Below are 72,089 nucleotides of genomic sequence, written 5' to 3'. Positions count from 1 at the left end.
TTCTGGATTGGAAGACAGTGACCTTATGAACATGAGATTTTTACGCTTGAGTATTAAGTTATAAGTCTCCACATATAAATGATTATTGTTAATTGAATAAGCACCTTCACTTTCAATTCACAATTTTCTTTAGTTATCAAATTTAAGTTCGTTGAGAATGAATTGTGTTTATTGTTTTTGGATAAAATAAATAAATTAATTATCACTTCTTTTTATAGTAATAGACTCATTTAATAAAATTATAATGAAGAATGATGTTTATAAATATTTTATTAATCTTAAATAATGAATAAGGATAAAGGATTTTTTTTTTAAATTTGTACAAATGTTGGTTTCTAATTATTAGTTTCAAACCTAGAAATGTGAATTAAGTTTAGACAAAAAATCGAGATATTTTCGTTAAATAAGATATTTTCGTTAAATAAGATATTTTCGTGATTATTCATTATTTAAGAAAATAGAACTATTTCTTTCATCCATTTTTTTGAACAAATATTTGTCAAATAACTAATTTAATACAAGTTTTAACTTGTATAGACCGTCGCTAAAAATTAATAATGACGGTTATATATATACCTCCTTGAGACTAATAAGACTAATAACAACAGGTTATATAATCTGTTGTTAAATACTATTAGTGGTGGTATGAGATCCCATCTTCAAAAGACTCAAAATGTAATAACCACAAAGTTTTTAATAGTGATTAATGGTAGTAAGTCCATTTGAGTTAAAGGCTTTTAGCGACTTCATAACTGTCATTAAAAATATTTTATTTTGTCGCTAAACATCATAAGTAAATCAATACATAATTAGACATGTAAACTATCAATTAGACCGGACCGACCCTAGGAACGTTTGTCGAAGAACAACTCAAGATACATAAACATATTAAGATTGATACATTATCTTAGTGTCTTTAGTTACTTAGTTTGATTACTTGTGTGATATAAGAAATAATATATCTCAAGTTTAATTTTTACTTAAAACATTTTAAATTGAAATATGAATCATAATTGTAGAGCTTAGGTTAGTTTCTAAACTAAAAAATTATATGTATATATTTACTATGCTATGCAATTTGTAAGCATTGCATTAGTTTAGTTTTACTGTTTTATTTCAATTTATTTGAGAGATTTTAATCATATTATTAGTAATAAATTTTAATATTGTGTTACATAATTTTTTTTTATCTTTTTATTAATTGTAACTAAGTCGTAAAATACATTTAATATATAAAATATAAAATGGCTCACTAGCTTAAGTGACAATCTCTTTATTAGAGATAAAAAATTTAGAGTTAAATCATTAAAAATATTTTAAATTAAAATACGAAACATGACGGTGGAGTAAGTTAATTTTTTTAATTAAAAATATAAAATCATTGTTACTATGTATACATGAAACAAAGACTTTTTTTAAAAAAAATAAAACAAAGACTTGGTTAAAGTACAATTGGTTTTACACAAGAGAGACATTGACCGTGTAATTTACAAACCATATATTGACTATTGACTAGTATATATATAATGGTGTATATTCAACCAAATGTAGTAGAATATTATATTTTACCGTAAATTGAAAGTTATTACTCTAATATTTTAACAAAAAGTTACATATAAATAAAAATAATACAAAGCACATCATAAAACAAAGAAGTTTCTCTTCTCCAACCTAATTGATGCATGCATAATGCCTTTCCCTTTAGATTAAACTACTACGTACAATTAATTACTACTTTAATCTTCTATTTGCTTTTTAATTTCCATTGATGAGTCCATAATGACAAAGAATAGCTTTATTTATTCTCTTTTTTTTTTTTTTATTTGTTGAAGTGGTAGGAATATTCGTTAGTTTCTTTACATGGGTTCTTTTTTTTTTTCTTTTTTTTTTTTGTGTGTGGGTGGTTTCAACTTTCAATTGACTAGAACATGCTATACCTAAATGTCCTCTCATTGGGTTGGGTAATATAAATCAATTCACATTTAATATAAATGATTTGCAGCTGTATTTATATCTATGGTTGACATTATTATTATATTTATTTATTTATTTCAATTGCTTTTTAAAAGGAGTGATAAGACAAGATAATGAGTTTATTTATTATTTTTTAATATATTTTTAATTTGAAATATGTTTTAAATTCGTAACAACTAGTCACTCTCAAGTTTATAGTATCATAGGTGAATTTTCACTTAATCGAGATAGAATCAAACAAATTAAGGTCATTGCATTATTTTATTTTACATTAATTATTAATTATAATAGTAAATTATAATATTTAAGTATTTTTTTCTTAATATCACATATTTTATCAAATCAAATTACATATTAATTATTTAAACATATCAAATTATAATTAAAGCTTGAAAATGACATTTCAAAACATTTAGTGAAAAAGAACTTATTTATTTATTTTTGTATTTTTTAGTGAGTAATCGAACTCATGGGATCCTCTGCTCCCATTTGGCCGTGTTTCTCCTATTCCATCTCACATGGGGAGGTAATCAAAGCATGCAAAAACTTGAGAATGAAATAAGGAATCAATTACAATCGAGTTATGATAATGGAATATGGTATAAAAGTCCAAACAATATCAAATTAAAAGACGAAAAACAATAGCTAAAGTTGCTTTTGCACATCATAAAAAACTAAGATCCACATGGACTTCAACGAATTTTGAGCATGTTTACGAGTCTGCTTATTCTCATCATTATTAAAAACGTCACTCTAAAGCTTGTATTTACATTTTCCTTTCATATGAAGATTTCACTATCTTTTAAAATTATTTCACATATCTCCTCTCAATGCATTTAACATTGTCGTATTGTTTGACATCAACTTCATTTATTTAGCCACAGTGAATATGAAACTCATTGTTGTTAGGCCGGTCCCAAAGTTTGGTGGCCTATGAGGAAAAAAAAATTATTTTTAAAGATTAATAATTTTGTATTATATTTAACCTGTGTAGGGTAGTTTAGTTGGTTAAATGATATAATATTTTCTAAAAATGTCTTATTTTCAAACTTTCATAAGATTTTTAAAAAAAAAATTAAGGCCCCAGTCGGCTGCATTGGTTATCTAAACTGAAGGTAGAGTCGTCCATCTGATTGTTGCCTAACCCTAGGCCGTTCTTGATTGTTGTCAGTTTTTTTATAAAAAAAATCATAATATTTAATAAATTTTAAAATAATAGTTTAATATATATATATATATATATATATATATATAATCAATTGATAAAAGAGTTATTAAAAGTTGTCAAAATGGTCAATTTGTGTTATGCAATTTTGATTACTTATAGCAATAGATTCTTTACCCGTCAAATATATATATTGAAACTCATTTTCTAACTCTGAAATATAAGGAATTGAGTATTTTTTTTATCTAACTTAATATTTTAGATTCGATTTTTACTAAATACATTAGTTGAAATGGAGTTATGATCATGAAACCGCGACAACTTTTTTACAAAAATAAACCATGATCTAAATAATAACAATAATAAATTTTTTATTTAATTTAGTAGATCAATAATAAATAAATAAATAAATATTATAAATTAATTAAGCAGGGTAATTCAAGAAATAAGTTCTTAGTCATAGAAAAAATAATAATAACTGCGGAGAAATAAAATATTATATTCTTATTGTATTAATTAATATTAACCATAGCGGCAATAAGAGTTGGATATTTCCAGCATCCTTGAGAGGTTCTGGGTTCGAGTTTGTCAGACAGTAATTCTGCGCCGAGTTAAATGATTAAGTGTGTTTGGGGTTATATGTTTAACCTTTTGTGCCTTATTTTTTTTTTCAACCAAACAAAATATTAACCCAAGATTTTTTAAGCCCTGAGATATCTTTATCAAAGAAATTGATATCTTAATATAAAAAAAAATGATTAATTATTGAAAAGATCTAAACTAAGCTACTAAAAATGTAAAAATGTATATATTTTTTGAAGGATTTGTTTGAAGATAAAAACCTCAATAAAATAATGTCTCTCAAAGTCGAGTTTAAGGACTGAGTTCTCAACTCCACAATTACCAAAGTCTAAAAGGTAATTGAACTACATGAGGGCATTTTTCAACAAATTTGAAGTAATCAAAATGTAAAATACTAAGTGGTCGGCCACCAATTTCCTCCTCTTAATGAAAAAAAATTGAATTTGAAATTTTCGATCCAACTCCTAAACTAAACTACATAATGGCTAAAACTTTTAAATTTCACAAATAAATGCACAACATGATCCAACCTGACGCATAACATGAACAACTTACACTCTAAAAAGGGAGCGTGCAAGCAAGCCACAACACGATGACAATAATGACAACTGGGTAGTAATAAGATAACACGACAAGTCATTTTTTATTTATGTTTTTCCAAAATATGACACGGCATATGCTTTGGCCAATGTAACATACAAGCTGTGTCCCTTTTGATAAAGAAAAATAATAGTTATATATAAAACTAAGTCAAATTGAAAATGATGAAAACAAGATCAAGAATGAAGATTTTCTTACGTACATGGAGATATATGGAGATGTAATTAACAATTGTCCTATCACTTATGTAGTAGTAATTGGCAATAATTAATTAATTAATTATGTCCTTTGATCCTAATTTGTCTCTTTGTGATGGGATTAAGTAATCAATTAATTAAGCTTATCCATTTGTTTAAATTATCTATTTATCAATCAATCTATCTTGGTTATTTGAATGTGACAGCAAATTGAAAGGGAAATATATTCCTCCTTCCATTCGAATCAAACCCAAGATTCCGCATCCAATATATTCCTTCCCCTTTTTATATATTTTTTTAATTAACTTAAAAAATTATTATTTGATCTATGAGTTTATTATATATATATATATCAAGTTGTTTTCATCTTATATTATCATTAAAAACACTAGTTAACATAATTATGAGTTTTTTTTAATAGAATTGTATAGGAAATAGTCGAAATAATATGGGTATCTTATTAAAAAATTGAAATTATTGGTATAATTTGTTTATATATATTTAAAAATTAATGGACTAAGGTCGGAATAACTTAAACGAGGAGAGAGAGAGAATATGGCTCTTGGGTAGCTTCAAAAGGTTGAATTGACTCTTTGACTACTCCGAATAGTAGATGTATAATAAATAAATAAATATATATTATATGATTTGTGAAATAATATTTATTTAATCATATGAGTATATCCCCATATTAATTCATATGTATCTTATCTTTTGATTTTATATGTGCTATTATGAGATACTATTTGATTAGTCAAGAGTATATCCCCATATATTCATTATTAATTAATTCATATTCATTTGATTATTTTTGGAGCTTGTTTGATGTTATTTGAGATTGTTTATAAATAAATTAAGGTCACATCAACTATTACTTCATAATTTTATAATATTATAAAAATTCAATCGATTTGAACTCGTATTATTCCTACTCAAAACTCCTAAACGTGTTTATCTATAGACGACTTTCTCGTACCCAAGTAATTTCATAAGTCATAAATTGAAATTCATAATTAACCGGATGTAACAACAAGTAATAAGAATTAAATTAATTATTTCGCATACTAATTAGTTGATATAAGAAGCTTTTGATAATTCTATTTAGTCGTTTTTTCTTGTCAAAAAATTCTATTTCTTTATAGTTAAACGACGAGCGAGATGTGACACATTTCGTATAAAGTTCGATGATCTTATATATGTCCATCTAAATCGGCTAGAAATCCAACAATACAAGTCTAATTCAAATTCCAAATACTAAAAAATTGAACTTATTCTTTAAGTTTACATTTTATAATATTTGAATATTAAATATTAAAAATATCTTAATTTTTTTATTTGAATATTTTCCATAAATAAGTGTTTGTTTAATTTTTTTAAGAGAAAAATCTCTTAATCTTGTTTCACACTCATGTATTTGAGTAAATTCTTATAATATATTTAATTACTATTAAAGCAAATAAATTCATTTTCTAATATTTAACTACATTGTAATATTTTAATTGTATTAACATTAATATTAATATTAATTTGCAATTTCTTGTTATATATACTATGATTTGGACTAGGGTCTAAAAGGGATATTCTTTTCTTTCAAGTTGTATTTCTCTCAATTTTTAAGTAATTTGAGACGGCTATATATTTATTTAATTATAGCTTTACATTGTGATGTTAGGTTTAATCCCCTCTTTAAGTATAGGATATACTCAAGTTAATAATAATAATATATATTTATATATACTTAATTACTTAAAGCTAGTTTGTGAAATTGACATTGTCAATAACTCAACATGACCCCTTTGATCAACTTTAAGAAAAAATCAATATTAATATTTATGAAATTTATAATATTAACCCAAATTTAAAACAACTAGTAAAATTGTGGCAAATAATCATCAATTCTTCTATTATTACTATTACTTGAACTTATTTGAAATTATATATCCAAAATCTTAAAACGAAAATTCAAAGTAGGGATTCAATTAGACAATAAAACCAATATAGATCCTTCCCCTATTTTCATCTACAAATTAAAGTTTTTTTTTACCATCCACTTTTAACTTGTCTTGTTCTATACTTATAATCTTATATACGAGGATTGAATCTAAATCTTCTAGGTATTTTAAGCAAAAACAAATTGAAACTAAAAGTTTATGTAAGTTGAAAATTATAAAGAATGACAACGAACTAATATTCATTATGATATAATAATAATAATGATTTGAATCGTTCACAATAAGACATAATTAGTAAATTAACATTTTTGTTGCCAAATAACTTTTATTTGTTAGACGACATATTCTCTTTTAGATATGTTTATTTTTAATATAGAAACAATCAAATTATATTTAAGAAATAACTTTTAAGGCATAAAAATAAGTAACATGATTATTTAAAAAAAATAAAAAATAAGAATTACCAAATTCAAAGGTGACAACTACCCTTCCACCAAACACTAAGACACTCATTGTTAATAATTTATATAATAGTTTATTTGTAAAGGTATGTACCCTAGAATATGGCACATTATTAGGGGTTGTTTTAATTGAAAAGGTACCCACCCTTCTTCATTAGGAGACGTTGGTAATGAAGCATCATTTCCAAAACTAGCCTTTCAACTATATAAAAAGACAAGGGTTTGGAATATTCTTTTCCTAGCTCTAGGGGAAGATACCATGTGATAATTATAATAAGACCTACCAAATTAATTAATATTTAATTCAATTGCTAATTTGGCCCCCAATGATAATAAAATAAAATATCCTAGGAAGACTTTTGTAAAATCTAGCTATTAATGCATGTTTTATTATTTGGCCCTTTTCAAAATTACTTTTATTTTTGAATTTAGACCTTATAGAGAAGTTGTCAATGGATTTTTAGTTTGTGTCACAAATTTCAATTACATCTGGTTTTGCTTTTAGACATAATCTTATCTGAATTAATATTAAAAAAATGTTTTAGAAAGAGGGGAAGGTGACATCATTATTGTCTAATATAACTATTTTAATGACATATCTTTTATCTTGACTTTGTTTTTTTGATATAAAAAATGAAAAGTTTACTTTGTGGCTGAGAAATTCAGACTTGGTTTTCTTTGTGCCATATCCCTAGGGTTCTTCATTGAGAGTTGAGACCCTACAAAGAAAAGGGTAAAATCTATACCTTGTTTGGAAAATGGTTGTGTATGAACTGATATTTTTTAATCGCCCGACTACTAAAGATTTTATAACAGGTTGGCAATTTCTCGACTCGAGAAATGAATGAAATAACCTAATGGCAATTTCTCGACTTGAGAAATGAATGAAATAACCTAAAATCTTGGATCGTAGCCAAGTCGTGCTTTTTATTCCAATGAAACTTTTTGATTGGAATTTTAGGTGAGAAATTCTCAATATTAGTGGATCATGCTAGCTTATAGTTTTGAATTTTTATGCTCAATAATTGAATCGAATGACTACATTAGGATTCACACTGACAAAAACATCATTTCTTTAATAAATGGTGGGCAATGTATGCAAGGAGTGTGACACACATGATCATGATTTTTTATGTTCAATCATATTGGAACAAACAAATTTGTCAAAAAAAATTGTAAACATTATAATTTGCATTGTGAATTAGGACTCAAAACTGGAAAGAAAAAAACATTTCAGATACGGCTACGGGGCTGTTTGAAACAAATCTTATACCAATCGACAACAAAAAAAAACATTCATTTCCGTTTTACTTGCAATAGATTGTTACAAAAAATTACAGTTTCCAAAATAGGCACACACTGTGATGCATGCATTCAAAGTAGAACAATTATATGAACACTTCAGATTTTGAAAGACAATGATCTCTCCCATCTCTCAGGGTTATACGAAATTGAATTCACTATCTTCTTACCTTGAGGAACAGGCAATTGATCGAAATCCAAAACCTTCTCGTGCCAAACAAACTCATTCTCGTGCTCATACTTCCTAAGCAACTCGACTGATTCATTAATTTCACTAATCAAAACCTGCCTCCACAAATCATCTCCAGGCACTTTCGTTTGTCGCTTATTTAATGCATTACGAAGAATGCCAATTGCGCCTCCAAGATTCCCATCATCGTCCTTCATACTTCGAGCCAAATACTTATAACTTCTCAGCTCGTGAAGATCTCTGCACCAAAATATAAAATCCTACAAACAAAAAGTTAAATAAACTTTCGTGTAAAAGAAATGATTAAATCAAGAATAAACTTACCAGAAAACGTGCTGAAATATCTTTGTTCTCTTTAATGTATGATTGTAAGATGATCATCGCCTCGTCTAAAAACTGTACAACTCCATAGTGAAGCTTCGAGAGGAGACTTGCGGTATTTCCTTTCTCTTCAGCCTTCTTTATCGTTACAGCCTGAATTATATTAGTGATAATTAATAGTCTTGAACGAGGTTTATAAAGAATACTGTCGAAATAATTTAACCTGGGCCTCGGCCAAGCAAATCAGGCTCATAACAGATGAGATTTCTGAGAATGATTCTGGGGGTCGTTCTGAAACAGATGATAAACGAGGTAGAACTTCTTGAGACAGATATCGATAAACACCTGCAGCTCTTCTGAAAATGGTGGCAGATCTCACCAAATCTGTAGAAGAAACTGCAGATTAATAACACTCTTAATTTAAGACTGAAAAAAGAAAGAAAATAATTACCGAGTAAGAGAATTTCAGAAGCCCAATCTCGAAGAATAGCACCATAAAGAAAAAGGATCATTCCTATTTCAAATCTAACATCGTCGATCTGAAAGAACTTTGGTCCTGTGAGGTTGTTGAAGAAAGATGAAGAACAAAGAGAGCTACTCCATCTTATCTTGAGATTGGCAGTCCAACGATTTATCCGATAGCTATGATCTGTTGTTGTAGTAAATAAGTCAATAAGATGAACCAAATTTTCCAACAAGGGTATATACTGCTCAAGCTTCTGAAGTTCCTGAAAATTAATTTTAACATAAAAATTGATCAAATGAAGCTAATCACATAAAATCAGATGTTTACCCACATACATAAATATATATACCTGTTCACAATGAGAAGTCAAGCCCCCAGATATTTCTCGGGCAATAGCCTCTGTAATAGAGCTGCTATTGTTAATGGACTCCTCAATGTACTTGCGTTTTGCGCTCAATTCTTTCAGTTGCTCAAGTGAACCAGGGTCACGAACTTCGTATGCATCTTCAAAAACAATCTGCCAAACTCTTAACATGTGAAAACCAGTGTATAAAACAAAGTCTGACCAGATACATCAAGTCTATAACAACTTTGTAAAAACAATAGATACAGTAAATACTTGTCAAGCTGAAATTGAGAGGATGGATTGTTGAGAAATAAGGTAAATTCTCAACCTTTTTGGTCTGGGAGGCCATACAAACAAGAGGAAATGAGATAAATTGGGGGAAGATTGTGGGTCTTCTAAAGTTGTCCCTAAACACAAGCTCATTCAGTATCTGATTTTCTATTCAACTGATCAAATTTTTTATGTATATTTTTGCTTTTGAAAATGAGAACTGAGCTTGTTCAGTATCTCATTAATAATTCAAACATTTTTACTGCCTATATAGACATTTTGTGCCCTTATGCAATGTATGGGAGAGATATGAAATGTATGATGATCCTGAGATGGTCTAGAGTTGGGAGCCTAACTAAAAATGGACCATCTTGAAAGGCCAAGGTAACAGTTTGTACCCGAGCATTCTGAATTTTTTCCCCAATTGTCAACCAGATCTGGACCAAAAGACATGCAAAAGTGTTCGAATACAAACAAACATATCGGGAAAATATATATATAAATGATTGTAACATATTGCGATTTACAAAGTAGAAGCTGGAGAAAATAGATGAAAATAGTAAGGAAACTGACTCAACTACATATTCTCAATTCCCTACAGAAGTAAAGTAAACTCACAGACAGAAGTAAAGTAATCTCGCAGAAATGTGGCTTTACTAGTACTATGTGAGACAGGTATATTGAGCGATGGATAGGAGCTTTACTTATTAGATAAGATTCCAGACTTCCAACCAGCAACAATTGGTAAATCAGTTTCAGTAGAGTGATGTACTCTACAAGTTAAATTGAAAGACATTGGGAAAAAACATAAAACAAAGAAGAAGAACAAAAGAATCCTCACTAGCCGAAAAACAAGGAGAGACACCCTCATGGCTTCCTTATTTTGTAAATGAGTTTATCTTTCTTTTATCAAATTAAGGCTCAATCTATATGGAACAAGACAATCACCAAAAGATACAATACATATTGGATTATAAGACAATCGACCCAAACTTTTCTCTAGTGTATGCAATCAATTTAAAATGGAAGAAATCAACAAAAAGTTAACACTACTTTTCATTAAAAAGAAAGAAAGAATGTTCTTCTCTCATACTTTTTAGATGCTGGACAACTAGATTAGGTATTAGCAAGTGCAAGCTTCTATTACTTAGATATCTGAAACCTGCAACTAATTAAGAGAAGTGTAGAGAGAAAGTACCTTCTTAGTTTTGAGTTTCGCGGGTTCCCCAAGATTTAACATCATCTTTCCAAGTAAGTTGACTATAAAAACCAGATGTAAATGGGCATTGAGAAAGACGGATGAATTCCAGGAAAAGGGTAACTCTTCAGTTGAATTACACGCTTGTCTTGTACAGATTTATTCAGAGGATGGATCGTCGAGCACCTGGAAATTAGTTGGATGTACACAATTTTGTGGGAAGACCTGCAAATACAACAGTAAATGGAAATAAACAAAGTATTAGCCTTCTGTCAAAATACTCTCCCTTTAATTTCCATTTCCTTCTCTGAGAAGAATGGGTTTTGTTCATAGAAAATACATGATTGTGGGACCCCATTTGCTCCAAGACAAGACTTCCAAGTCCCCACCCCAATTGTTCTGAGGGCCATCAACATAATTCATAAATCTCTAGTTGTTCTTTGATGGGTCTATTACTATTTCCAAAATTAATGAGTTTTTCATGTCATCAGATAAGTATTATTATGCCTGAGCAACGTATGGATCTAGAATTCAATGTTTTTGTGAGTTTAATTGTCACTTTGTTTGTTATTGTTCAAAAATTCCATGTTAACAACAAGTAAATTGAATTTGTAAGGCATTTTTTGATGGAAAGACCAAACCAGAAGCTTCCTAGTTAGCATCACTTCATCATCATAATCATAATCATAATCATCATCGATTTTCAAGGATTTTTTAGCTTCTCATTCAACAATGAAACACAACTACACAAGGTCTTTCTATCATAGATTGATAGTATAATGGGATGTGAAACTGTGATTAGTAGTGTACATGGGGATGATAAGGAGTTCACAAGATTAGGCATTAAAACAACAACAACAACAACCCAATTCAAATAATTAAGTTGTGAAGTCACCAATGAAAGAAATGAACAAAAGTTAACAACACAGCAATTATGCATCAAACTGCAATTAAACAAGACAAATATAGAGAAAAAAAAGTTAGTACCTTTTTAGTTTTGAGTTTGGCGGGCTACCCACATATACAGCATCATCTCTCTTCTTGCTTTTACTATCAGCAGAGTCGATCATTCACTGATAATAAGGTTGTGGAATCATCATCATGAATGCCCTAGAAAGACAGGTAAATTAAATTGTATGGAGTCAGTCGCGATGACATTGAAGAGTCTCTTTCAAACTCTCCGTTTCCTTCTCTGTTAAGAATGGGTTTTTGTTCATTGAGAAGAAGATGATGATGGTGGGACCCCATTGCCCAATCCAGCTCCCAATAACACGAGCCCACCTGTTGGCGTTTAGGTCTTTTTAAATTATTATTTAATGACATTTACAATTTTAAAAAATCATAATTTAACCAAAAAATAAAAATAAAAATTATAACCATCACCAAGAGTAATCAATTCATACAATGTATTTCAAGAATGAAAGGGAGTATAGAAAACTCAATGATGAATATATCTACCAAGAACAAAATTAGGGCTCGACAAATTCTCCCAAACCAATTGGTCGATGCATCACTCATCTTGCTATTAGGTCGTCCAATGTGTTTGTTGATGCATCGCTCATCTTGCTATTAGGTTGTTCAATGTGTCCGCCGATACATCGCTCATCTTGCTATTAGTTCGTCCAACATGTTCACCAATTATCTGACCGAGGAAAATGGTATTCTACTTTTTGACCGTTCGTTAATGTTAAGAAAATTGAGCTGATTGTAAACTTTGAAATATAACTTTATTGGTGAAACCGTGAAAATCCTCACATTTCTCGACTCCTAAATAATCAAGCACACGACAATAGGAAAGATAAACACATTTTTTTAATCTCAACCTCTTATTAACTGTATTATTTGGTCCAATATTTTGAACGTAATTATAGACATTAATAATATATTTAAGATATTATCACAATATTATAAATTATAATAATATTATTATTATATTAATTTCTTATAAACTCAATCTAATCTCTATATAATAAACATAACTTATATAACTCTAAAAGATACAATATTCAATACAATTTCTCTCTTTATTCTAACATGGTATATCAAAACTTTTTTGGTGAGAGATTTCGTTTTTCTTCAAAATATTCAACGTTTATGTTTTTTTTCAGCGTCTCCTTCCTCTGATTAACTCTAATCGACTCTAAACTTCAGTCATGGCATCTGAACCGACTGCTGCAACTTCCTCTATTACTTGTTATGAGTCTTTCTCTCCATATTATTTAATCTCATTGAAGGTACGGGCTCGATTATTAGTCTGATTGTATTAACTGGTGGTAATTATAAAGATTGGAGGCGTATGATACGTACTAATTTATGTGCGAAGAACAAACTAGACTTCTTGATGGTGATATCACACCTCCAGCAGCCACTCATCAAGATTTTGTTCAATGAGGTATCGTTAATTCGATATTTAATGCGTGGATTGTGAATACATTGGATTAATCGACCCGGGGTCGCACTCGTTATTCGGATAAGATTAAGGATTTATGGGATGATCTTCATTAGCAATTTTCTATGGGAAATGGATCGCGTATTCTGGAGCTTAAGTCTCAAATTGTTAAGTGTAAGCAACATGGTAAGTCTGTTTTTAATTATTATTCAGAATTGTGTCGTTTATAGAATAATTTAGCTGCCTTGAGAAGCTGCCAAAGTGCACATGTGCGGCTACACCTGAGTATACACAAATTCATAATCATGCTATTATTCATCAATTTTGTATAAGATTGGATGTTACTAAATTTGTTAATTGTGTCTCCTCTATTCTAATGATGGATTCATTACATGCACTTAATATTTCATATGCTAAGGTTGTTGCTGAGGAACGAAAGCAGATTGTTTCGGAAGGGAAATCTACACCTAAGACTGAGGCTGTTAGTTTTTCAGCCAATATTGTAGTCTTAGGGCATCCTAACATTTCCGAAAATGGCTCGGATAAGCTGGTTTGTAGCCATTATAATAAAAAAGGGCATACAGAGGATAGTTGTTTTAGGATTTATGGTTATTCGGACTGGTATCAAGAACGTTGTGTTAAGAGTGGTGCTCGCGATGGTCATGGTGGACATCAACCACAACTTGGCCGCACATCTCAAGTTGTTCCTTGCCCCAATATCACAGCTCCGAGGCGTAACCTTTCCTCTCACATGACAGCTGCATCCTATAGTAAGGTGTCTACCGGTTCGATTGACCGTGCACTTTTTCGTATATTTTCTATAAATATTCGTCACAATTGTTGCAAACTGTGAATATCATCAATGTCTTTCTGACAAATTATTGGGTATGTATTTTTTCAATAATTGGATTATTGATATCGGAGTTTCAAATCATATTACGGGTAACTTAATTTCTTTTTCAAACACTAGCTCAATTAATACTAGTGTTGGTTTACCTAATGGTGTTGCGATCTCTGTGACAAAAATTGGTAGTGTTTTGCTTGATGGATTCTCTCTTGATAATGTGTTATATGTCCCATCGTTGACTTGTAATTTATTATCGGTATCTAAGCTTAATGTTGTCTACCGTTATATTATTATTTTTACTGATATGCTTTGTGTTATTCAGGACCGCACTTTGAGGAACCTAATTGGAGTGAGGGTGCTATTTAAAGGGGTCTATATTTTTCATCTGATTGTGGCTCCAACAATTCAAGCTAATTCAGTTTCTAATAAAGGATCTAATGTGTTATGCCACCAACGCTTAGGAGAAACCACATAAGTTTGAATTGTTGGAGCCACAATCGGAAGAAAAATATATATCCCTCTAAATAGCACCCCACTCCAATCAGGTCCTCAAAATGCGGTCATAAATAACACAAAGCGTATCAGTAAAAATAATAATATAACGGTGGGCAAAATTGAGTTGAGATACCGATAATAAATTACAAGTCATTGACGAGACATACATTATCAATAGACAATCCATCAAACAAAACACTACCAATTTTTGTCACAAAGATCGCAGCACCATTAGGTAAACCAACGCTAGTATTAATTGAGCTAGTGTTTGAAAAAAAATTAAGTTGCCCGTCATATTATTCGAAGTCCGATATCAATAATCCAATTTTTGGAAAAAAAAAGACATACCCGATAATTTGTTAAAAGAAGCATTGATGTTATTCACAGTTTGCAACAATTGTGATCAATGATCATCGAAAATAAACAGAAAATGTGTACGGTCAATTGAACCGATAGACACCTCACTAGAGGAGGCAACTGCCATGTGAGAGGCAAGGCTACGCTTTGGAGCTGTGGTATTGCGGTGAGGAGTAGCCTGAGATGTGCATCCATGTTGTTGTCCACCATGACCACCGCGAGCACCACTCTTAGCACGACGTTCTTGATACCACTCCGAATAGCTATAAATCCCAAAGCAACTATCCTTCATATGCCATTTTTTTTATTACAATGGCTACAAACCCGCTTATCCAAGCCATTGTCGGACCTGTTAGGATGCCTTAAGACTACAACATTTGCTAAAAAATTGACAGTCTCAGTCTTATTAGTAAATTTCCCTTCCGAAACAATTTGCTTTCATTCTTCAATAACAACCTTATCATATGTAATATTAAGTGCATATAATGAATCTATCATTAGAATAGAGGAGACACAATTACCAAATTTAGTAGTATCCAATCACATAAAAAATTGATGGAGAATAGCATGATTCTGAATCTGTGTATACTTAGGTGCAACCGCACAGGTACACTTTGGCAACTTCTCAATCACAGCTAAATCATCATGTAAATGACGCAATTCAGAATAGTATTTAGAAACATATTTACCATGTTACTTACACTCAGCAATCTAAGACTTAAGCTCTAGAATTCGCGGTCCATTGTTCATGGAAAATTTCTCATGAAGATCATCCCATAAATCTTTGTTAAACAACAAAACTCTTCATCGGTATCAACAACAGAAATTAACCACAAGAGTTAATTTATCTGTAGTTACGTTACTTGGGTATATCAAAGGTCGCATTGATTAATGCATGTATATTTATTGATCATTATATTATGTATTTAATCAACCTCATGTAATCATCAAGAAAACAGTCAAAAAGTTATTTTACGCTAAAATAATTCTATCTATCTTTTATTTTTTTCTTGGTATCAGAGCATCTCTTGGACTACTCCTTTCTTTTTCTTTCGATCCTATGGCTGATTCAAACAAAAATCAGTTGTTTCCTAACTTTCTTCAATCGATCTCTGTTAAACTTGATCAGCACAACTTTGTAATCTGGAAAAGTCAAGTTATACCGGTTCTTAAAGGCAACCGTCTTTTCCGATTTGTTACTGAATCCCACCCAGCCCCCTGTGCAACGATTACTTCTGTACAGGACGATGAAGCTGTTGTTGACGATGACGAAGAGAAACCCACCGTCGTCGCAAATCCTGAGTTTGAAGCATGGGAGGAGAAAGATCAGCGAATCATAAGTTGGCTCCTCTCTACCTTATCAGATTCCATTCTTGCTCAAGTTGTTGGCGACGCATGTGAAACCTCTTCGCGTCTTTGGGCTACACTTGAAAGAATGTTCGTAACACAATCTAGAGCTCGTTTGGTTCAGTTGCGACTACAACTCCAGACTCAGAAGAAAGGTAATAAATCAATGAATGAATACCTTCAATCTATAAAATCTATAGCAGATTCGCTTGCATCAATTGGTGAGAGAGTTTCTGAACTCGATTTGTTCACTCATACCTTGAGTGGCCTTGGACCAGAATACGAGGCCTTAGTGGTTGCTGTAACCACCCGTTTCGAACCGGTGAGTGTCGAGGAACTCACTGGACTTCGTCTCAACCACGAACAACGGCTAGAACTGGCACATTCTGTTGCCAACAATGCCTCAGCCAATATTGCTTTCGGACGACATAGAGGAGGTGGAAGAAACTCTCGCGGGAATCCATCGCCGCGAGGAAGGGGATCAAATTCAGGACCCTCTGAATATTATATGGCTAAAAATTCTTATGCCAATGGACCTGAGTCCGAGTCTGGTGGATGCTGGAGCGGGACACCTTTATATAGGCCCAACAATAACATAAATAATAATTCGAGTCGAGCTGGATCGAATTATGGGCCCAATAATATTCAATTTGGAAACAATTTATTTTCTCGTGACGGGAACCGCCGTAGAAATAATAATGGTGGTAATCAACGTCCGAAATGTACCAATTGTGATCGAATTGGACATTCATCGGATAATTGTCGCTCTCACCAACAATGTCAACTTTGTAATGGTATTGGACATCTTGTCAATACTTGTCGGCGTAGGTTTGATCATAACTTTCAACCTTCGGCTCCGCCTGCAGCTATGATGGCCAGCCCATCAGTGATCTCAGATCCTGCTTGGTATCCAGACTCGGGTACTACTGATCATATTACGGCTGACTTAGAAAATCTTCACACTCACTCAGCATATCAAGGTACTGAACGGATTTCAGTTGGTAACGGTAACCCTCTATCCATATCTCGCATTGGCAATTCTATTATTAATAGTGGAAATCAAACTCTACATCTACGAAATATTTTGCATGTTCCACAAATTGTCAAGAATTTGATGAGTGTTGCTCGATTTACCGCTGATAATAATGTATTCTTTAAATTTCATCCTTCTTACTGTTTGGTAAAGGATCGCTCTACGAAGATGGAAGTTATTCGAGGCAGACTTAAAGACGGGTTATACTATATTTCTCCATCAACAATCCCTAAACATGCTCTTACAACCTCTCGAGCTTCAGCGTCTACTTGGCATCATCGTTTTGGACACCCTTGTGCTGTCACCACATCTTATGTTATTTCTCATTTTTAGTTACCTTTGTTAGGAAACAATAACTTTAATGTTTGTGAAGCATGCCAGATTGGAAAAGCTCACAAATTACCTTTTCCAATTTCTATATCAAAAACTTTTGCTCCACTTGATTTAATTCATTCTGATGTTTGGGGACCGGCTCCCGTTTTCTCTACAAATGGTTTTCGTTATATGGTTATTTTTGTTGATGATTATAGTCGGTATACATGGTTATACCCACTTCAAAAGAAATCAGATGTGTTATCTATATTTGTGAAATTTAAGGCACTTGTTGAAAACCATTTCAACCGGAGTATAAAAATGCTCCAGACTGATTGGGGTGGAGAATATCGTAATCTTGGCTCATTGACAGAACTTCATGGTATACAGCACCGACTCTCGTGCCCATATACGAGCGAACAAAATGGAGTTGCTGAACGAAAATTACGGCATATCACTGAGATTAGCCTCACCTTAAGGGCACATGCATCGGTACCTCCTCAATACTAGGATGATGCGTCTCTCACTGCAATATATCTTATCAACCGACAACCATCACCTTCTCTAGATCATCGCTCTCCATATGAAATATTATTTTGGTGTGTGCCTGACTATATTTCTTTGAAGACTTTTGGGTGTGCCTGTTACCCTCTCATAAGACCCTACAACCAACACAAGATGGATTTTCGGTCCACCCGATGTACTTTTCTTGGGTATAGCTCGGTTCACAAAGGCTATAAATGTCTCCACCTACCAACCGGTCGTATATACATCTCTCGACATGTTACCTTCAATGAACAATTGTTTCCCTTTTCTACAATATCACCTTCAACACCTACTCACACAACCCAACAACCATCGCTATCTATCCTCACATATTCTGTTCCATCTACAACCTCAACCGTTATTACTGCACAACCAACCACACCTACCACACCTACCACATCTATCCCTCCTAATAATCCAATTAATCCAATTACTACCCCACCTCAATCTTTTTCTAACTCATCTACTCCCACATTGGTTGAATTCACACCTATTCCTAGAAATCCTCTTTCTCGTACTTCACTTGTTCGTGCTCCTACATGCTCCATTCATCCCATGGTCACTCGAGCCAAAAAACCGGATTCATTCCTTAAATATCAACTTTGCCTCTAGTGTTGAACCTACATGTGTTTCATCGGCTAATAAAGACCCTGCTTGGAGGGCTGCCATGACATCTGAGTATAATTCTCTACTACAGAACAACACATGGACTCTTGTTCCGCGAACTCAGGCTCGCAATGTGGTTGGATGCAAATGGGTTTTTAAACTTAAACGGAAAATTGATGGGTCAATTGAACGACACAAAGCACGACTTGTTGCAAAAGGTTTTCATCAACAATCTGGAATTGATTATGAGGAAACCTTTAGTCCGGTTGTCAAACCAACTACTATCCGAACCATTCTCTCACTCGCTGTTACACGACAGTGGCCTATCCACCAACTTGATGTGAGTAATGCTTTTCTTCATGGCACATTACTTGAAGAAGTTTATATGGCTCAACCGCCTGGATTTATACATCCTGATTTTCCACATCATGTATGTCGTCTACAAAAGGCCATTTATGGACTAAAGCAAGCCCCGCGTACTTGGCACTCCACGTTATGTAGGGCTTTATTATCCATTGGCTTTATTGAATCCAAATCCGATACATCGCTTTTTATTTATCACAAAGGCGATATTTTGGCTTATCTACTAGTTTATGTGGATGATATTATATTTACGGGAAACTCTTCACCCCATCTTATGTCTACGATATCTAAATTGTGTAAACTATTTCCTATTAAAGACATGGGTGATATTCATTATTTTCTTGGAGTTGAAGTTACTCGAACTCCTACTGGTTTGTTTCTTAGTCAAGTTAATTATATTTCCACAATCCTTAAGAGAGCTAATAATGTGGATGCAAAGCCACTTCACACTCCTGTTGCCACTGAGTCTTCTCTTTCCAAACATGATGGTGAACCCTTGAGTGACCCACTTCTCTATCGAAGCATTGTTGGCGCTCTTCAATATCTTACTCTCACACGTCCTGAGCTCGCCTTTGCAGTTAATCGAGCATGTCAGTTTATGCACTCTCCCACCACTACTCATTGGGCAGCTGTAAAACGAATATTACGTTATCTTCGGCATACACCGTATCATGGATTACAAATTCAGTCATCGTCACAACTTTCTCTTACAGCATATTCTGATGCTGATTGGGCCGGATGTCCTGATGATCGTCGATCCACCACTGGCTATTGTGTATTTCTTGGAGACAATCTCATTTCCTGGAATTCCAAAAAGCAACAGGTTGTTGCTCGTTCTAGTACAGAGTCTGAATATCGTGCCTTGGCTCATGCTACTGCTGAACTTTGTTGGCTCCAATCTCTTCTAGGAGAACTTCACGTCACTCTGAATCGTCCTCCTATTCTATGGTGTGACAACATTGGTGCTGCATTTCTCTCTGCAAACCCTGTCTTTCATGCTCGTACCAAACACATTGAGATTGATTTTCATTTTGTTCGTGAACGTGTTGCTCGTAAGACACTTATCATTCAATACATATCAACTCGTGATCAGATTGCAGATATCCTTACTAAAGGTCTTTCATCTAAATGATTTTCACTTTTTCGTGACAAGCTCACAGTCTGTGCCACACCGTTTCGCTTGCGGGAGGATGTTAAACAACAAAACTCTTCATCGGTATCAACAACAGAAATTAACCACAAGAGTTAATTTATCTGTAGTTACGTTACTTGGGTATATCAAAGGTCGCATTGATTAATGCATGTATATTTATTGATCATTATATTATGTATTTAATCAACCTCATGTAATCATCAAGAAAACAGTCAAAAAGTTATTTTACGCTAAAATAATTCTATCTATCTTTTATTTTTTTCTATCTTTAACCTTATCCGAATAACGAATTCGACTCCGGATTGATTCATCCAATTTATTCATAATCCACAAATTAAGCATCGAGTTAACGATACTCCATTGAGCAAAATCTTGATGAGTGATTGCTGGAGGTGTGACATCACCATCAAGGAAGCTAAGTTTGTTCTTCGCACGAAGATTATTACGTATCATACGGCTCCAATCTTCATAATTATCATCAGTTAATATAACCGGGATAATAATCGATCATGTACCTTAATTGGGATGAAGGTAATATGAAGAGAAAGGCTCATGACGAGCCGCATAAGAGGTTGCAACAATCGGTTTAGATGTCATGGTTGGGATTTAGAGCTGGCTATGGTTAATTAGAGGAGGAAGATGCTCGAAAAAAAATCAACGTTGAAAATTTTGAAGAAAAACAAAATCTCTCACCGAGAGAGTTCTGATATCATACTAGAATAAAGAGATAAATTGTATTTAATGTTGTATCTATTAGAATTAGATAAGTTATGTTTATTATATAGATGTTACATTAACCTTGTAAAGAAACTAATATAATATAATAATGATATTATCATAATTTAAAATATTAATGTATTAATTTTTTTCTTCAAAATTTTATATCACATTATATATAAATAAGATGGAGGGAAATTGGGAGAAGAAATTAAAAAAATGAGCACGTGATATCACATCATTGACGGTAAAAATGATAAAGAATAAGGAGAAAAAAAAATTTTCAACCAATTAAATTAGGTCACTAATTCCTATTCATTCTAAATCAAATTCTCCTTATATCATTTCTCATATTAATAAATTGATTTTTCTCGGAGTTAGTCATGGATTGAATCAAGATGGTTACCCTAAACCAGATTTATTAACTTATAATTGATTAGATTTAAAAAAAATAGGATTAGAGATAGTTTTGCTGGACTCACTTTGGTTACAGAATATTTTTTATTTATTTTGTTTGTAAATTGTCAGACAGACATGCTTGCTAAGTAGAAATGAAGAATTTGAGTATAAACGAGGAATTATAAATGAGAAATTATAAATGAGAAATTAGATTCTTATTCATTATTGGTTTGCTAACAAAAACAAAAGAACATTTCAAACCATATGTCATATGGATCATCTGGTTCTATGTTAGGATACAGCCTCTTATGATATTTGACATTGGAGGATCTCATGGTTAGTCATTAAATCTCATCATTTTATTATTTTTAATTTTCTTTTGCAATTTTCTTGTTAGGTTTTGTATGTTTTAGTTAATATTGTTTTTCTTTTGTTGTCACATTCTTTTGTTAATGTTGTGATTAATGTTGTCAGTGTGACACCTAAATTAATATATATATATATATATATATATATATATATATATATATATATATATATATATATATATATATATATATATATATATATATATATATATATATATATATATATATATATATATATAAACAATTTGTGTTTTTTTTTTTTTATCTAATATTATTGTTACAAAATTTTGAAGACTATTAAGAGGAATACTAAAAGAAAAAAAAAATTAAGAAGTCTCAACACTATCAAATAAAGTTGTTAAAAGCTATACTGTCACTTAAAAATTGAAATTAGTTCTAGGTGGACTCACAATCAGTGCCGGCCAGAGTTTAGGGCTGTCTCAGCCATAATTAGAAAAAAATGTTTTTTTGGGTGGGATATTTCTAGTTAATTTTTTTTTTTAAATTAAAAATTTAGTAAGATTTCCAAACAAAATTCTGATTTTATATAATATGAGTATTTTTTTTGTTTGAAAAATGAGTAAATTTAACTAAATATTTTTTTTATTGCCCTAATACACAAGTTTGTGGGGACTTACTATGGGGTCGGCAGACTCGGCACTACTCTACGGTCGGTAGACTCGACACTGCTCACAATCTAACTCAAAATGATGTGTACTTAAAACATTGAATATTTCAATTTATGTTATCACTAAAAATGTTAATTATATAAATTTTGATTTTAAAAAATACAAAAGCAATAAAAAAACCCCAATAGAGAATATAAACATAGAGAGAATATAGGCTAACAGTTGTTGAGTATGATACTTTTCCTTTTGTTTAGTTTTCTTGTAAATCTTTATTTATTTGGTAATGTATTTTTGATAAATAATTTTCAAACTTATACATATTTGTTTGATTTTATTTGTTAGGAAGTGTTTACTAAAAAAAAAATATCTCATTTTTGTTTTTTTAATATTGATTTGAAACATTACATTTATTTTGTGAATGGTCTAGACTCTCACATTATAAGGAGATCTTATCTATTAAAAATTTAAGATTTTTTTTAATAAATAAATTAATATAATTATTAAAAGAGAATGAAAAAAATAAAACTATTATTAATTTTTTTTTGGAAATAAAATGTCTTTTAATCAAACTAAACTTGAAACTTTTGACTTAAAGCTGAATATTGATTTGAAAAAAATATATAGATATGAAATTAAAATATTGATTTGAGTTTATATGGAAAAAAATCTACATTAATTGAATTAAATTATTAACATATTTTTTTTTGTTTAATATTTAAATTATATATAAAATAGAAATAATTTGATATTTTGATTAATAATCTAAAAGTAATGATAGGGTAGATAATGAGAAAATGAAATAAAGTGAAAAAAAGATATATTTTTAACCAATCAAATTGCTTTATTTCATTTTCTTTTTCAAATATTTTATGGATTTAAAGAAAAAGAATATAGTATTAGGGTATAAATCAAAATGGACAAATAGTTTGAGATGTTATTTCAAATTTATTCAAAACTTCAGTATAAAACAGAGTTGAGAAACTCTTGAATGTCTACATGCATTTGGTGTCATTTCTTCTTTCTTTCTCTGTAATCAAAAATCGCATTCATTCGTCGTCTTGAGCCGTTTTCTCGCAAAATTCCTAAATCCAAAATCTCAATATACAGTAGCCTGTATTGTTGTTCCTGAAAGGATTAAGTAATATCACGTTTCCATGGCGGAGAAGCAGCTCATTGTGGCCGTAGAAGGCACATCCGCCATGGGACCTTACTGGCAAACAACTCTCACCGATTATCTCGAGAAGATCATCAGGCATTTCTCTAATCTCTCTATCTTTGTGTGTATACTTCGAAATAAGACACACTCATAGCTTATACACAGGGTTTTGTATGTATTGATATGTAACGTGATAGTATCTTTTATCAGCTTATCTGAATCATGACTAGGGTTTCAAATACGAATTTCGTGTTTTTAATTACTTAATGCTGTGAAATGTGACATGGTTTGTGTTGATAGATTCGGATAGTCATCAGACATTTCTCATGCTGCAAGCCACTGATTTGAGTTTGCTAGGTTTTTATAAATGCTATATACGTCCTATGATAAGGACGACTAAGGAGTCGTTTAATTTATTTTACGCGGCAAGAATATGAAGTTAGGTTTAATTATTAGAAGAACGGCTTTGGATTTCTTGCATTGTTCTGACTGTAATGTAGGAATGTTACAGTTCCAGCCTCACAAACCGAGTCACATGTTTACGATAAATAATCGGGATGTATTGTGCATTTAATACCTTACCATTTTTCGGTGAACATGATGGTTCCGTTGGTTGTCGAAAAGGTTAATCATGGAGTTGAACGGAAGTTCCTTCAAAATTTTGATTTCTTCCTAGTCTCTTAATGAGAGTTAAAGGTGAAGTGATGTTCTTAGACCTCATATTATACAACATTACTGGTAAATGATGTTTAAGGAACTGATTCATTAGAAAATTACTGTGCTTGGAGTTTGGTTGAATATAGGATATAAAGAAAACATAAACGTCATGTTTATGAGATGTGAAAAAAACACTAATGTCAAACAAAATGTGATGGAGGCAAGTATATAAAAATATATTAGGAGTGCAAAACTTTAAGCCACTGCAGTTTTTCTTACCATGGTACTCCAAACAAGTTGATTTCAAGCAATCTTTTTAGTAAATGGTTGTGCTTACTGTCCCCTATTTTTTGTACATTTCATTTACTTGGATGGTTATTTCCTTGCGTTCCTTGAACTCAAATTGGATAAATTATTCCAATCGAATATTGTTACCAAATAAATTATTTATCTTTTCCTTTGTTTGGTTCTTTACTTTTTTGTACAGAGTCTTTTGTAGCAGTGATGTCTCGGGACAGGTATGTTAAGCTTAAGCTTTTCGTTGCGATATCATTACATATATTTTAATTTATTTATTTCATATAAGTTGGAGTTTTAAGCATTATGCTGTAATAATTCCTCCCTTGCACATATTTCATGAATCAAAGTCCATGCTCTTGTAGACAAAATATCCTGTGGGGGTTGCCATCTATACTGGAGAAACTTGCTATGCCATTATTTGGCAATGAAATATCTGAATTAATACATGGCCAGCAAGAACATGAAAAACCAACAAAAACTGTCTAGTTCTAGAACAGGGCATTGTCAGTAAGGTTTGGCAATCAAAGGTTATATAGGTAGATAGGCTTGTGAAGGTTCCTAGTGAGGGTAGTATCCCTTGGTTACTTACTTCCCCTTGGATCAAATTTGGGTTAGATATGTTAATTTTCTGTAAAGTCAAACTCGTGCTTTAAAACATAACAAAAAGGGGAGAGATAATTTCCTGTCAATGAGTATTGCAAGATAGAGCAACTGAGTGTTATGAACATTATTTTAACATGAATAGAATTGTCTAGATAATTATAATAAAAGATAGAAAATCTGGAATATAGCTGTGTTGGAATAGTTGCCAATCAAGAATTGTCAATATGCTCAAAAGAAGAACATAGAAGGTGAAGATACTACATTGCATTGCATTTTAATGTATTCTAGCACACTTATCATCACTTCATACAGTCATATCTGCTGATTATGGTGCACTCTTGTTTTGGTGTTTATGCAGAAGCCTGCTAGTCATACTGTCGAAATGTCTCTAGTTATATTTACTTCTCTTGGTACTTTCACAGGTACAATTTTCTTCCTTGATCTTCTTCTCCAATAGATTACATTTGTTGTTTTTAGGTGTAACAGAGGAATATGATGATAGTGTTAAGTTCTGCTTCTTTTCCTCATTTCCTTTTTTCCATTTGAATTTAGTTTCATGACATTTCATCAGATGCAATAAAGAAATGCCAATAAAAAGTTGTGTTCTTGCTTATTATTAATTATTCTCTCAGCCCTTAGGGATATTATACAAACTGAACCTTTTTAGTTCCTTTTCATATTAACAGTTCCATCTCCAATACTTGACTGACTTAGTGTGGTACATGCCATGTTAGTTGTCTTGAAATATCCATCGATAAGCATCCAATTATTAGCTCTTTCTGACTGAATATTAAAATTTGTCTAGGATCCATTTATATTATTTATCTTTCTAAGTTAAGTCTCTGATACAATTTTGTTTTGTCTAACAAGATTTTCTCTTCCCAAATTTTTATTTTCACTGCAGCTTGCCTAGTACAAAGAACTGGGTGGACAAGAGATGTCGATGTGTTCTTATCGTGGTTATTTGCTCTAGGATTCAGTGGCGGTGGCTTTAATGATGCTGCTGTCACTGAAGGACTTGCTGAAGCCCTTATGGTGCTTACTATTATTTTTATGCTTTTCACATTTATGCTTATTTTATTATATTTTCATATATATTCACACAATCTATATTCTGTATGTTTGATTTGATTACTTCTTCTACCAAAAAATATATACTTATGTTTGTTGGAAAAGAAGGTCAAAAGACCTTGATATGTGTATTAAAGTGATATGTGCAGAAGGCTAGTAATATTATTATTGTATAGCAAGTTATAGGTAGCGGTTATTGAGAGTAGTATAAATATGTAGTGTGTAATATGTCCATAATATGTAATTTCTCAAGAGCCATCCTCGATGTATTTATTTATTTATCAGCACTTTAAATCCGAGCATGTAAATTGTAGCTTAAGATCTTCATCATATCAGTTGGAGGAATTAACCTGGTATTTATTATCCTTATTAGGTAGCCACTAGCTGTAAAATACCCCTTTCAAGAAGCTAGTGGGGTGTATCTTGTATCTCATAGGAAAAATGCAGATTTACTAATAATAATTGTCTTATATAAGCCTTGGTCATCTCACAAGCGTTTCCAACAACTTGTGTAATTTTGAATGTGAAGATCAGTTAACAAGTTCCTGTTTGACATATTGAAATTTGGTTGTTTTACAATATTATCCCATACATTGCATCATTGCTCTCCGATATCATAGAATGTCTTCACTTTCAATTGGCAGATGAGACGAACCTTTAAGCTTCATTGTCTTAGTACATGTATCTCTTATTTGTAGTTTTAAAGAATCTCATGGCTTAAAAAACATTGGCATCTTGGGAAAAGTGGTCCTTGGCATGTGTTATAAGATAAATATGCTGTAGTAGACTTTGGGTTATTAATAAAACAATAACTGTATAACGTGAAAGCATATTTTCTGCACTATTAAATGTTTTTCATGTTCACATATTAAAACACAGTTTCTAACTTTGTTCAATTCATCATTCAGATGTTTCCCCCTGTTAGCGGAAACCAGAATCAACAAAATGCTGAAAGGCAAAAACATTGTATTCTGATCGCAGCAAGTAATCCGAATCCCATACCCACGCAAATGTGTCGACTACATCTACAGAGTTTGGATCAGGGTAGTGAAACTGACAATCAAGCAGAAAATCGACTTGTTGATGCTGAGACAGTTTCCAAATTATTTGCTCAGGTATTTCAGTAATAAATTGTAAGTAGCATAATTTGAATGGGAAGTGGCAGAGAAAGAAAGGTAACTGCAACAGATCGAGGGGTCATATGTTCTCTTTAACTGTTTAGGTGACACTAAATTCTTTTATGCAGCGTTCTGTCTCTCTTTCAATAATTTCCCCAAGGCTGAATCCGAAATACAGGGCAATTTATAATGCGGTAAAGTTTCTTCACATTGTTGATTGCCTGCTTACACACAGTTTCTCTCTTTCTTTCTTTTTGAGAAAAATACACGAATTCTATTGGTTAACATGGAATGGTTTCTTTTTTGTATGAGCCAGACAACTTGGCTGATGTATCTCTTTTATTACTTTGAAATTTCTGTTTAAGATCTAATGCCTCAGTGGACTCATTATGTATTTAAGACTAAAAAATGTTATCAGATTAAGTCCTTAACCATGCACAGTGATAAGTTATCAGCTATCACTCTTCTATCTCTTTTTAAAATGAAGATTGCAGTTCTTGAAATACATAATTATTTTTTTAAAAATGTCAACTTTTTATTGAAATCGAGAGTGGAACACAGTTCTTGAAATACATCATAACTCTGGAAAAAGAAATATTTCTATTTCTGATTTGATGCATCTCTGCAAAAAAAATCTGATTGGTTTTGATTCACTATCTCCTCATTGCAGGGAAAATGCAATCCACGAGCAGCAGATCCGCCCATATACAGTGCTAAAAACCCAGATTTTCTTGTTCTGATATCGGAGAACTTTATAGAGGCCTGTTCTGCTTTAAGTCAATCTGGAGTTGCAGGTCTACCTTCAAAACAAAGTCCTGTAAAGATGGATGTAGATTCTATTGTTTCTGTTTCTGTGCCACCACCAACTTCTATGTCATCAGGAGGTTAGAGTGCTGAGCTCATCCTGATCTACCTTCTCCAAATCTTTCTTGCTAGCAACTCAAAATAGTTTTATGACTATAAATGGCTAATTAACTAGCTGTTCAAGTTTTTAAAGCATCTTAATAATTTTCTAAGTTTTGATAAACTATACCTATGTTAGATGTTTGCACGAGAAGACCATTTGAAAAATTACCTCTCATATTCCCCTGACATGTTTTCTCCAGTGTTGTATGCCCGAGCCATTAGACCTTCAACTCCCCATAAATTAATATTGAAAATGAATATATATTTGAGTTAAATGCAATTGATAGCATATAATTCCCTTCTTGCTGTTTCAAGTGAACTTATCTGAATATGTATTCATATATTTTTTTGCTTATCAATCTGGTGGCATAGATTATTCAGATAATTCTTTTATTTACTAATGTAAGTAAATATCACTTCCAAGTTTCAGTTTCGATGAATGGATCCATGATGAGACGACAACCAATCTCCACAGCTAGTATCCCTCCTGTAACTGTAAAAGATGTAAGACTCAAAGATGAGCTCTTCTAAAACAAAAAATTACTTATGTTATAGCTTTCTTATTATGGAGCATGTTTAGCAGCTTACATGTATAACATATTTGTCCAGGAGTCGAAGACGGTTCCCATGGTTTCAGGGCCTTCTTTACCACACATTCCAAATTTTAAAACATCTTCTCCAATATCCGCTCCTCAAGAAATGCTTTCAATTACTGAAAACATACAAGAATCAAAACCAATTGTCAGTGGTATTTCGCAACCTTCGCTTCCTGTTCAACCTGCTGTGGCGAATGTTAACATTCATAACAATCTCTCTCAAGCACGGCAAATGATGAACTCTACATTGAGTGGGGGAACTTCTATAGGACTCCAATCAATGAGTGGAGCTCAAATGGCTATGCACATGTCAAATATGATATCCAATGGAATATCATCTTCTGTGCCTGCTGCTCAATCGTTACATTCTGCACAGTCTAGTATGACCGGAATTGTATCTGGGACTCTTCCAGGAACTTCACAAGTTGCACCAAACCCTAATCCTTCTTCATTCCCCTCATCAACTTCAAATATATCTGGAAATGCAAACACTGGCATGTCAGGAATGAACCAGAACATGATGAATAATAATACCCTTGATCCAGTTAATATGTCATCTGGAACTGGTACAATGATACACACTCCTGGAATGACTCAACAAGCACAACTAGGAGGGCAGTCTATTGGAGCAAGTAACAGTTCTTCTCCAAGTAAGCCTTCTTCCCAGCAGAATTCTGGTTCACTGCAGGGAACACAAACGAAGTACGTGCGAGTTTGGGAGGTGAGTTACTCATTTCATTTCATTGGCATGATATTCATACTGACTGCATATAAATTAGTTTTCATTCTTTCTTGATTAAGCCGCTGTCTTTGGTGGTATTTTGAGATGAAGCATCAGTATATTGTTCAATAGACATATGTTGGTTGATTTAATGCAGTATGTATTAAGAAAATAGGTTATTGTTGAATTCTGAAAATAGGTTACTGTTGGGGAGTGAAGTAGAAAATATTTTTATTCCTATTCCTGGTTTAGTGATACATGATACTCCTTACTTACTTTTGTATCAGTCAGGGGAAAGTTATTATCGTGTTCATGTTTTCACTTTCATACTTACTATAATCCTTTTAATCATGAAGCACATAATTTCTTTGCACCTTCATCTCTGCAAAACCTTTTGAAGATTCCTACATAGTATGGCCTGAGTAGCCTCTGGTACTTGTATATAAATGTCTCCGCAAGTTTATCTAAGGAGTTCTCATATTATCAATGAAACCTGAATTTGAGAACACTGTTCTGTCTACTACTTTCTATAATTTGAATTTGAGGACTTATGGTTTCCCAAGGAATTAATTGTTATTTACTTTTCTAATTTAGGGAGATCTATCTGGACATAGACAAGGTCAGCGAGTCTTCATTACCAAATTGGAAGTATGTGATTACTATTCTTATAGTAGTCTATTGCTTGAAAATATTTCATTTTTGTTTCAATCTCATACTAACATTCAAGAATATGGCAGGGCTACAGGAGTTCATTGTCTTCTGAGACGTAAGTTTTTATATTGTTTGTACTTTGTACGTTGTATCAAGTTTTGTTTACAAAAACATTAGTTACAAGTTCAATGTCAAATGTTGATTACTTGTTTGCATCTCTTCTCCACATGCATATTTAGATGTGCTTTGATATGTACTGTATCGTTTCTTCTTGTTTACACACAGGATTGCTGAAAATTGGCCGCATACAATGCAGATAATACGACTTATATCACAGGATCATATGAACAACAAGTAATGTCTTCTGTGACCAAGAAACTAATATCCACACGTTTTCTTTTTGGGTCATTATTCATCATCCTTCTGACATTTCTGTCATGCCAGGCAATATGCTGGGAAGGCTGATTTTCTGGTTTTCAGGGCAGTAAATCAACATGGATTTCTTGGACAACTGCAGGACAAGAAGCTAGTAAGTCCTGTTATGTTTAACTCATTATTCTTCATGCTGGTAGAGCATGCTTGGAATTTTCTGTGATTATTCTTTCTCTTGAACTCCCTCCACAATCCTCACTCCGATGTATAAAAACTTGACTTATATCTAAAATTCCCTGTTTTTTGGTTTTGTGCATTGTTTTACTCGTCCTTACTTTTGTGTTATTTAGGTGGCTCAAATCACTGTCACAAATGCCATAATCTTCTTTTCAGGCCTCCAGTTCCTTAAAACGAAAAAAAGATTCAAACAAAACAAAAACCACTTCTACCTAAACTACAACAAAAATCTATTTTATAGATTTCACATCTACTTACATTGGGGGAATATTCTAAAAAAAGGAAAAAGAATGATCAATTCATTGTTGCAGTTCATTGTTCATCACAATACAAACTCATATTGCACCACTGAGTAAATTGAGTTGTTAAAGTGGACTGAGATTATTATAGAAATGAAATGATGAGGAGATTTGCATCATAGTTGATCCATGATTCTGCTCATGATCAACTAGTTAGTCATATTTATCCAGTTTGCTGAGTGATTGATGGAAATGTGAAATCTTTTCATTTCCTCAAAAACATGCGAAGATGATTTCCAATTTTCTTTTGATACCCCCACTCGTATTTTAACTGAGCATCACTATGAATCTTCAGTGTGCAGTCATACAGTTACCAACTCAAACACTGCTATTGTCAGTCTCTGATAAAGCCTGCCGCCTGATTGGAATGCTTTTTCCAGGGGTAAGTTATATGAAAACTTAATCATGTTTAAGTAGCTTTCAAATTTCAATTTGTTCTCACACAAACATGTCATTGTCAGCTTTTACACTCATAAAACTTACTTTTTGTTCTTTGATCATCTGTGACTCACAGCAACTTCCTTGGGAGATTTCTTCTCCATAAATGTGTGCATACAAACATTATTTTCCATCACATGTTTAGGAAGAGGGAGATGAAAAATTCCATGGGAAGAAGAGAAGAGAAACCCTTAGAAGAGAGTTTTTATTACATATTGAACATATTATTGACATAGTACACAATATATATTTATACTACTTTCTTCGAATCGTTATAACTACCTCAAAGTACTATCTACCTATAATTTCCTATACAATAATAGTAATATTACATTAATAATATTTACTAGCTAAGGGTCTTACCTAAGAGACCAAAGGTCTCAGGTTTGATTCTAGTAAGAACGCTCTAACTTAAATGGGGGGTCATGTTATGCTAGCTCAAGGGGAATAAACCCCGGTCACCGAAAAAAATTATATTGACTAGCCTATTACAGTATTACACATTTCACTTTAATACAGTGTATGATACAAAACTAGTTTGACCCCTTTTCCAGTTAATAATAATAGTTTTGGGTATTTTTCTTTTATCAAATAGAACTTTGATTAAGCTCTAACAAAGTCATTACAAATAATCTCATATAAACTATCCGGAATATACCCATTTAGGAAACCTATAAATAGTCCCAATCTAGCCTGTTTTTTTATGAATTCAGCAAATAAGCAAATTTAATCGAACCATAGTTGTCAATAGCGTATAGCGCTAAATAGCGCAAAAACTGCTCATGGCTATAGCGTAAAGCGAAAAGCGTAGCGAGGGCTATTTGAAAATAAAGCGTTAAAAACATGTAAATATCAAAAATAAAAAACATCACAAAATTAAAAGTTCAAAACATAAAAACCATCAATTCTTAAACTACAAAAAGTTCAAAACATAATCTAAAATTCATTGTCATCATTTTCTTCATCATTCTCTTCACTTTTTTCATCGAAATCAAATTCATCTAAAAGATAAAATGTGTTAGATGTTCCTATTGATCTTTTCCCCCTTGACTTAGATGTTATTGCCTTCTAGCTTCTTAAATGTGTAGATGAAGTTGTATTTGATTGCCTCAATGTATAAAACTACTAAAACTTATATAAATTAAAACTGTGAAACAAAACAGCTAGAGAAGAGAAGATAAGAATTGGAAAAGGCTTGAGAGAAAAAAGGAATAAGAGAATAAAATAAGGAAAAATAAGTGTAAGAAGAGGAAGAGTAAAAAATAAATGAGAAAAATTTGGGAAGATGAAAAGTCAAATAAATAATAAATATATATTTTTAAATAGCGTCGCTATAAGGGGTAATAGCTATTGGCGCTATAGCGAGAAAAGCGGGGCTATTTGAAACTGTATAGCCTATAGCGCTTTACAGCTACAAGTGGGCGCTACACTATTCGCTATAGCTAGCGCTACGGGCGCTATAGCTAGTGCTACGCTATTCGCTATTCGCTATAGTTAGCGCTACGGGCGCTATTGACAACTATGAATCGAACAGTGCTGCATTTGTTGTAACAACCTTCTCATCTGTATGGAGATTTGATCTATCCTCCAATTTTTTTCTTGTGTAAACAACAAGAAATAACACTCGCAGTCTCTCAAATATTACTAGATTCCATCCCAATAAGTATTTGTGTTCCATTACCAATCAACTATGTCCCATGCTTATCTAGAAAGTCCTCCTTGAAAGGATCCTCTTTCAATGCCACAAATCTTTCCTAGTATCTTACACTTCAAAGAAATTCTTCCGTGGAAAATAAATCGCTTTTAAAACCCTTGACCATAATGAACTATTATCATGTACTAGTCGCCAACCTTTCCAAGATAAATAACTTTGTGAAGCAAATTCATGGCCATTCTCTTAAAAAGTTTTAAACTCATTTTTCAACAAAAATGTTGAGACATTTTGGTTTTGAAAGTCCCATTGGTACACCCTACAAACTTGCTTGTCTTAAGAATTTTTTTTTTAAGAATGTGCCTCTAACAGCCACAGTTAGTTACCATGGTGGTTCGTACAGAGTTGTGAGGTGGTAAACCAAAGTTATTAATGTGGAAGTGATATAGAAAGGATAAGATTACATGTAAGATTGTTAAGACATAGGATTATGATAGAACTCAAATCTTTTGACAAGAAGAAGAGATATGAGACTACAAGAATTTCGGAGAGATTATCTTCATCAATTAGTTGATTATCAACCCTTACAGTTAGGGTTTAATATACCAATAAAGTAGATGAGAAACGACAAAATATTAGAGCTACGTAATTTGGGCCTCTTTGGAAAGTGGTATTTGTCGCATTTACTTTTTAAAGTTGACAAAGTAAAAAGTGGAAGTGATTTTGTTTGCATTAGTTATGAAACATGTAAATGAACTAGGTGAAAAAATTTATTTTTTTGACAATTTTTTATATCATGCTACAAAAAGAAATTTGATTACATTTTTTTTCCAAATATATATATTCTTTTATTTTGGCAAAGATCTTCCAAAAGGGCTCGTTAGTCTACATTTTGTCGTGTACTTTGGTATACACATACTTTTCTAGATCATGTTCTAAATTATAGTGATTTTGTTTTTTTTTGCTTGATTTGGTATATTGATTTTTTCCTAGATCATGATCAGATTATTGCTTAGTGATTTTTCACAAACATAATAAATGTATAGTTTTCTGGTTCCTTTTATGCTTTGCTGAAAACCATTTTTTGTGTGTTTAGGATATGGTTGTGTTTAAGCCACAAACACCCAGTCAATCACTGCAACAACAGCAACAACAGCAGCAACAACAACAACAGCAACAATTGCAACAACAGCAGCAACAACAACAACAGCAACAATTGCAACAACAGCAATCACCTTTATCTCAAATGCAACCGCAACAAATGGTGGGTACTGGAATGGGTCAAACTTATGTACAGAGTGGCTCGGCCAGATCAGGTCATATTCCTCAGGGACAATCTTCATCATCTGGTTCCCCAACTTTGCCTGCCAATAATGCCTCCTTCCTTAACTGAAATAGACTTTTTTTTTTTTAAAAAAACAACCTTTGGATCGTATCAGTTATAGATCCTTTAATATTTTTTTCCCCAATATAAATCAATGACATAACAAAATCTCTCTTAGCATCTCAGTCTTGGTGTGACTGTTAGGTCATTAAATTGATTACACCCCCCAAATCTTCTTCCTGTGAAGCTGCTTGTTCTTTGAGTAGCTAGATTAGATTTTTAAATGATGAGTTTCTCTTGCAGAAAAGGTTCACAATACAGATTTTGTTTTTAATTTTTTTTTCGTCAAATACAGGATTTGAACTTAAATAGTTCCAAAGTTGGCTTTATTAAGGTAACTGTTATTGATTTAATTCTTGAGCACCTTCTTTGTATTTGTTAATGACTTCTTTATCCATAGAAAAGGAAAAAAGAAAGTGAGGAAGTTCTTGGTATAATACATGAGCTGGTTTGATTTGTAGCTTTCTTAGTTATCTGCCCTTTATTCTCAAGCATATTTGTTTTGTACTTTCAATAAAAATAGGTTATTTTTCATAGCTGTGAAATTCTTATGTTTTTCGGCTAGAATCCCCCGATACCAAAATGATATGTGCCATCTCACAAGGAGGAGGTAATCAATAAAATATATATATATATATATATATATATATATATATATATATATATATATATATTACATTTTTATCCTTCCCTGTAAGAGAGCACAAGAGTTTGGTAACATAGGATCGTAAATGTTTGTTTCGCCTTGTCCTGAGATTGAGTTATTTAAATAAATTTGTTGGTTTGGGGTTAAAAAATGTTGTGTTAATTTTATTGTATCATTTATTGTTTTTATTTTGGAACTAAATTTTATGCATGGACTTTAAAAATCTAAAACTAAAAATAAAAATAAAATTATTCTTTATAACAAATAAGTCCAATTGGACAGTAGCTTGACTAGCTTCATACTTATAAATCTAAATTAATATTTTTGTGTGAAGGAGAGTGGGTTGGTGGTTAGATCATTAAAGTGATCTAAATCAATTCCCAAGTCATTATCAAAAGATGCCTTTTACCTAAATAAATTTACTGGTGTTCTTCTTTGAGGATATATTAATAATTTAAACACTATATGGTTAATAATTAATTTTGTCCAATTTAGCTAGATGCATTCAGTGGTATTATCTGTAAATTCATTAATTACAATTCTAAACACTAAAAATTTGGCGGCTATGAACTCGAAAACTTGAGATTAAAAAGTATTGTAATTGGTCATGACACTATTAATATAAACATTTGATCAAAGCAGACATCTTATGATTATAATTAATGCAATTTGGAGCATATATATATATAGTGGTGACATGATCAATGATTACTAGGCCATTTGATGATCATTATTATTAGATGATAGATGGAATGCCAACGTTTCAAACACCACAAATGAGGTTTGGTGGGGAAAGAGATGATGTTCTTGCTGACCCTCTTTTTTTCTCTACTCTATTAATTCCTACTTCTTTTCAAACACTTGGTCTGACCTCATCATGACATGAATACACCCATATGTAAGAAATATAGATTTTGGATTCTTATTTGGATTTAGTTGAGAAATTGTACACCGTTTGTAAGAAATATCGATATTCGATTCTTATTCGGATCTAGTTGAGAAATTGTACACCCATTTGTAAGAAATGTTGATTTTGGATTCTTATTCGGATCTAATTGAGAAATTGTGCCGGATTAATTTATATTTTAAATGTGATGTAACTTGAACACAAATATAGTTTAATTACCGTTTTAACACGGAAACTCAAACTTTATATCGTATTATAGAGAGAAAAAAAAGTAATAATTTTTTCTAAAACTAATCAAATATATGACATTGAATAATTACGTGACAAAAAACATATATCACAATAGAATTCGTTGAGATACCACAGTCTACAAATATATTGATTGAGTGACTTATTGTCGTTTATGTGTATCCTATTGATTGAGTGACTTATTGTCGTTTATGTGTATCCTATTGATTGAGTGACTTATTGTCGTTTATGTGTATCCTATTGATTGAGTGACTTATTGTCGTTTATGTGTATCCTATCGAACTCACTCTTTAATGTCTGCAATCATGCATTCTTCACACGGTCTGCGCCGATGAACTTTGTTTTGAGACAGTCCCACACTTCATTTGTCGTATGTTATTTGCCACATACATGAGAAGATCCTCCGGAAGTGCTTGTAGAAGATGCGACCTCCCCTTCTTATCGATTCGGGCATCAATCTCTGTGCCTTCTACTGGCTCGACTACCTCCCACACTCCTTGATCCTCCATCATAGCCTGTACATGAATCACCCCACTGATGTAGTTTGTGTGTGTTAGTTGCGGATAGTGGAATATGTCATTATTTTGTTGTGCCCCTGATGATCCTGCATCCTTCAACATTTGATCCCACCGGATGATTTTTGGCATTCACTTGATGCTCTGATACCAATTGTCGGCTTAAGGAAAGAATCACTCACAAGATTAGATAAAATTTTCAAAAAATCTTTTATTTCTTAAAAGTAATTAAAAAAGTTACTCTCTCCTTTATTCTTATCTAATTGCCGTACATTTTATTTATACTAAAAAGAAAAAGCTCTTAATTTTTTAATTTAATCAAATTTACTGCAAATATTTCGTTTTCCTCATTAATGCAGATATTCCGTTTTCAACATTAATGCAGATCTTCGGTAATAGTTGTAACAACCAGGAGTAATGTAACCTGTCTTGAGAGGAAATAAAGGAGATTTGAGAACAGACAACCCTGGATGACTACCTACCCCTTCAAAAGCGTCATGATTGGCCAAAGCTCCGCTTGGGAGATCACATACTACTATGGGAAACCAATTCTGTGAGAGCCAGCAAAATCAGACGCAAAATATATGTAATGCAAAAAATTTTGCTGAGAAAAAAAATAATAAAAAATGATCTGTAGAGAGACCGCCAAAGGAAAAATTCTCAAATAATAAAAAAATGTTAAATTTTGATACTTGCATGGAAAAAGGCTTAAATTTAAGCATATTAATTGAGCTTGTATATTTTACTGATAAAATATTTCCCTAGCTTAAAAACATAGCAAATTGATAGAGAATAAACTTCTTTAGAAATAACACTATATATCTATCCAGCAACATAGATACTTAGAGGGTTCATTAGGGTTATTCGAGTTTCTCGTTTCAGTTTCTTGAAATTTTTATTTTAATTAGTCAATTTAAAACCGAATCGAATTCGAATAAATTTTAATTAAACTGAATTAATTCGAATTTGATATTCGGTTCGAATTTCGAATAACTCGAATTCGAACCGAATTTGATTTTCTTTTTTCTTTTATTGCTAAATCTTGAATTCAAATTATTCTAATTCAAAACAAATCAAGACTTAATTCAAGATTTGTTTTGAATTAAAGTTAACGAGATTAGATAGATCGAAGCTTCATAGGGTTAATATAAAAGATTAGATTAATAATCTCATTTTTTAGGTGGACGGCGGATGATTTATGGAATTTTTTTATATGAGAATGGAGATGAAAGAAGGAGGCGACGACACGAGAAATAAGTTAAAAAAGAATAGAGATGAGGAAAAGGGTAGCGGCTAGATAATTATGTTAAAAAAATAAAGATAAATGAGACTAAAGTGATTATTTGATCACTAAAGAAATTATTTGATTAAGTTTAAAAAATATATATAAAGTGACTCATGCTGAATTATTAAATGATATAGATGCTGAAATAGATTTAGAAAATATAGAAAAAAGAGTAATAAATTATTATATATTATATATAATAAAATATATATTATTATTATATTATATATTATATATTTTATATATTATTATTAGATTATATAATATAATATTATATAATATATAATATTATATATAAAGGTCAAAGTAAAAGCAACCAAAAGGAAACAGGAATATAATTAAAGTCAAACATAACCATTTAAAATTAATACATTTTCATTTTATATTACAAGACTCATCACTAAAGTTTTGAGCCCACCAATTACCACTACAAATACCCTTGAGATGATGACTTAATGATATCTCTTCTTCTTCTTCTATGTGAATTTCATTTGATGGGGAAAGGAAGAATGGTCTCAGCTTCAGCTCCTCCTGCTCCTAGGGTAACTCATCTATATCAAAATTAAACTAAAGAAATCATTTCAATAATTCATATTATTTTATTTTTGTGAAAAAACACTTCATTAACTATAAGTTACAACTTTGAATTGTTATAAGCCAAAGAAAATCTTCGATTTATTGCAGGAAGTTCCATCCGATGAGAAATGGGAGGAAAATGAAGGCCCTCCCCGCGAAGCCAAATGGTGGTACTCGACTTTTCACACCGTCACCGCCATGGTTGGGGCTGGAGTTCTCAGTCTTCCTTATGCCATGGCATACTTGGGCTGGTATGTACACATGATTTTGGGATCGCTTAATTCAAAGTCTGTTGGAGCTAGTCTTTTATTTATTTTAAAAGATCAAACAACTCAATAAAAATATTACAAACCAAGTTATGACATTTGGGCACATGAAGTTATTACTTATAACTTTTAATGTATTCTTATAAATAGACATTTTTTTTTGAAAGGGGACCTGGAACATTGGTGATGGTGTTGTCGTGGTGTATAACATTAAACACAATGTGGCAGATGATACAACTCCACGAATGTGTCCCGGGTACTCGTTTTGACCGTTACTACCACCTAGGACGGCACGCATTCGGTCCAAGGTTGGGTCCGTGGATCGTGTTGCCTCAACAACTCATTGTTCAGATAGGTTGTGACATAGTTTACATGGTGACTGGTGGGAAGTGTCTTAAGAAGTTCATGGAGATAGCATGCATGAGTTGCACTAGGATCAAACAATCTTATTGGATTATAATGTTTGGTGGAATCCATTTCTTTCTATCCCAGCTTCCCAACTTTAATGCTGTCTCTGCTGTCTCTTTTGCTGCCGCAGTCATGTCTCTAAGGTAATATGTTGTTTCTCACCAAGTTGTGACATTAATTGACACAAGATTAAACAATGATAGTAAAACAACAAACCAAACATAAAAAAAATACATCAAAAGCTCGACATGAATCAGAATATGAAAACATTGGAGAACAAGGCTTTGGTTAGATCTTAAGTTCAATTTTCATTTATTTGACCTAATAATTTTGGTATGATTGATGAAATGATGATTCAGTTACTCAACAATAGCTTGGGTGGGGAGTTTGGGAAAAGGAAGAGCAGAAACAGTGAGTTATGCATACAAGATGACAAATGGACCGACAGATTACATGTTCAGAGTGTTCAATGCATTAGGGCAGATATCATTTGCATATGCTGGTCATGCAGTTGTGTTGGAAATTCAAGCCACTATTCCTTCAACACCTGAAAGGCCATCCAAAGTTCCTATGTGGAAAGGGGCTGTTTGGGCTTATTTTATAAATGCCATTTGCTATTTTCCAGTTGCCTTGATTGGGTATTGGGCTTTTGGTCAAGATGTTCCTGATAATGTTCTTGTGGCTCTTGAAAGACCTGCTTGGCTTATTGCTGCTGCTAATTTGATGGTGGTTATTCATGTAATTGGTAGCTATCAGGTAATTAAAAAAAGTGAAAAAAGTTTATGGTAACTATTTACTTGATTAATTGTTCTTAATTTCATTTTAGGTGTATGCAATGCCAGTATTTGATTTGTTGGAGAAGACAATGGTTAAAAAGATGAATTTCCGCAATGGATTTCCACTCAGACTTGTTGTTCGTTCTTCCTACGTCGGTAATAACAATATCTCATTTTTTTTTCAAATTATTAACTAAAATACTAAATTATCCGTGTTTGGGCAGCATTCACTCTTTTCATTGGTGTGACATTCCCATTTTTTGGTGATCTTCTTGGTTTCTTTGGTGGGTTTGGATTTGCTCCAACTTCTTACTTTGTAAGTACTCTTGATCTACTAATTTGAGTGATTAATAATATGGTGATCAAATTAAGAGATTTATTATTATTATTATTATTATTGCAGCTTCCTAGCATCATATGGTTGCGGATAATGAAACCAAAGAAATTTAGCCTCAACTGGTTCATCAATTGGGTAATTTTAATTTATATTCATAATTATAATCATGTTTAATTAATTAATTTTAATTGTGTATGTATGTATTTGTGTATTTTAGATATGTATTATTGTTGGAGTGTTCATAATGGTGGCATCAACAATTGGAGGGCTAAGGAACATTGTTGCAGATTCTTCAACTTATCAATTCTACTCATAGTCATTCTTCATAAGGCAACTACCATTTCTCACCCATGTTTGTAGTTAAATGCATCATGATGTGATCATCTTTTATCATTAATGTTATTTAAGCCTTTGCTTGTTTGGAGAATTTTAATTATGTTGTTTGGAATCAAACTTTTATCCAACAAATTTAATTTTGTAATTGGAATGTGTTTTGTTTTTGTTACAACCAATATTTAAAACCCATTTCTCAATTTTGCACTTCAAAAGTTTGTAAAAATAGCAAAGTATATAGGAAGATGTCACCAAAAAGTTTTGATTCCATTTTTTGTTTTTTTTTATTATAATCACAAGAGTAGTCCACAAACTATGATGCAATGTTGGTTTATTCAGAAAGCTTTGGATAGCTTTTCTGTGGTCTCATCTTTACAAAATTGCACTGTTCTTTAAACAATTTCATTGTCATCCAATCTAACTTGTGGCCTAATCACCACCCATAGCAAGAATTTCATCCCACAATTCATGTAAGATGAAACTGATATTGTAGACTTGTTTTTTGCTCACCAGCTCAGGTAGAAGTCTGTTGTAACAATAGAACCTAGGCTCATTTCGCCTTTTAAGTCCAATTATTTGTGTTACGGTTCTCTGCTACCAAATATTATCCGCTCCATTGTTCCCTCTCACAAGAGAGGGTCAAAATGAAATATATTTTTTTTAAAAGACTATTTTACCCCTTTTATGTGAGAGGAAACAGTGGAGCAGAAAGTGTTCGAAATTTTCTAAAAAAAAAAAAAAAAAAAAAATACTAATGGATTAAAAACGATTAGTATTGACCCTACAGAGGCTCTCTCAATGGATGCTAACTGGCTCACAACCAATTAGGTCAAGGTAATCTCCTATGACATGACATTATCAATTAGGTCATCCAACTACCGGGCATAACTTCTTTTACTATTTTTTGCTTTAAACTCTCACTACTATCCTTTAGAACTTCTTAATTATGCTCCTTTAAGTTTAATATATTATGATGTATGTGAATTAACTTATTATCTAGTATTTATTGAGTATCACTATTTTGTGAATGATTATAATCATTTACATTGCTCGAAAGTATGATGTTTTGAGCACACTTACCAAATTCAAATTTTTTGTTGAAATTAAATCAGTTTGGAAAGATTAATTAAATTCTACAACTAGATTGAGGTGTTCGAAAACTATGTATTATTACAGAACTTTATGCATTCAACATCGACTATCATGTGAACAAAATGGAGTGGTTTAACGCAAAATTCGTCATCTTACAAAAACAAGTTTAACTTTATTTTATAATCAAAATTACCCTCACACTTAATGGGATCAAGCCTTTCACACATCAACATTCCTCATTAACCCGACTCCCTACGCCGTTCCTATTCTAGAGCAGAAGTAACTATTCAATTAATTAACCGACACAAGTTTGAATTTAGATCTACACTATATTTCTCGGTTGTAGTCTATCCCACAAAAGATATTGGTGCCTCGATACCTCCACAACTTCAAGTCACAATGCTAATATCCCATAAACGATAGTTTGACTCTTTTAATCTTAGGGTACAATTAACATTTGTGTCACCTATGGTTACAAGTCATACCATAACATCTTCATTAATAGTATTTCCTAATTTACGAATTTTGAACTTCATATTGATCCCCAACCGACACGTCCACTAAATCAACTTTCATTGAGATTGATACACGACATCATCCTCTCAAAGACAACCAAATTTCTTCGCTCATTATATGACAGCTCGTACTCGCTCTTGATCTCAAGCTTTGGATGCTAATTCAGTTATGCTATTGCTTTTGCTACACAATCTACATGTTTTACCACCACAAGTAAGGATCTAGTATGACGTGTCCCCTCGACCCCATGACTTATGAAGTAAATACACTTTTACATAATAAGATTTGGTCACTTGTTTCTCAAACTTTTGCAACCAAAATATTGTTAGTTACTGAATTTTTAAAATCAAATGCAAAACAGACAGCTTGATTGAAGGATGCAAAACATGACTTGTTGTTAATGGGTTTCATAAAAATCATGCATTGATTATGTCGATACTTTAGTCATGTTTTCAAGCCATGCACAAATTAACCATCCCAATTCAAATTAGTCACTCAAGGGTGGCCAATACAATATTAAGATGTAATCAATGTTAAAAAACTTAAAATAATAATTTTTTTTTATGTTTAGTATTCCTAGAATAATAATAATGGTTTAGGGGTGTGTGAGATAATAACTAAGAGATTTGGGTGCGAAACCTATTCAATATGCACAATAATTTATTTTGTCATTTGAAGAGTCAAGCATATAAAGAGACTATGCATTCTTAGAAAACTTGTAAGAATCCATTTGAGATGAATAAGAAGAAAGATTGTTTCTCTCTTGTTACCAACAAATTGGTATTAGTGCCATTGTGTGTGAGATGAGCGTGAGAGAACTTGCCAGCCTCAAAAGAGAACTTTGCGGTGTGCGTAGGCCGAGAGAGAAAAAAGAACGATTGAGAGCTTTATGAGGTGTGTGTTGAGTGTAAACACTTTAGAGAAATAACTAGTCTAATCAATAGCATCCCGCTACCCAAGTTGACAAAATGCGTCAACTACGACAACTAGAAAGTGTAGATGAATGCCCTTTTCAGCTCTCAAGATAACTAGGATGTGGTTGAGACTGGGTATGAGGAACCGACGAACACATATGGGTATTCAAATGCCTAGTTGAACACGTTGAAGATCGTTCAAGCTAAAGACAGGGCGACTTTGTATCTACTATACCGATTTGTTGACGAATCTAGTTTTGAGAAAATAGTCGCACAAAATTTTCAAATTAGCATGGGATACACTCGAAATAGAAAACAAAAGATACGAACGGGTAAAACAAGTTCGACTTCAAACCCTAAGGGGCGATCTAGAAAACATGAGGATGAAAGAGTCTGAAAGCGTATCTAAGTTCATTACTCGGGTGAAGATTGTGGTGAACAAGATGAATCAGAATGGTGAAAGTCTTTCATCAAACTGAGTATCTGAAAATATTCTGAGGTCATTGACAAATAGTTTCGAAAAATATCGTGTGCGCAATAGATTAATCCAAGGATCTATCAACGCTCATCATTGATGAGCTTGATGGGTCCCTGGAAGCGCATGAGTAGAGAAGGAAAAATAAGAAAGGGAAGTCCCTTGAACAAGCTCTCCAAGCGAGGCAACAATAAGAGAGGAAAATGTGTTTTATGCTCAGAATACTAGAGGAAGAGGCCTATGTAGCAGAGAAAGAGGAGGACGAGGAAGTGAGCAAGTCAGCCAATAGAAATGGCATTGGCGAGGTCAAGCTCGGGGTGGCTGGAAAAACACAAACAACAATATTGAGTGTGTTGTTTTTGGCACAATTAGAATCCCACATCGGAAGATAATGGGAGTGAAAGAAGTTTCTTTTGTTTTCTTCTTTTGTTTTCTTCTTTTGTGGTTCTGTCAGGGTTTTTCCCCAACAAGTGGTATCAGAGCCGAAGGTTCGTCCTTGGCATGGTGGAGTCTTCAAAAGGGGCGTCAACTCCTTCGTCATCCTGGACGAGGACACCGATGTCGAATTTGAAGTTTGCGGTGGAGATCTTTGATGGAACTGGGCATTTCGGCATGTGGCAAGGTGAGGTTCTAGATTGTCTTTTTCAGCAGGGTCTAGATGTTGCTATTGAGGTCGGAAAGCCAGATGGTATAGAAGAAAAAGAGTGGAGTATCATGAATCGATTGGCGTGCGGAACAATTCGGTCGTGCCTGTCCAGAGAGCAGAAGTATGCTGTGAAGAATGAAACTTCTGCACAGAAACTGTGGCAAGCATTGGAGGACAAGTTTCTGAAGAAGAGTGGTCAGAATAAGCTCCTTATGAAGAAGCGACTGTTCCGGTTTGAATACCAATCAGGTACTACGATGAATGAGCATATAACTAAGTTTAATCAGTTAGTAGCGGATTTGTTAAACCTTGACGTTAGGTTTGAGGATGAAGATTTGGCTTTGATGTTGCTATCGTCCCTTCCTGATGAATTTGAACACTTAGAAACAACGTTACTTCATGGGAAGGGAAATGTTTCTCTTGATGCTGTAAGTTCTGCTTTATATAGTCATGAATTGAGAAAGCAGGATAAAAGGAAAAGCAAAGTAGATACAGCAGATGAAGCATTGATGGTCAGGGGCCGTCAGCAGAGTCAGCAGAGCAAATCAAAAGGGAAAGGAAGAAGATCTGAAAGTAGAGTTGCCAAAGATGAATGTGCTTTCTGTCGTGAGAAAGGACATTGGAAGATTAACTGCCCAAAGTTGAAGAAGAAAGAGAAAGATTCTGAAGATGCGAATGTTGCAGAAAACAAAGGTGATGCAGATTCAGAATACTCTTTATCGATGTCACACACAATATCACATCCTGATGCGTGGATATTGGACTCAGCCTGCACTTATCATATGACACCAGTTCGAAAATGGTTCTTTGACTTTAAGGAGCTAGATGGTGGAGTTGTTTACATGGGAGATGCTAATACATGTAAAATAAATGGGATAGGTTCAATCAAGCTGAGGAATGATGACGGATCCACCAGAATTATTAGAGATGTTCGGTACATACCGAATATGAAAAAGAATCTCATTTCTTTGGGGGCCTTGGAGTCGAAAGGCCTGCATGTGAAATTGGAAAATGGAGTTCTTAAGGTAATATCTGGAGCGCTAGTGATGTTGAAAGCTATCAGGAAGAGTAATAATTTGTATTATTATCAAGGTAGTACAGTAAATGGGACATCATGTGTATCAACTTCCGGGAGCAGTAAAGAGTTAGAGGCAACAAAGCTATGGCATATGCGATTGGGGCACGCTGGTGAGAAATCTATACAAACTCTTGTCAAGCAAGGATTGTTGAAAGGTACAAAAGTTTGTAAGTTAGATTTTTGTGAATATTGTATTCTGGGAAAACAAAGGCGAGTAAAATTTGGCACTGCTATGCATAATACCAAGGGTATTTTGGAATATGTGCACTCAGATGTCTGGGGACCTGCCAAGACTCCTTCTCTTGGAGGTAGACATTATTTTGTTACTTTTGTTGACGATTTTTCCAGAAGAGTATGGGTGTTTACGATGAAGAACAAAGGTGAAGTGTTTGAGATTTTTCTTAAATGGAAAACTCAAGTTGAAGACGAGACAGGAAGAAAGATCAAAGTTCTCCGGACTGATAACGGTGGAGAATACAAGAATGATCCATTCCAGAAGTTATGCCAAGAGTGTGGCATAGTTCGACACTTCACAGTTAGAAAAACACCACAGCAGAATGGAGTATCGGAACGTATGAACAGGACATTGGTGGAGAAAGTTCGATGTATGTTGTCTAATGCTGGGTTAGACAGGAAATTTTGGGCAGAAGCTGTGTCATACGCTCAACATTTGGTAAATCGCCTACCATCATCTGCACTTGGTGGCAAGACTCCATTAGAGGTATGGTCTGGAAAATCTGCAACTGATTATGACTCTTTGCATATTTTTGGTTCTGCTGCATATTATCATGTAGTTGAATCAATGTTGGATCCACGAGGAAAGAAGGCTCTTTTTATGGGATTTAATACGGGAGTTAAAGAATATCGCCTCTGGTGTTTGGATGCAAAGAAAACCATTATCAGTAGAGATGTTACTTTTGATGATTATTCAATGTTGAATAAGGTAACACCAGACAAAGTTAATTGTACTCCGCGACAGGTGGAGTTTGAGCAGATAAAGATAAGCCCAATAATTAGTGACTCTCCGACGATAGACGAAGAGTTAAATGAGGAAGAGGTTCCAACCCAAGAACCTTCAGAACAAAGTGAATCAATTGTTGTTAATAGGCCAAGACGAGTTATTCAAAAACCAGGTCGGTTTGTTGACATGGCGGCCTATGCACTTCTAGTCGTAGATGATGTTTCATCCATTTTTTCAGATGTCAGTCGAAGTACTGAAAATGGGAAAAGGAGAGGTGTTATGGAAGATGGGATGCAATCTATTCAGAAGAATGAGACATGCAAGTTGAGTCATCTACGAAAAGAGAAGAAGGCTATTGGTTGTAAATGGATATTTGTTAAGAAAGAAGGATTTCCTGAAAAATTTGATGTTCGTTACAAGGAAAAATTGGTAGTTAAAGACTACGCTCAGAAGGAAGGAGGTGATTATAATGAGGTACTTTCTCCTGTTGTTAAACACTCTTCCATTAGAATTTTGTTGGCCTTGATAGCGCATATGAATTTGGAGCTAGCTCAACCAGATGTGAAGACCGCAGACATACACGGTCATTTGAATGAGGAAATCTACATTTATCAACCAGATGGATTCAAAGTTGCTGATAAAGAAAATTGGGTTTGCAAGTTGAACAGATCATTGTACAGGTTGAAGCAATCGTCGAGACAATGGTACAAGCGACTTGACAAGTTTATGATGGAGCACAGGTACACAAGAAGCAGATTCAGTTCATGTGTGTATTTGCGCAAGTTGCAAGATGAGTCTTATATCTATTTACTCTTGTACGTTGATGATATGTTGATAGCATCAAAGAGCCAATATGAAGTTGACAAATTGAAGGCTCAATTGGGTAAAGAGTTCGAGATGAAAGACATGGGGAAAACCAAATCTAATTGTTTAGATTTGGTAAACATCTTCCGCGTTTGAGTCGGCGCTGAAGAGCGCCAATTGGAAGCACTGAAGGACTATTTTTAATATTGAAGAATTAGTATTTGGATATTGTGCCAAGGTGGAGATTTGTTGTTTTTGGCACAATTAGAATCCCACATCGGAAGATAATGGGAGTGAAAGAAGTTTCTTAGTATATAAAAGAAACTATATTCACAATTAGCATAAATCCCACATCGGAAGATGATGGGAGTTGGGGAAGTTTCTTAGTGTATAAAAGAAACTCTCCCCTCTTTGGTTTATTGCACCCAAATTTGTATCTCTTCTTCCTTATTAATTGATAGCCTTAGTGCTCGGAGACGTAGGCAATATTTTGGCCGAACTCCGTTATCAAATTCTGTTAGTGTGTTCATTATTTTGTTTTCTTCTTTTGTGGTTCTGTCAGGGTTTTCTCCAACAGAGTGTTATAAGTGTGGAAAATATGGGCATATTTCCAAGGATTGTTACTCGATAAAATACTAAAACTATGGAAAGTTGGGTCATATTTCCAAAGATTGTAGATTTGAGAAGAAAAATGAGGAACCAACCAACTTCTTTGTTGAGTGGTATAAAACCGAGTGTCTTTCATCTCAAGGTGTTCGGTAGTGTGGCATATGGGCAAGTACTAAGTCAATACATGACAAAATTAGAAGATCGAAGCAAGAAGTAATATTTATCGGGTATGGTGAAAAATTTAAGGCATATAAATTGTTTGATCATGTTAACAAGAAGGTCGTGGTGAGCCGAGATGTTCACGTGGATGAATCAATGACATGGAACTGGAGTAACCCGATTGAGGAAGAAACAAGTTCAGAGGTTGTTATGCCTCCGATATCAACAACCACCGAGCTTTCAGAAGATGAACCCGAGCCTCAGCAAACCAAAATGAGCAGTCTAGGGGAGTTGACACTACAAATGAAGTTCACGTTGTATGTCTCTTGGCCGACTAAGAAGATTTGAATTTTGAGAAAGTTGTACAAGACGAGAAATGGATATTAGTTATAGATGAATAAATTTGGGCAATTGAACGCAACAAAACTTGGGAGTTGACCAACCTTCCTGAAGGAGCTCGACTCATAAGAGTAAAATGGGTGTACAAAAGAAAAATGAATGTTGAGAGAGAGGTTGAGCGTTATAAGGCTCGACTTGTGGTGAAAGACTATAGACAAAATACGGTTTTTACTTGGCTATCAATGAAGCAGCCTATTGTAACTCTATCGACCTGTGATGCAGAGTATGTGGCGGTCTCTTGGAGCGTGCATCATGCAGTTTGCCTTTCTACTAAGACATTTGAGAGTGATCCGAGATTAAGGAACTGTGATCCGAGTTGATAACAAGTCAGCGATCGAGTTGACAAAGAACCCGGTTAATCACGGAAGAAGCAAGCACATTGACGTCTAATTTCATTTCATCTGAGAACAAGCCAGAGAATGAAATGTTGAGCTAGAGCATGTTGAAAGTCGAGCTCAAGCTGTAGACGTATTCACCGAGCCACTACCGACTACACTGATGGAGAGTTGTAAAATGCTGATTGAAATGAGAGATGGAAAGAATATTTAAGTTTAAAGGGAGATTTGTTAAATAAACTTAAATTAATAAGTTTTTGTTTTTTTTGTAATGTTTAATATTCCTAAAGTAATAATAATGGTTTTAAAGGTGATTGGGATAACAAGAGATTTGTGTGAGAGACTATTCCATATGCACAATAATTTATTTTGTCATTTAAAAAGTCACAGCATATGAAGAGTTTATACTTTCTTATAAAGACTTGTAAAAATTTATTTGAGATGAAAAAGAAATATGTTTGCCCTCTTGATACCAACAAACAATATATTTCTTCAGTCAAGCTCGATAAAGCGGTATATATGGCACAACCTCAAAATTTTCTTCACATAGAATTTTTGGATAACGTTTGTCGTCTTCCCAAGTCTATTTATAGTGTTAAACAAGTCCATTTGCTCGTAGTAAAAAATCATGCATTGATTATGTCGTTACATTTAGTCATGTTATCAAGTCACTGAATTATTCTCTACAAATTAGTCACTCAAGGATAGCCAATACAGGATAATTTCTGGATCACATTTATCGTCTTCATAAGACTTTTATAGTCTTAAACAAGTACATCATGGTTAGGGTAGGTTAAGTTAAGGCAAAATTCGATACATCAATATTTCTTTTTCAATTCCACTCAAAATTCATATCAATCACCCTATTAATCATTTAAGCACATATTTCTTTTATATGTGATAAAGATGTAAACAACACATGAATTTCTAGCTAGTTTTAGAATAATCCTTATTTAAGTATAAACAGTTAATAATTCATTTTTTTAATCATAATCTTCTTATCATTCTTGCTATTGTATTTTTTTATTTGAGTGGTAAGTTGTTAATCTCTCTTATATAAATTAAACTTTCATTTTCAACTTTATTTTCTTATTAAAGTTTTTTGTAAGAATTCTATACTTTATTATCCCTCACTCAAATAATTTTATTTTTTTAATCAGTCAAATCATTTATCAAAAAAAAAAAAAAAAAACTAGACAAAATAAAATATAATATCTGAAAACTGATATTCTCATAATATTAGTTAAAATTATATTAAGAAAACACCCCAAATAAAAAGAGGAAATTATTTTTGTTTTATTTTCTTTTGCATTGGCCATAACTTAGTGTGATTAAATTCAATAAGATAATATGAGTTTAAAGACTTTAAACCCTCTTTAACAATATATTATTCCTAACATATAGCATATAGATCAAAACCATGACCGAATAAAAAAACAATTCTTTAGATTACAATATTACTAAAGTTAAATTTGTAATTTGGTGCATCATCACTAACTATAAAGCTAATAAATATATAATATCAGTGGAAGAAAGAACTGGATTTTGTACATTTTTATTTAAAAGAAAAAGATAAGCATAATGTTGTCAAATATTAACTTTAGTCGACAATGAAAAGACAACATGCAAAAGACCTCGCAGCTCCCTTTTTTATTATTAATTATTATTATTATTATTATTATTATTATTATTATAATTAGCATTCATAATTATTGAAGAGCTAGTGCTTTTATACTCCACTATCATCTCCAGGCTATCAGGAATTGCTTCTCATACAAGATTAATTTCTCCTCCTTTAATTATATATATATATAGGCCATGTCAATTAACTTTTTGTTTTCTTTTTTGACCATCTTCTTAATTAGTTCTTAATTAATCACCCAATTAACAAATGAAGGAAAAGGCAGATGCTCTTTCTCACAAGCGTGGGATATTTAACTTGCTTTATTTCATATTCTAATGACTTTATATATGGTTATGGGGTTAATTAAATGATTAATTTTGAATCATCATATATGGATTTGTAATTAGGTACATAGATCGATCAACAACATCAATATTTGATCGGTTTGAGTGTGACAAGCTAAAATCTTTTTTAAAATCAATGTAATCAGGAACGGGTCTAAAAAATAGAGTTGTGGTGAATTAAAAAAAAAAGAAAATATTTAGATTAAAGCTGTCAAAATCGAGAGTTTACGTAAAATCGTTGGCTAGTTGTAAACTTGTAAAATCTAGAGTTTACAATCAAATCGTAAGAGTTTAATTTAAAAAATAATAGTTATATATTATTATTATTTATTTATATAATTAAGTATTTTATACTCAGCTAATTTTAAAATTTTATATATTTAAATATAAAATTAATTAAAAAATAATAATACGTAAATAACACTATTAAAAAATTATACTTACAAAATTAATTATTTGAATAAATAATAACTTTATTTTTAATTTTTAAATATAAATTTATTTTTTAAACGTAAAAACGTATGAAATCGTAAAATTGAAAATATTTATAAGCTCGTAAAATTGTAAAATCTTATTATTCTAAATTTAAAATTGTAAGAGTTTACCTATTTAAGAGTTTACTTAAAATCAAACTCGTTAACCTTCTGTAAAATCGTAAAATCGTAAGAGTTCACTCGAGATTTTAACATTGATTTGGATTGACTAAAAAATGAAAGAACAAAATTATCACCATACACAAATATGATTTACAAAAAAATTGTCACCCCGACTATATACACGCAAATATTATAACTATTTTATTAAAGATAAAAAAATACCCTTATTTTTTATCTCTATTGAATGATAAATTAATTTTAAATAATTAAATAAAAGGTATTATTTTATTTTATAAAGTAAAAAGTGATTAGATTAATGAAATTATGATTAGATTTTAAATAAAAATCTTTTAAAAATCTCAAATATCAAACAAACTTTCAAACAATCTAACAAAAAGAATAATAAATAATGAAATATCTTTCTCAAAATAATTGGGTGCAGATATATATATAAAAAAATAGGCTGCACCACCAGAGCCGGCCCCGAATTTTGGGCTGCCCCAGTCGTCCCGTTAGAAAAAAGCTCGATATTTTTTGTTGCTTTAGATCAAGTTAAAAAATAGTTTTTGGTGAGGTTTGAACCCCAAACCAAATAAAAGTTCTAAGTTTTTATATAGAACCACTAGAATACAATCTCTTATGTTAATTATTACAATATATTTAATTAAAACCTTACTATTTTTAATACGAGAAAGTACTTAATTTCTTGTTGTTGAGTAGCTTTGAATTGTTTTGTACAAGGAAAAGAGAATTTAAATAAAATAAAACTATATATGTTTTGATGTATAATCTTTATATAAAAAAATAAGATTAATAAAAAAAAAATTGTTAGGATAATATATCTAAAGAAAATATTGTGTCAATATTTTGAAGACTCCTACACAAGTTATTGATGTTGACCTAGTTGAAGTTTATTTAAAAGTGTAACCGAACACTTTAGAAAGCTGAAGTTTGTACATTGAGAATATTGCATTCAGTTTCAGTTTTGTATCTGTTAGGTTTTGGGGGACCGAGTGTTATATAAACTCGAGTCATAACCCTAAACTATTATGATTTAATCTCTGTTCTAATCTCCTTAATAATATTCACTCTTTTAAGTGGACGTAACCAAGTTTTATCTTGATAAACCACGTTAAATCTGTGTCTTTTTTTATTATTTACGTCATCTCTAGCATTCTGTTATAACAAACTGGTATCAAAACTTCAGGAAATTCGATTGATTGTTTATCAATTGAGATGACAACAATAAATATTAAGATAGACAAATTCACGGGGAGAAACACTTTCGGATGATGTTATAGATGCGGGCTCTCTTGAAACAACAAGACTTATGGGGTCATCTCTAACATTAAGTAGTGCATTTGGGCAATCTTTGACATTGAGTAATGCATTTGGGCATTGACTAATGTATCTAGGTCATCTAGCATTAACTAATGCATGCCATCTTGGCATTGAGTAATGTATTTGGGTCATCTGTATTTACTAATATATTTATGTCATCTATGACATTGAGTAATGTATTTGAGCCATATTTAACATTGAGTAATGCATCTTGGTCATGTGAGCATACAGTATTGACTAATGTATTTATGTCGTTTCTACGTTAATTAATGCATCTAGGTCATCTCAGCATTGACTAATGCACTTGGGTCATCTTTAGCAGTAAATAATTCATCTTGATCATCAGAGTATAGACTAATTCCTTTTGGTCAGCTCTGTCATTGAGTAATGCATCTGAGTCATCTCTAGCATTGAGTAATACATTTGAGTCATTATTTAGTATTTGACTAATGCATATGGGTCATCTTTGAAATTAAATAATGAATTTGAGTCATCTCTAGCATTGATTAATGCAAATCTTCCTCATTTAGTCTGATTCTTCATATATGGTAACAATTATATGGGGAATGATTAATGCATCTACGTCATATGGGTATTAACTAATGCATTTTGACTATATGGCATTGATTAATGCACCTAGGCTATCTAGCATTGACTAATGCATCTACGCCATCTCGACATTGATTAATGCATCTAGGCAATCTCATAATTGTCTAATGCATATGGGTCATCTCGGCATTAATTAATGCATGTAGGTCATTGTTGACATTAATTAATGCCTTTGGGTCATCTTTGACATTAAATAATGCATTTTGGTCATTTAACATTGACTAATAAATCAGGATCATCTGACATTCACTAATACATCTGGGACATCAGGCAATGACTAATGCATGTGGACCATCTCAACATTGAGTAATATATCTCATTCATTTAATATTGACTAATGCATCTGAGTCATTTAACATTGACTAATGCATTTGAGTCATCTCGACATTGACTAATGCATCTATTAAGTTGTTTTAGGCAACTCTAGATCAGAGAGAAAAGAGATAGAACATTTGAGCATTTATTAATGCATTTAGAAAATCTAGGCATTAACTAATGCATCTAAGACATTAGAGAGAATTCAAATCAATGTGGAGATTTATTGAGTATCAATGAATTGTTTAGTGTAAGAAAAAATGAATATTGAACAAAAGAAATATCTTTTGGTATATAATATTGATATAAAAAAAATAAGATTAATACAAAAAAAAATATGATATTTTGTTATGGTAATACAACTAAAAAAATACTATGACAATATTTTGGAGGCTCTTGGACAAGATATTGGTGTTGATCTAGTTAAAACTTATTTAAAAGTGCAACCAGACACTTTAAAAAGTTGAAGTCTTTGTTTTGAGAACATCGTTTTCAGTCATAGTTATGTATGTGTTAGGGTTTCGAGGGACCGATTATTATACAACTCTAGTCATAACCCTAGATTATTATGATGTAATTTAAGTTATAATCTCCTTAATAATTCTCTCTTTTGGGTGGACGTAATTAAACTTTATCTTGGTAAAGCATGTTAAATTTGTGTATTTCTTCATTATTTATGATGTCTCTCGTATTCTGTTAGAACACTTATAATGTTAAAAATGAAAAATATTGTTGCGATTTTTCAAAATGCGATTTTTCGAAATGACTGAAATAATGTACATAAATGTAAAAAAAAACTATTTTCTAAGGGTGAGAAATCAACCTTTATCGTCTCCATGAAAAATCAAATAGCCTTAAAACAAATAATTTTACAAGTTAAAAAAATTATTGACACTCAATCGACATTTAGGAGCACTTTAATGTTTGCAAAAATAAAAATAAAAAATCAAACTATCATATTAATTGTATGAGAATAAAATTAAGCAACCCATAAGCTATCACTTTAGATCAAAATACCTATATTTGCTTCTACAACAAATTGCAATTAATTACATATTAATTTAGAATGAAACTCACTCAAATTGAAAAGAGTCACAAAATACTATTTTCATTGTTGAATTTGATTTGACACACAGAAACTCTCAGATTTTTTTTGATTTTTTTTATTCAGTATAATATAAATAAGATGAGAATTTAGGTCAACATGAAAATTAGTTAAAATAATTGACCAAAAGTGTCTAAACAAACAAAAGGAGGGATATAACAAATATGTAGTATTAATTATTGATTGGCCTAGAAAGAAGAAAAAAGAATTAATTTACTCCCTTTTGAAAGATAAGATAGAGATAGTGGATGTGGAACAAATTCGACACATTAAATATTAAGGTAGTTTATATTTTCAGCAACTTATATTTGTCCATGACTTTAGGCTTTTCTTCAATTCAATGTCCCGACATTAAGGCAGGTTTCAAGGGAACAAAACTGCCCCTTTTGGAAATCATGAATTTTCAGAACATCAAGTTTTGAGGATTGACAAATCAAAACTGCCCCTTTTAATATGTGTTAGAAATCTTGTCTTGAAAAATAACAGAAATATATATATAAATTATGTTACAAATAGATGAAATAAATAAAATATATGAAAAATAATATCAACGAATAAATTGTTGATTCGAGGCATGTGCTTAGCACATTTCCCTTAAAACAGTTCCACCGTCTCCCCGTGTGCTAGAGCTTGTCACAGATGGCTGTCTCCCAGGGTACAACGAATCTAGTAGTGATTCAGCACCGGAATCACTACACAACGAGCTTGATAAAGTACCTGAACTATCACCGGGTTTCAACGGAAAATATCGAGCGAAGAACTCGAAGAACACTCACAAAACAAGAAGAAGGCTTTTGGAATTCTAGAGTGAGAAAGATGAAGGATGAAGTCTATGTAAAATGAATAATGAATGGGTATATATTGCTGAGAATTAAACTTGTAAATAAAATCATCCAAACGTTTATTAGCAATAAATATTGCTCATTCATTTGTTAATTAATCCATAACTAATTAACATTAGCCTATACGTTGATTTGCAGAAATGCAATGTTAGACATTCAATGCTAATGCTAGCTAATTGAAGAGTCCATACGTTAGCCAATAGGCCAATTAAAGCTAAATGTTTATCCTAACATTATGCTTTAATTTTCTAATTAGGCATTAAATATTAATTAAACAATTAATATTTAATTATAATTTGGATTAAATTCACCGTTAATTCACGTTTGAATTTGTGTGAATTTTATTTGATTTTATTTATTTACAATCTTATTTCCATTCATTAATGGAATTAGCTTAATTCCAACAATCCCCCACATTAATGGAAATTGAAAGATTAACCCGGTGAAAGGTTCAACAGTTGAATTCTACATAGGATAGGTAGGTGTAACCCTTTGAACCTTCCCTTGTGAAAGCATATAACTTTACTAGCTGATTAGTAGACTCGATGTCCTTGAACTATTCTGCCTTTTGTGTAAACGATTACACACTTTCACATAGAATTCTCCCTAATACATGTCAAGCTCTCATGGTTGTGTCCATTTTGGCCATGGAACACGCGCCTGGTTCTGTGAGAGGGTCTAGAATTGAGCCGTGCAATTCCTTCAAAGCGGCCCCACTTCTCCCTCACATAGGTGATCTCTTTGTTCACAAAGAATCATTAAAAGCGATATGCTTATCCTCGTCAAAATATATATTGTTTCATTATAGGATTAATCCTCAACAATAACTTTCCAAGTTAGTACAATTAGGTTGTCCCATTGAACCTAGTTCTTGGGATCTCCAGTCTGCATAGGTTGGGTTTTCCTTCATACCAACTTATAATAGGCTAATGTCTCAAAAGACTTCAAACTATCTCTCTATTCAATAATTTGATTAGTGGATCCACAATGTTATCTTTGACTTACATAGTCAAATTTGATAACTCTATTAGAGAGTATAGTCTAATGACATTATGTCTAAGACGTGTATGTCTAGACTTGTCACTGACTCTAAGCTTGTCCAATTTCTAATTACTATCACAATAATTAGAAATTTATGTTGGTACATTCTTAGTTAACCTTGGAACATCTTCTAATAAGAAGCATATCATTCGTACATGCTTATCATTTAATTTTTTTTATGAAAATATTGTTTACTTGGCTAACTAGTAGACAAAATGTCTTTGAACTATTCTGCCTTCGTGTAAACGATTATATATTTTACATAAAAATATTTTATTTTTCGACATAAGTCAAAAATATAGATTATAATGTTTAATCTATCCATCATAAGATTCTTAGAAGATTTCCATACGTAGATTGCACTTCTAAGTGTAAACATATTCACTTTAAGACGTAAAGTCTTTCATTTAATAATATCAATATATCATTTGATAACAACATGATATTTCGTTTAGTGCAATTCATATCCTTTATGGATTTAATCATTTTTATCGTAATTTTCAACGATAGAAATATCGTACAAAAGACACGTAATGAAATAATTTTCATTGTCTTCATGATATATATAATTGTCACATCCAATTTTTAATAAAAGTATGGTGAAATTTTCATATCATTATTATAAAATTTGTTATAAGTCATATTAAGACTTTATAAATTTTATTTTTCATTTATTTCATAAAATCCTTTTGAAGACATTGGTTCTTCAAAGTTTTATGAAAATAATGTCAAAATATGACACGTCTCTTGATTTCAAAATCCTCAAATCTAAAATATCGATTTGAACACCAACTCAGCAAATATAAACAAGGTATTTTCTTGTTATTTTATTTCTTTTTATAAAGTTGCGCAACTTTATCTTTTATAGAGAACATATTTCTCTAACAACAAATAATTTTTATATTTATCATAATATACACAATTATTTTTGTGTTATAATCAATAAAAAATATTTGCCCCCACATTCGTGTTGGTATCCTTTTTAAATCACACACATTTGTATGATTTAAATCAATGATTTTCTAATCAAGAAATTGTCACATAGTTCTTTTACAGATTTCTTTTGTTATACTCATCATACAATAAATAAGATAACTATATCATAAATATTTAATTGAATAAAATATAATTTCTATACAAGAGATTAGAAATTAAATCATTCTTCACATAATCTCCACATAAGAAATTAAAAATATTTAATCAATTAAAATATTTATTTCAACACTTAATTTCTATAAAAGAAATTAGAATATTTAATCAAATAAATATTCACCATATCATATGATTTCTACCAAAGAAATCATAATGTTTCAAGCATCTTTGACCGAAGTCGCTAAAACATTTATTTCCGGTTGCACGTTTGCATCCCGTAATATCGGCACATTTGCCACATTATTTCTCAAATGAAACACAAATTTTCTTGCAGTTATTAGATTTCAAAAACATCAAATTAAACAAGTCTTTATGATGAAATTGAACCATGTATATCAAATATATAATCGAATAACATAATCAAATAATATGTCATATATATATTATAATTACTTCATATATCTTTAAACAAATATCTTTCTAAAATACATTAATTGACAATTTATCTTTAATCAAATATAAATAACTAATTGTTATAAATAATTATTCATGTCATCAATTCGTCCGTTTCTTAATTAATTATATGACTTTAACTTTTCATAAAAGTTTTTCCATACCAAAAGACAAATAGTTTTATGAAAAAAAAAAATATATTTAGAATTTTATATTAAAACAAAATGCATTTATAATTGATCGTTATTCATATATGTATACTAATGGCTATATAAACATATTACGAATGAACACGAATCATCATATTATTAACTAATATGCATGATATATATACAAATAATCACTTAGCAACGTAATCAAATAAAATATAATTATAAATATATTTTATATCTTAATTAAAACACTTACATTGCCATATTCTGAACAATAATCGACGTGAAACGACTATGCATTCTCAGAAATAACTTTGAGTAAATTGTTCTCACCGAGGCAATTTTTGCAAAGACAATTTCGACTAACATAGTCGTGTCTTTTTAAATGCATGATTATAATAAGTTCTAACACAAATAACTTATTTAATCTCAAGAAATTTAAATGCCTCAAAATATTAATAACAACATCATTTTGGCAAATTAAATTTTTATAATTTCTACACAAGAAATTAGAATTGCTCCAGCAAAGGAATCGTTAAGTGTGCCAATTCACATTTAATAATTTCTATAGAAGAAATTAAAATGATTTCAATATCCATGATTAAAATCATATATCAGATATCATTCATCTCACAATTTTTTTTTTTTTTTTACACAAGAAATTGCAGTGATTTCAACATCAATGACTAGAGTCAATTTAGCAAGTCTGATTTTTACCAAGAAAAATCATTGACTATCCTTCATCTCATATTATTTCTACACAAGAAATTAGAATGATTTCAATATAGTTTCAACATCAATGACTAAAGTCATTTTAACTAGTCTGATTTCTACCAAGAAATCATTGACTTATTCATTCATATAATAATTTCTATACAAGAAATTTGAATGATTCCACCATAAATGACTAGTGTCATTTTTTTAACACATTCATCTAATAATTTCTATAGAAGAAATTTGAATGGTTTCGTCATAAATGACTAGTGTCATTTTTTAACACATCAGATTTCTACGAAAGAAACCATAAGTGACTAGATTGAGATTCGAACTAGGGACCTTTCACCTCCTTGCGCGTCTAAACTTCAAACCACTGCGCCAATGCGACCTTTCACCTCCTTGCGCGTCTGAACTTCAAACCACTGCGCCAATGCGCCATTTCATTATTGTACCACTTTTATGACCTTTTGTCTTCTTTCTAGAGACAACTTATACTTCATATTTGACTAGACTCTGTCAACAAATAAATATATGCACATTTAAAATGATAACTTATTACCATAATAAAATGTAATATATAAAACAATGTATAAATAAAGATATCATCTCTCTTTGTTTATTAAATCTTCATACCATATTCTGATTAATTATATTGCTTAATTAAAAAGAAGGTATATATTATAATTAATTATTTTAAAACTGAAACCATATGTTTCAATTATAATTAATTTTAACACCATAAATTTTATAAAAATTGAAAGCTAACATATTAGTTACTTTCTTATTTTTATTCATTATTATTAATAACTTTAATAACCAAACAAATCTTCAAAATAAAACTAAAACAAATTAAATTAATTATGTTCTAATTTATTTTATATATAATATTTATATAATGAATATACATATTAAAGTTCTTTAAAAAAAAATTTTATATCAAAATATATTAGCTTATAAAATTAAGTTTTAACAACATAAGAACATATGTGCTAATAATCAACATATTTATATATAATAAAGACTTATCTTTATTTGTTGTTTTTTTTTCTTAAGATGAATCATTTCCATTTTCCCGAAATGAGCATTATCTCTTTCGCAACACCACGACTCGTATTTCTGAAACATCAAAGACAAAAAAAAAATATTCGATGGCGCAAGCTATTAAATAGCTTAGCACAAAGAAACTGTTTTAAGATTGTTAGAAATCTTGTCTTGAAAAATAACAGAAATATATATATAAATTATGTTACAAATAGATGAAATAAATAAAATATATGAAAAATAATATCACCGAATAAATTGTTGATTCGAGGCATGTGCTTAGCACATTTCCCTTAAAACAGTTCCACCGTCTCCCCGTGTGCTAGAGCTTGTCACAGATGGCTGTCTCCCAGGGTACAACGAATCTAGTAGTGATTCAGCACCGGAATCACTACACAACGAGCTTGATAAAGTACCTGAACTATCACCGGGTTTCAACGGAAAATATCGAGCGAAGAACTCGAAGAACACTCACAAAACAAGAAGAAGGCTTTTGGAATTCTAGAGTGAGAAAGATGAAGGATGAAGTCTATGTAAAATGAATAATGAATGGGTATATATTGCTGAGAATTAAACTTGTAAATAAAATCATCCAAACGTTTATTAGCAATAAATATTGCTCATTCATTTGTTAATTAATCCATAACTAATTAACATTAGCCTATACGTTGATTTGCAGAAATGCAATGTTAGACATTCAATGCTAATGCTAGCTAATTGAAGAGTCCATACGTTAGCCAATAGGCCAATTAAAGCTAAATGTTTATCCTAACATTATGCTTTAATTTTCTAATTAGGCATTAAATATTAATTAAACAATTAATATTTAATTATAATTTGGATTAAATTCACCGTTAATTCACGTTTGAATTTGTGTGAATTTTATTTGATTTTATTTATTTACAATCTTATTTCCATTCATTAATGGAATTAGCTTAATTCCAACAATATGAGCACTTAGTTTTGGAATGGAAACTAGATATGAGTTTTATCGACATGTTTGGTTTAGCCAAGGTGAGACTTATACTTTATAATTCTTCTTTAAAATGAGGAAATGTTTAAAATATTATTTCAGTATGTGAATGAATTTATCTCTTTTCTTTTTCTATAAAATGGTTCGAGTTCTGTATGTCAGCTTTAATTAACTAAATCACATAATTGAGTAAATGTTCAAAATATCATTTCAGTTCTCACTTCTCATGGTGGAATAAGAAATGGTGATTTAATTTTTAGTTGTTTCATAGTTTTGTATATTTTCTTGAACCAAAAAAGGTAAACGTTTTGGGCCAGACCAACTTATATATGTTACCTATAAAACCTAGAAGACCAAATAATACGTGGGCTTATCTGAAAATAATTTTTATATGAACTTTTTTTCCATTTTTTGGACAAGGGGAACAAGAATTACATTTTAGTGTTATTATTGTCTAATTTAATAAATATTAAATTATTTGTTAGTGTATATAATATAATAATATATTATATTAATATATTATAGTATTATTATATTATATTATCTTTATTATATTCTTTTATGAAGTGTAAATACCTTGTTATATTATTAATACCTAATTATTAATATAATAAAAGTATTTATATTTGAGTTACATATTAATATAATAGAATATATTATATTATATTATAGAATATAATATATTATAGGATATAATATAATAATATATTAATATAATATATTATTATATTATATACACTAACTATGAATTGTTTGACCGGTTTTTGTTGCATTCGATGAAGTCTTCTATATAACTGAATTTGATTGACATCATCAGATATAGAGTATTGATTCGATAAGAAATCCCATACCTCTTGTGTAATGTTGAAACGTCGAAAATCGAGTTTAATTGCCTTAGTACATGTATTACGAAACCATGTAATAATTTGATGGTTCATGTCATCCCAATTGAATAGGCGATCTGTTCAGATTCTCCATCTATTTGTTTGGGTTTAGGAATTTCTCTAGTAACAATGCGCCACAAGAGTCTACCTTTAAGAAAACTACAAATTTCTTCCGCACACAATTCATAATTTGTACCATCAAATATAATATTAATAGGGTTGGGGATATATTGAGACAACTTATCCATTGAATTTAAATCAATATATCCTCAATAAGTAGTAAAATAATGAAAAAGAAAGAGGATTGATCACAAACCTTAAACGACCACAAACTCTAGCCTAAGCTCTGATACCATATAAGAAGAGATACAGAGATAATATTATATGTATTATTAATATAAGAAGAGTATTTATATTTGAGTTACATATCAATATAATATAATATAATATAATATAATATAATATAATATAATATAATATAATATAATATAATATAATATAATATAATATAATATAATATAATATAATATAATATAATATAATATAATATAATATAATATAATATAGGACCTTTTCAGATGTAGGGTCAATGGTATCAAAAACCAATGCCTTACCACTTGGCTATACTCCATACGGCCGGGCCTGTTTTGGACGGTAGAACGGGGAGCCCTTGAACCAACCTTGAAGCGCAATCGTCGAAAAAGAAAGAAAGACTTGATAGCAATTCGCTAATCCAATCACCAGAAAGAACGAAGATAAGAAGAAAAATAAAATAGAAAAGAAGACTCCCAACTGACCCAGATAGCATAGAGTGAAGCAGATGCTCCATTCTTTCCATTATATCCCGGAAATAGACTGAGTTACCAGGAAAGAGGTGAACAACTCATGGTTGAATGCTCACAAGACATATGACCAATAAGAGCTTAAGTTGAATCAATTGAAAGTGGGAATGGGAAGGTTGGAGGTCTCGTATTCTTGCTTTTAGGCGTGATCTCTCTCTCTGCTTTTCATAGTAAAAATGTGCCCTTGTGATGATCAGAGAGAGGATTGAGCAAGGTATGACCATGCCCAGCAGCATCACGCCACCCATAGTCGAGGAAGAAGTGACTCCTAGCTCGATGCCAAGTTGAACTCTCGTCTCTGGTAAGATGCATGGGTTTTTTAGCACTCAAGCTAGGCCATGATAAAGCAGTCGAAATCTACCAACCACGTAGACCCACGGAGAATTACTTTCTAAAAAAAAAGCCCTAAATAAAGGGAAAGCAAGTACCAATCACATTAGCCAAGAGAGTGATAATTTTACTTGCGTGGAGCAGTGGCCTTTCATGATTCCTTTTGTACGTACTTAAAAAAAATGTGGTGTGAAAAGGGGGTATTTTTGATTGGTTTGGGTCTTCGCTTCGGGGGTACATTTGAATTTATCTTACATTCTACGTTCACGAAATGGATCCTATCAAATATTTCACATTTTCTATGATCATTTCTATTTCAGGTATTCGGGGAATCCTCCTTAGACGAAATATTCCTATTATGTCAATGCCAATTGAATCAATATTATTAGCTACACTAACATTATGCATATAGTAAAATTAATATAATAATAATTTTATTATTATTATTATTATTATTATTATTATTTTACTTTTGTAAAACAATGATAAATATGATAATTTAAGTACAATAACAAAATATAACATTAAAAAATAAATATAAAGAAATATAATACAACTACATTACACAAATGGTTATCGAGCTTATAGATATCCGAGAAGAACGATTAACTTCCCGACCGAATTCACTGAATTTTTAGAACGAAACTTAGAATCATCTTAATAATAACATTATGAACGATACACATTGAACGACTATAATTATTGAAAGTTAAACGATTTCTCTCCAATCAGATAGTCCACCAGAAAATAATCGGGATGGTAACTCAAATATGTAGGTATGTTATATCGGTTGTCTCAATCCAATTTTCTAATAACTAACACTAAACTCGGGCATCACTCAATGAATCTCAATAATACTTCACAAAAGACTCTGAATACTAATCACCCCTCGACAATACAAAAATAAATGAGTCGTCGATTTCATTTTTTCGTGACACATACGACAATGACGTACCATAATACCATATTTTTCATGTACATATCACTAGTAAAAAATTACTTTGAATAACGTTTCATTCAAAAAATGAGATATTTAATGAAATCTTTATCTCTCAAAACTTCTCCCAACAAAAATTATATAGAATCGTCCTAACAAATAAATTGCAATAATGCATCACATGGAAACTATACATGTATTGTAGCGCATAACGTTTTGTTCAGACATTAATACTTGTTTGTGTTCTACTAAAATCAAAATTTTATTATAAGAATAACTATCTAATGTTTAATCTCCTTCTATATCTAATTTCACTAGCGAAATAATTATACTGAGAATCAAACGTTTCATTGACTAGTAATGGAAGCAAGCTCAGGATACGTCGCAACTAAATTTTTGATACTACACTAAATGTCGTCTAAAAAATAATCGAAAATTTCTTCCATAATGAATCTAGACTATTTGCGAAAACTCACCCTAAAATCTACACCCCACTACATGATTAGATATTTTGTGATTTAACTAGACAAATCTCTAACTCAAAATAACACATTTTCTAATAAAAAAAACACTGAACAATTTATTTTGATATTTTTTAAATCTAAGTTAACAATATAATTGAACAATTAAACGATAAATCGACTTAATTGAACTTAGAATATATCAAAAATAACGATTATTTAGGAATGACAATGAGACAGTTCGGTTTAGGGAATCACATTACCATTTTCGCCCCAAACCTACCAACCCCGATCCCTGTCCAGATTAGGGACGGAATTTCCCACGATGCATTGAAAACCGAAAAAAAAAATTAGACTTAAAATATAAATAATAAAATTAAATAATTATAAGTTATCAAAATATTAAATACCAAACAAAAAATAATATGTAATAACAATAATTTTAAAATATTAAAACTCAAACAAATAAACATTGATAATAACAATAATGTTTCAAAAATGGGAAATTTGACGAAATGACCCTAAAAAAGGCTTTAAATGCTCTAGTGACCAGCGCATAAATTAAATTACGCTGATGACCACTTAAATTTTTTTTGGACGAAATTACCCCATTCGCGTAACGTGAATGGGAGGATCGTCATGCGAAGGAAAAGCCTGTAGCCACAACATTTTCACAGTTTCCTCCATCGGCAATGATGTCACACACCTTGCCATTTGACGTGCATCTAGTGTGAAAAATATTATTACGAAGCCATGAATCATCTAGAACATAAGTGGTGTTGAGGATACACCGTATTACTAAAGCTTCCCTATGATTTTCATAAGTGATATTTCCCTCCTCGTTACCTTCATCGTAAATTAGTGTTGTCTCCTCATTCTCTTCCTCAAGTAAAGAAATTAAAAAAATAATAATAATAATAAATAAAATGACTAAATAAAAAATAAGTATATATTAATTATTTTAAACAATTGCATTTTTCATTTTTGTCAACATATTTTGGATTTTCTCGAACTCCAATAATAAAAAAAAAAAAAAAAAAAAACATCGTTCAATTCGGTTATCGCTGACCGATCGACACCTTACTTTTGTTCAATCAGAAACCCACTAGTCAAGATTTCACACCTAAATATAATACCAAAGAAAAAAAAATGAGAATTTTGAAACCCTAGACAAAGTTGAGTGGTGTATTTAAATAATTTATATAAAAGTTACTCTTTAACTGCACATAGCCGTTGGCCCATTCTCCAACCGCATACTTTCCCATTCCATTTCCATCTCCTCTCCTCTCCAGACCTTCCATCACTCTACAACAATGGCGGATACAACTATATTCTTCTTCTTCACTCTCTTCTCTTTCAGCAGTTATTTCACCCTAGTTCTCTCCCGAACCTTACTTCTTCAGAACTCCCAGACCACCACCACCACAGTCCTCCACGTCTCAGCCTCACTTCAAAAAACTACACAAACCTTTCCTCTCAATCAATCAGCTCTTCAGAAGCCGAAACCGACCTCATCTTCTCTTTCTTTCGACCTACACTCTCGATTCTCCATCCACAGAGCTTCCCACAATGTCGACTACAAGTCTCTCACCTTAACCAGGCTTCAACGAGACTCAATTCGAGTCAAATCACTACAAACTCGGCTAGATCTAGCGGTTACAGGCCTCACTCAGTCCGATCTAACACCTATTCAGACTGAACTCGCCGCAGACAAGCTACAAACGCCGGTAATTTCTGGAATAAGTCAAGGAAGCGGCGAATACTTCTCACGAATCGGAATCGGAAAACCGGCGAAAGATGTATATATGGTTTTAGATACTGGAAGCGACGTTAACTGGATGCAATGTGCTCCATGCGCAGATTGTTACCAACAATCTGACCCCATCTTCGAGCCTACCTCTTCCTCATCGTACTCGCCTCTTACTTGCGATACTCGCCAGTGCAGATCGCTCGACGTTTCAGAATGCCGAAATGAAACTTGTCTCTACCAGGTCTCATACGGCGATGGATCTTACACAGTCGGTGAACTCGTGACGGAAACCGTCACTTTCGGGAAATCGGAAGAGGTTAACAAGATTGCAATCGGTTGTGGACATAATAACGAAGGATTGTTTATCGGAGCCGCTGGATTAATCGGACTCGGCGGTGGTTCTCTATCGTTTCCCTCTCAAATCAACGCATCTTCCTTCTCCTACTGTCTCGTCGATCGTGATTCCGATTCCGTTTCAACTCTCGAATTCAATTCCGGAATACCTCCTTCTGCAGTAACCGCTACGTTGCTTCGTAACACGAAACTCGACACGTTCTACTACGTTGATTTGATAGGGATAACTGTCGCCGGTGTAAATATCTCAATTGAAACTTCTGTTTTCAAGCTTGAGAGTAATGGAAGTGGAGGAGTGATTATAGATTCTGGAACGGCTGTGACGAGGTTGCAGACGGAGGCGTATAATGCAGTTCGAGATGAGTTTGTGAAGAGGACGAAGGAGTTGGTTAGGGTAAAGGCGGTGGAATTGTTTGATACTTGTTACGATTTGTCGTCTATGAAGATCGTGGATGTGCCGAAGATTGGATTCAGATTCTCGAACGGGAAGGTGTTATCGTTACCGGCGAAGAATTACTTAATACCTGTAGATTCGGCGGGGACGTTTTGCTTTGCATTTGCTCCGACGTCGTCGACGGTAGCGATAATTGGGAACGTGCAACAGCAAGGGATACGTGTGAGTTTTGACCTGGTTAACTCTCTGGTTGGGTTCTCGCCCAGTATATGTTGAAATGGGTTGAATCAAATCGGTAGTATATTATTGTTTTCAAATTTTCAATTGTGTAGGACTCACTTCACTTTTAATATATGAGTCTTTTCTTTTGTAAAATATTTAATATACTTATGAATTTTTTTTTTATTAATTTTAACTAGGTTGATTTTAGGTAAATTTTTAAGGAAATTTGATGAAATGACACTGAAGATATCTCTAATTGCTAAAAGTGTCCGTGCATAAAATAAATAAAAAAAAAAGTCTGGTGACACTTTTATTTTTTTGGACAAAAATGCTCCGTTGCGAGACACAACCGGCATTCGCGTGACATTTATTTATTTATTTTTAAAAAAATCGGACATCGCGAGACGCACTCGGCATTTGCGAGACGCAACCGACATTTGCGAGACGAAATTTTAAAAAAATAAATAAATTGTATTGCGAATGTTGGTATCGTATCGCGATTGTGGACATCTCGCGACATGGACAAAATCGTCCGAAAAAAAATTAAAAGTGTCACCAATGTTTTTTTTATGCACCGACACTTTTAACCATTAGGGTATTTTTAGTGTCATTTCATCAAATTTTTCAATTTTTACTGTATTAAATGTGTAATAATAAGATTTTACAAGTTTATAAATATTTTTCTGACGATTTTATATCATTTTATATTAAAAAATAAATTTATATTTATAAATTATAAAAGTTATTATTTATTGAAATAAATTTAATTAATTTTATAAATATATTTTTTTTATAATATTATTTACTTATAAATTTTTAATTAATTTTATATTTAAATATATATATAATTTAAAAAATAATTAAAATATATAATTATTAATTATATTCATATAAATAATATTTTTTAAATTAAACTCTACAATATAAAATTTTAAATTTTAAACCTGGTAAAGAGACTACTCTAAATATATTGGGCTGAGGCTTCTATTTTAAATTGGACCAATAGGCTATTCCATGTTAAAATTATTTTGAACAAGTAAATCCAAATTTTTTAATAACCAAAACAATAATACTAATAATAAATAATATATAAAATAAATAAAAACGATTAAATCGATAATCATGTTGATTTCTAACTTCAAGTTAGTGTCAGGTTTGGTATATCTCAACTAGATATCGAATTTCATTAGGAATAATTTAGACGTGGATTTTATTTTGATTACCTTCTAGATAGGTACATTTATTCTTGTTATTTTGATAAGTTGGTTTAATTTTGATAACTTTCTACAGCCTTTAGACGCATAACTAGAGCGGTTAGACGGGTCAACCTATGGCGGGCGAATCTACTCACCAAAACTCATCGCATGACGGGTCGATGGCGGCATGTAAAGTCAACATTTTTTTAAATATCATCAATGGAGAACAAAGAAAAGAAATGCGAAACAAATAATTATTCCGGCATATGCTATAAGATTATAAATCAGATTATATATTTTTTTGTCAACCCGCGGGCTACCCCAAGTCCAACCCGCCACCCGAGTGGGCTGACCCTGTAAATCCAATTCCAAATAAGTTGTTAATATTTTAACTCAGTTCATCTAAATTGTTTGGCAACCCAACCCAACCCAACCCAACGGGCTTAACTCAAATTGAAAGCTTAATAATTGTCCTTAAACGATGAAGACTTTCCATTGAAACTGAATTCTAATTAGTACTTTGAGAACAATTGGGCTTAATCAAAATCAATAGTTTATTTAATTAATAGTAAAAATAGAGAAAATTTATTTGAAATTATAAGAGTTAAATTTAAAAAATATTATTTATATATTATTATATATATATATAATTAAGTATTTTATATATTAACAAATTTTGAAATATATATATTTAAATAAAAAAAATAATAACAAGTAAATGACAATATAAAAAAAATTATATTTATAAAATTAATTATATGAATTTCTTTATTTGAATAATTTTTTTTAAAAATTATAAATGTACATTCATATTTTAATATAAAATCGAAATTATTTATAAACCGGTAAAATCGTAAAATTTTATTATATTAAATATAAAACGTAAGAGTTTAACAATTTAAGAGTTACTTAAAATTACATTAGTTAACTTTTTCTTAAAATCGTAATATTTTAAGAGTGAACTCGATATTTTAATAGTCTGGATGGAAACAAATATCATAGTGAGAATTTTTTTTTTTTAGGTTATCATTGGTAAAAAATGAGTTTCAAGGTCCATTTATAATGTTTATATGTATTACGGATCAAGGTTGTCAAAATAAAGAATTTACGTAGAATCGTCAGCCAGTTGTAAATTCGTAAAATCTAGAGTTTACATAAAATCGTAAGAATTTAATTTGAAAAAACAATAGTTATATATTATTATTATTTATATATATATATATATATATATATATATATAATTAAGTATTTTATATTAAACTAATTTTAAGAAATAGAAATGATTGAGAGGGGGAATGATGCTAATCAAAAAAATAATAAAATTTATCTTTCTTCTCTCTTTTCTCTCCTCACCCTTTATTACTTTTCCAACTAGTAATATAGTGAGACATGATTCCCTCCCAATTCCTTACTCTTTAAGAAATTATATATTTTAATATAAAATTAATTAAAAGATAATAATAAGTAAATAACACTATAAAATTTATACTTACAAAATTAATTTAAATAAATAATAAATTTATTTTTTCTTTTTAAATATCGTATAAAATCAAAATTATTTATAAACTCGTAAAATCTTATTATCATAAATTTAAAATCGTAAAAATTACCTATTTAAGAGTTACTTAAAATTAGACTCATTAACTTTATGTGAAATTGTAAAATCGTTAGATTTTAAGAGTCAACTCAAGATTTTAAAAGCCTTATTACTCTTCGTCGTCTCCACACCCTAAGAGCAATCTTCACGATCTCCATGCATCTCTTTCACTAAGGGCCACTCCTAGTAGGATTCTCCTTTAGAACTCGAGTCTCAAACTCGAATCGCATGCGCCCTAGATTTGGGAACACTATGAACATTCATTTTTGGACATCTTACTCATCATTGAATCGCCTAATTACAATGAGAGGTTGGCAACTTTCCAATCTCCTCTCTTCTATACAATTGAGTATCTCATAGTTTTACTAATAAATATGTAGATGTTAGAGAAGAAAGATGAGATTATAGAGTTTGTGAAAAAATACTCTAATATGATTCTTTAAATAGCTTCTAACAATAGGGTGTATGAAGAAATCATATTCAGATTGAAGAAATTGCACCTCTTATTCCTTGCCCAATTTACATACTATTTCTTTCCCCAAACTATTATAATTGTTAACTAGACTCAATATGAGATTAATTCCATACCTCCTAGCCTCCTAGCCTGAATATGCAACTAATAATATATTACTTCACATCTTTCACACATATGATCATATATATAATCGTATGATGTAAGAGAACGTACCCTCAATTGAGAATTTCACCCATGTTTTAACACTACCTCTAAAAGGAAACACGCTTGGAAGAGGAGATCAATCACAAAACCTAGATTAAAACTCACAAAAATACTCAAACATTTGGAACAGATCGTTATTCCTCATTGGCTAATCTTTGCACATAATATTATAGGTATACAGATGACAACGCACAATGCACATGATGTACTACCTCTAAACAAATAGCGATGTGCCCAATATTAGAACCAATGCACGTAGAAAGGTGAAGGTGGTGATGTACCCTTTTTCGCTCTTATTATTGTTTTTTGTTTTAATTATTTTTTTGTCTTTTAGATTTTTTTGAAGTGTAAAATAATATTTTAAAATGGCCAAGAGTTTATTTAGAGCTAAGCCTCAATGACTATCCCCAATAGAGTCATTAAAAAAATTGTAACGTCCAAAAACGGTCGACATCTTAAATAGTTAATTTGACTCGATGATTTTTGCCTCATAACTCACCTTTCTCTCAAATTCCGAGTGGGATGAAGAACCAAAATGATAGGCTAAACTATAGTCTAACTTAATGTCAATTTCATTAAATCTTATGGGTTACCTTACTCTCGAAACTCGTAAAATGAAACGTGAGTATGACTTCCTCAAAAGTCCTCTCGTATAAAATGAGGTGAAAAATCGAAATAGAATGTAATGATATCGATTAGACTAGCTTTCACTTTTTAGAGTCGCCACCCAATTTTCTCTGTAAGAAATCGAGAAAAAAATATTGTGCGTTCTCAAACACGGATAAAAGAGATTTCAATCAAGATTTGGGACTTGGTTACACGTGAGAAAGGACAACATCGCTATGTCTCTTATGTCCATCAAATGATGGTCTCTATTATAAACTTTTGGCTATTTTATACAAAATATTTCTTTTACACTTCGTTTATTTATTTCACCTTAGTACATACGTCGACTAAGGATAAATTCAAACATAATCATGCGGCTAAAAGTTTGTATTAATCTGTTCCTAGGGCATGCTTTTAGGTTGTCATCATGATACAAAAAATAAATAGGTAAGATAGAGATAAATACATATAGATGAAAGCGTGATCTCAATAATACCCATGAACCAAACAGGGTCCTCAACGATATTGACTAAACCAAATGATCAAAGGCATTGGCATGGT

General features: G+C 31.7%; 4 protein-coding genes across 4 annotated transcripts; 3 read left to right on the top strand and 1 right to left on the bottom strand.

The window, feature by feature from the left end:
* Window positions 1–8,215: 8,215 nt before the first annotated feature.
* On the bottom strand, window positions 8,216–12,167 carry LOC124945139 (BRO1 domain-containing protein BROX). The gene is made up of 7 exons (XM_047485521.1): window positions 12,012–12,167; window positions 11,025–11,249; window positions 9,560–9,727; window positions 9,196–9,472; window positions 8,968–9,128; window positions 8,748–8,897; window positions 8,216–8,683 (listed from the first exon to the last, which is right to left on the bottom strand). Exons 2-7 carry the CDS (start codon window positions 11,067–11,069, stop codon window positions 8,333–8,335), a joined length of 1,152 nt encoding a protein of 383 aa, XP_047341477.1. The 5' UTR covers window positions 11,070–11,249; window positions 12,012–12,167; the 3' UTR covers window positions 8,216–8,332.
* Window positions 12,168–23,674: 11,507 nt separating this feature from the next.
* Window positions 23,675–34,756, top strand: LOC124944918 (mediator of RNA polymerase II transcription subunit 25-like). Its single transcript, XM_047485266.1, has 15 exons — window positions 23,675–23,837; window positions 24,886–24,916; window positions 25,660–25,723; window positions 26,206–26,336; window positions 27,281–27,487; window positions 27,619–27,684; window positions 28,161–28,374; window positions 28,827–28,900; window positions 29,006–29,713; window positions 30,308–30,361; window positions 30,451–30,479; window positions 30,650–30,718; window positions 30,809–30,893; window positions 31,568–31,654; window positions 34,458–34,756. The coding sequence occupies exons 1-15, from the start codon at window positions 23,740–23,742 to the stop codon at window positions 34,752–34,754; spliced, it is 2,214 nt and encodes a 737-aa protein (XP_047341222.1). The 5' UTR covers window positions 23,675–23,739; the 3' UTR covers window positions 34,755–34,756.
* A 4,070-nt stretch (window positions 34,757–38,826) lies between these two features.
* LOC124944919 (lysine histidine transporter-like 6) lies at window positions 38,827–41,194 on the top strand. Its single transcript, XM_047485267.1, has 8 exons — window positions 38,827–38,889; window positions 39,032–39,174; window positions 39,357–39,740; window positions 39,957–40,353; window positions 40,424–40,529; window positions 40,598–40,689; window positions 40,777–40,845; window positions 40,928–41,194. Exons 1-8 carry the CDS (start codon window positions 38,842–38,844, stop codon window positions 41,024–41,026), a joined length of 1,338 nt encoding a protein of 445 aa, XP_047341223.1. The 5' UTR covers window positions 38,827–38,841; the 3' UTR covers window positions 41,027–41,194.
* Window positions 41,195–65,899: 24,705 nt separating this feature from the next.
* Window positions 65,900–67,506, top strand: LOC124945321 (protein ASPARTIC PROTEASE IN GUARD CELL 1-like). Its single transcript, XM_047485731.1, has one exon. The coding sequence runs from the start codon at window positions 66,044–66,046 to the stop codon at window positions 67,502–67,504; it is 1,461 nt and encodes a 486-aa protein (XP_047341687.1). The 5' UTR covers window positions 65,900–66,043; the 3' UTR covers window positions 67,505–67,506.
* The last annotated feature ends 4,583 nt before the right edge of the window (window positions 67,507–72,089 follow it).

Source organism: Impatiens glandulifera, chromosome 7 (assembly GCF_907164915.1).
Source record: "Impatiens glandulifera chromosome 7, dImpGla2.1, whole genome shotgun sequence".
Lineage (NCBI taxonomy): Eukaryota > Viridiplantae > Streptophyta > Magnoliopsida > Ericales > Balsaminaceae > Impatiens > Impatiens glandulifera.
This window is presented reverse-complemented; position numbering and strand designations above follow the sequence as displayed.

Excerpts from the sequence above, each read along its gene's own strand:
- LOC124945139 (XM_047485521.1), bottom strand. The coding sequence starts at position 11,069 with ATGATGTTAAATCTTGGGGAACCCGCGAAACTCAAAACTAAGAAG. Across the intron at positions 9,473-9,559 it reads TGACTTCTCATTGTGAACAG|GAACTTCAGAAGCTTGAGCA; the intron begins GTATATATATTT and ends ATTAATTTTCAG. Across the intron at positions 8,684-8,747 it reads ATATTTCAGCACGTTTTCTG|GATTTTATATTTTGGTGCAG; the intron begins GTAAGTTTATTC and ends TTTTGTTTGTAG.
- LOC124944918 (XM_047485266.1), top strand. The coding sequence starts at position 23,740 with ATGGCGGAGAAGCAGCTCATTGTGGCCGTAGAAGGCACATCCGCCATG. Across the intron at positions 27,685-28,160 it reads ACAGGGCAATTTATAATGCG|GGAAAATGCAATCCACGAGC; the intron begins GTAAAGTTTCTT and ends TCCTCATTGCAG. Across the intron at positions 30,719-30,808 it reads CAGGATCATATGAACAACAA|GCAATATGCTGGGAAGGCTG; the intron begins GTAATGTCTTCT and ends CTGTCATGCCAG.
- LOC124944919 (XM_047485267.1), top strand. The coding sequence starts at position 38,842 with ATGGGGAAAGGAAGAATGGTCTCAGCTTCAGCTCCTCCTGCTCCTAGG. Across the intron at positions 39,175-39,356 it reads GCCATGGCATACTTGGGCTG|GGGACCTGGAACATTGGTGA; the intron begins GTATGTACACAT and ends TTTTTTTGAAAG. Across the intron at positions 39,741-39,956 it reads GCCGCAGTCATGTCTCTAAG|TTACTCAACAATAGCTTGGG; the intron begins GTAATATGTTGT and ends ATGATGATTCAG.
- LOC124945321 (XM_047485731.1), top strand. The coding sequence starts at position 66,044 with ATGGCGGATACAACTATATTCTTCTTCTTCACTCTCTTCTCTTTCAGC.